The sequence below is a fragment of the Lytechinus variegatus genome, chromosome 12 (genome assembly GCF_018143015.1).
Source record: "Lytechinus variegatus isolate NC3 chromosome 12, Lvar_3.0, whole genome shotgun sequence".
NCBI classification, from domain to species: domain Eukaryota; kingdom Metazoa; phylum Echinodermata; class Echinoidea; order Temnopleuroida; family Toxopneustidae; genus Lytechinus; species Lytechinus variegatus.
In genome coordinates this window covers 2,093,849-2,165,937 of record NC_054751.1, presented here as the reverse complement: position 1 = coordinate 2,165,937, position 72,089 = coordinate 2,093,849, and the positions used below count along the sequence as shown (strand labels likewise).

General features: G+C 36.3%; 1 protein-coding gene across 2 annotated transcripts; it reads left to right on the top strand.

The window, feature by feature from the left end:
* Positions 1–26,750: 26,750 nt before the first annotated feature.
* Positions 26,751–57,575, top strand: LOC121425157 (CCA tRNA nucleotidyltransferase 1, mitochondrial-like). 2 transcript variants are annotated; one of them, XM_041621157.1, is made up of 7 exons: positions 26,751–26,835; positions 43,236–43,587; positions 47,414–47,681; positions 48,344–48,470; positions 52,021–52,214; positions 53,286–53,527; positions 56,995–57,575. In XM_041621157.1, the coding sequence occupies exons 2-7, from the start codon at positions 43,243–43,245 to the stop codon at positions 57,268–57,270; spliced, it is 1,452 nt and encodes a 483-aa protein (XP_041477091.1). In that variant the 5' UTR covers positions 26,751–26,835; positions 43,236–43,242; the 3' UTR covers positions 57,271–57,575. The 2 variants fall into 2 exon arrangements, with proteins under 2 accessions (XP_041477091.1, XP_041477092.1); XM_041621158.1 differs by having other exon boundaries at positions 43,214–43,587.
* The last annotated feature ends 14,514 nt before the right edge of the window (positions 57,576–72,089 follow it).

Below are 72,089 nucleotides of genomic sequence, written 5' to 3'. Positions count from 1 at the left end.
CTGACGGTCAATCGGATCGGGTTGCCCTAGCCACTAACCCGTCTCTGTGGTCTAGTGGTTTAATAAGGCACCGGCGTTCAAAACTGGGGGCCCGGGTTCTATTTCCGGCAGGGACTTTTTTCGGCATCACCAATTTTACAAAAGGGCAGATAGCTCTGGGGAACCTTGATTTAAAGCCAGAAATTTATTATATTCCTACCTGAAAAACTGGAGAGTAAAATAACAGATGTATCTCAGTAAACATGATTAATACAAGCACCAAGTACAAGCTGATTTTTGTCTTTATTAATTGGCCCGAAAGAGAAACTTTTAATACAATTTAACGTGTCGAAAAATTGTGAAGAGCATATCTCATGAAATAAAAGACGCGAGCTTGAATCACAAGCTGATTTCTTTTTTAGGGGGGGGGGGCTATGACAGGATATTTTATAGTTTTTTTAATCGTAACCAGGATGAGTATTACAACTTAACAATGTGCACAGCTCGAGTTGAAAATATTTTCGGTATAGGCTTACTGACCTGAAAGGGAACATTTCGATGACTGTTTGTGGAAATTAACACGAAGAGGCAAGTTCCCCTCCCCTCCCCGCTTCCGGTGCCTCTGCATTCACCGTTCGATTCCATTCCTTACTTTTATTTGGCAATTAGTCATGTGTGACTATTTTTGCCATACACTGTATGTTGGGTAATTTCATCTTTCATTTTTTTTCCAATAATGATATACAATCTAAGAGAAACAAAACAAAAAGTCAACACCAACACAAGCGAAACGGAATACTGATGAAAATATGCTATCGCAAAATTGTAGGGGGAGTACTTCCCGATGTTTTCGGAAACGATGAATTTGTTGAAGAAAATGAAGAAAAAATAAGACGTCACGAGCCTGACAAGAAGGCACATGGTCCCATTTTTCAAAGTCTTTGGTATGACTTGGCTGGGGATCGAACAAATGACCTCCCATTCAAGAGATGGGTGCTCTAACACTGAGCCAACATGTTCTGGTTATGATTTGCTAATTAGCAGATTGTGAAATGAGCTAGGTACAGGGAGGGGCTCATTATTCTTAGCTTCATTCGTGGTACAGCAGTAGATGACGGTTAATCTGCGCGATGCTAAGACCCAAATTGTGATGATAATAATGATGAAGATAAATGACCCAACTACTGGACTGATCTGAATTTTCTGATTTATCACAATATAACCGACCAAGCAAATCTTTAAATAGCTATCAAATTGAATGATTTTCTTTTGGTATATCTCCAGAATATCCACTGAAATTACATTTTTTTATTCCCCTATCTTTTGAAATATAATCATTCCCCCGGAGGCTAAGCCTGTGCACTCCTTATACCACCCCTGTATCATCATGACCATGTTATTACCCCCCAATAGAGGTACAAAAGCCTGTTTGGAATACCTTAATGAATTGTCGTAATTATTTTGAATCTTTCTTTCACATCAAGGGGTGTCATTTCAGATCAGAAGGTAATTACTCCTAATCGAAGCGATTCTGACTTTCTCGATTTTAAGGGTGTAATGGATTGACCCCTTTGGAAGTGGATGACCACAGAATGAAGAAATTGTTCAGTCTCAAGCCGTAGATCAAGTGGTTTTTGTCTCATCAATGGGTGTTTAAGAGCTGATCCCATACAACAATACACGGAAAAGTGACCATTTAGAGGTTTAGGGGGCCTGAGTGTGCCCCCCGTGGGTTACTTCAAGAATGATTAATAGGAGTATTAGTACGAATTGAACGGTGTCGTGCCATTGCTTCTTGCTATTACCCGACAGTGTCAATGACGTTCGATATATTGAAGAATGGACGGGAAATCGACAAACTTTCTAAGGCTGCGAAGTGGTCATCCATATCCAACCGCATAAGAACATAAACAGCTTTTGTACAATTATCGTTAGTAGTTTCTTCCTTTACGTCGAGTGGCGCCTCGTACATGATAATTCGTCTCGTTTTGAAAATTATTCACACATGCTAAGAAATTCATACTTTAAGTAAAATCGTCACTCTTGGGAGAATCATTTTGCCATTTTCTTATCACAGTCTTAATGGCGTTGTTTAGTAGTTGAATGACTTGGCGATCAATTGTAAAATTCATTTCTTTGAGAGGTTTTAGGTTTGTGGGATAAAAAGACAAAATGAGGTCCAAACTTGATTGACCTTATTGAGTGTACATCTTCACTTTTATTGCACAGCGGCATAAAAAATGGAGTGAATGGACACATTGATTAGAAAAGATATTACAAAGATTCTCTCATTAATTTGGGACAAGATCTCTCTGTTCATTACAATTCGTTTCTTCAAAATACAAAATAAGATACGAAATCTTACTTCAAATTGTTCAGTTCTTCCTTCTTAATGTATCTCCGACCCTCACCATGTTCCTATAGGGAGTTTCATACTATTACTGTCATGGCTTTGCTTGTTCATAAAGAAACGTTATGATGCGTTGAATAAAAGTCTTTAATTGAAATTGGTCATGCTAACAAAAGGAGAAGTCTTTAACCTCTCCTACTCACAATAAACACAACCCATGAAGAATCACCATGAATCTTGAGGGGTATATTGAGCTTAATTAAAAAGTGATCAGACTAAGTTAAGAGGCATTTATGGTCTTGATTGTAGAATGCGAATGAGATGAGTTTAATCCCATAATTGCCCTCGATACGTCTTTGATACGCTAAGTGATCTATAGCTTTTTTTTGGCTAGTCGATTTGAGTTAAAGGAATGCATATTTTTTGGAGGAAATGATCATCTGTGCGGTAGTATCCGATGGATGTGGTATACACATTTCATATGTGGAGGGAATTTCAACCTATTGTGATTCGGTATAACTATTTATATTTCATTATAATGAAAAAGGATAACGGAAGCATGGACCAAAAAGAAAAGTCGTCATTTTAAGAAAATATATGGTTTGAAGTAACATGCATAACATGTCACACTTATATTAACTTATCTTACTTATCTCACTCAATACTGATTGAAACTAGTATTTCATTGCATAACACTGATGGCCGGTTTGGAGGTAATTTCCTTGGTATAACTTCATGAACTTTGTATATTCTTAAACTAGAGATGTTTCACGAATAAACATGAATTTCCAAACGTTTAGCAAGATGGCCAAACTAGAATATAAAATACGTAAGCAAAACTATTACCAATATGATACAAACAGTAGCTGATGGTCTGTATGGATACTTGGTGAAACTATTCACTTTAAAATGCTATTATCTCTCACGAACACACCTGGTCTTTTCTTAATTACAATAATGTCTTATTAACTTGCGGCATCCACTTCAGCTTTTATGAACCATTCTCCTGGTGAGTGTTCTATGCATAACATAATGTTGCCCTTTAAGTTTAAGCTATTAAATGGACGAACTGATGTTGATTGAAAGACAAATATTACGTCTTATCTATCCACGCTATCAATACTGTGGGTTTTTTTGTATTACTGCAATCGCACAAAGGGGATCGATGTTCAACTATCAAATCTATCTAAAGGTAATTAAGGAAATTGATAGGTTTCGATGTCGCCTTAAAAGAGATAAATGACCGTAAAATAAGTCAGGACCCAACCCGTGTCTCCCTTGTTAGAATTACTGACAGCTTGAATTCTAAAGACGTTCTGAAAGGGTTAATGGCCGCTGGATTTTGGAAAAGGAGTATAATTTTCTTACACCATCAATTTGAATATTCAATTATTATCAAAGTATTATCTATGAAATTGTTTCTTTTTAATCTGGGCAATAAAATATTAATCGTTTTAATCATTGATATTATGGGAAGAATGATATTTAAAAGGGTTAATACTGGGCATCCGCGTGCTTGATTATATTTTAACCTTTGATATATAAATGTTCATACAAAGAATTTTCATGTTCATAAAATCATGTGAAAATACAATTTACTATGGGATAAAAGTTTGTTTAGTAGTAAAGCAGAATATGAAGACTTTATTCAATACCTTGCTGAGCAAAAAAAAATCGTGTTCCCATGGTTCATTTGTTACATTGCATTCTATTCAATATCAATACCTGTGTACCATTATATCTATATTTTGTTAACGGATAATCAAAGAATGAACGAAACCACAGCAAGGTCGACTTCTTCCCTTACCCCTCACAAATAAAAACAAGAAAAAAAAATGAGATGTGTTAGTTAACGAATTTTATAGCATGGATATATATGAATAAAAGAAATAATAAGTATAACAGAATGGACATGATTAAAGGCGGCTGTGCGCCGCATATATGACGATAGCGACCTTGCATGCTTTCCAAAGTCAATGTCATTTCAATTCAATTCAATTGATCTAAATTCAATACAATCGTTTCCCACTTTCAATTTGAATGTGAACCTCTTATCACCTTTTTTTCTCGATAGCTCAGGCTTCAGTTACTTTGTTAATAAATGAAAATGAGTTTGTTTCGCTAAATTCTGGTGTTTCTATTCCTCTACATACATAACTTTGATAAATCATAAATGGCTACATAACACATTACCCTATGATAATAATAATAATAATAATAATGATATTAATAACAATAATAATAATAATAATAATAATAACAATAATAATAATAATATTGAATAATAATAATAATAATAATAATATCAATAATAATTATTATTATTATTTGTTCGGCGTCACCTGTGCCTGCATGGAGGCGAAAAGCGAACTGAATCACTATGACCCGCAGGTCTCTCCTCCCATAATAATACTAATAATAATACTAATAAATAATAATAATAATGATAATAATAATAATTATTATAATAAATATAATAATAATAATAATAGACCAAATGGTCTATATCCATTTAATCCATATACCATTTGGTCTAATTAGACTGTGTGTTAATTGGGAAAAATGAATAACAAAACGAATATTAGACCAACTGGTTGTGAGACGGAATGAGACGAACTGGTGATTAGACGAAGTGATGATTGGACCAAATGGTTATTGGACCAAATGGTTGTTAGACGAAATGTTGATGGACAAAATGACATTAGACTACAGGAAGGTAGACCATATGGTGATTGGATCAGTTGGCAGTGGACGAATTGGCAATTTACCGGCAGACCCCCCCCCCCCTCCCTCCCGAGATCTCGGCTGACGATCGCGAGAGCACCGTGAAGAATTTGCATGGTAGTATTTTTTTGGATTTGGACTATTTGGGGTTTGTTTGTTTGTTTTCATAACATTTTGTGTCTGACATACACTAACGAACTATTGCGTAATTTCATAACCGCTTTCCCGATGGTCACAAATTTGATCTCAAAAGTTGGGTGAGTCCTAAAGAAATGAGACATGGAATGATTTATTTATTACAAAAAACGCAGGGGGCAGATTCCGCAATGGGCCTTTCAGGGTTAAAGAACGTTCATGTCTGTAAACATATCCCAATATAATACATAACATGAAAACAATATTACCCCCGTTTTTTGGAATGTCGTAAAATGACATTTGAAAATAAACATAGAAATTACCGTCTACTCAAGGGATTTCGTTATTTTATTTTTTTATTTATTTATTTTTTTTTTGGGGGGGGGGGTTGGGGGTGGCATGGTCATCCCTTTTGTATATGTTTTCATATCGAAACGAAAACGATGTATTAGCATATTCTTGCATTTTAAGTTGAAATGACAACAATTCACGGGCACGTTCACGAGCAAAGATTTCTTGAGGGTTTTCGTTAAGGGGGGGTGGCAATCTTCCATATGCTGCTCTTCAAAATTCGAAATTCAAAGGAGGGACACCCCCCCCCCATCTCCAGGGATCGCAGCCAGATACCTCTTAGCTCCATTATCTGATTAAGTACAAATTTTGTTCAACAGACCAAGACAAGCACAAATTAATGTGTGTGATAGAATTCTGACCTCGATTAATGTTTATATACAGCGCTGTACAGCTCAGAAGAGAAGAAAGTCCTTTAAAAACACACCTGTCCTTAATCATAATTATCAAATCATTCGTTTGAAGAAGTCCAATCGTCGAATCTAATGCTGGTCTCTTAATCGACATGATCAACTTATTTTAGAGTCAATTTACATCCTGAATATCCAGCATATGTAGAGGTATTCCCTAGTCACTCCTGCTTGAGTTATTTTCAAAAGTCGATAAATAAGCTTTGGGACGTTGTCTTTCCATGTATAACCTATCTTTCTTTGGATGTCAAACCCTTTTCTCTACTTAGATAGAATTACTGTTCCTACTTCATTTGACGTAAACACATCGCAAAAGGGTCTCTAGCGGTTAGAGTTTAAATCAAAATTATCGAAAAGAAAATCAATTTGGAAGTGCATAAAGGGGATATACTAAATACCTAGACGCAGAATGCATGTATCGAACTCCGAAATTGCACAATTTTATGTCATTTTGTTATTAATTCAAAACCCTTCTTGTCCTTTATCTCGCTAAATTGGAAGTCTATTCACCCACATATCAGAGTATTAACATGCTTTGTGATGACAATTAAGTAGCTGTCTGAAAGATTCGAATAAATCAGGTTGATAAATTATCATTGGGAAGTTTGACGCTTAAGCCACCTATTTTGTCAGTGTAATCGTTTTCAGAGCCATTTTGAAATGATAAACTTAAAGAGCCGACATCTCCCCAATTCCCTCCCTCTTTATTTCTTTTTCGAGGGACGTAAACATTATCCTTGGCCATATTTCTAATCATGATCCATTTTTAAGTTGAGTTAAACGCTCCCCAGTTGATGTCCGTGCAACCTTCCATATGCTGAGGGCTTATGTGAGGTTTCATTCATACCCCGTATAACAATGAGTCAATTTAGGCTTCACAAAAACGCGCCAATTTCGCCACCGTCCACCAAAGAATGGAACGTAATTGAGCGATACATTAACCCACCACCGTGTATGGCCTCTTTATAAAGGTGAACAGTTACACTTTCGAGATCGACTACATACCGACCGGTAGTGTGTCTTTAGTAATAACGTAATAGCTTTGATCGGCCTGGAGTAGTTTTCACTGGTGTGACTAAACTATAAAGAAGACAAAGATGGCTTAGAGATAAACGTCTCAACGGGATTTCACCCACTTCAAGGTTGAACCAACGCTTCATGTGTTCAGAATCTTAGGGTTTAATTAAGCCTTAATCGCAGGAATTTGAAAAGGAACCCTTTTTCACTTAAATACCGCCCAAATAACACCCTATTGTGTCGAAATTGGAAAGATGCGGAGCGATCATTCCATGTTAAGAACATGGTGTTAAATTAAGGGCATCATTATTGGATCGAGGGTGCATTCAAAGAAATAATTTTGGTATTTATGTTCAGATATAGTAAGTATAAAAAGACGCACTGAGCTGTATAGATTATTGCTTAGCAGGTTTGGAATAAAGTCTGACATAATCTCCTATTTTGGAAGATCTAATTAAAGCTATATTAGTGGGCAGCGCGAACACGTTTTATTTGTAACACGAAACGTGTTAAATTTTGAACATTGCACATTACTTTCCTAAATACTTCATCACATGATAATTCGCTCTGATTTGTGATAAAATTGCATAAAACAGAATTACAGTAGACATGTTGAATGGTACAATTAAACATATTCTTTAATGTATCAATTTGATAGAATGTGCCCGGAGAATGTGTCAAGATGTTTACACTGGGACTGTGACGTAGAGATGTGGGCTTGGGACTGTGGACCCCCAGAAAGCTGCCAGGTTTAGATGTGGGCTTGGGGCTGTGGACCCCCCAGAATTTACACGACCAAGGAAATAAAAAGAGGACAAATACAAAAGAAAGAAATGGTAGAGAAGATTGTGATTTTTTTTTTTGGGGGGGGGGCTGAATAAAATAATCTGTTACTATTTTTTTTTTCAATTTAAGAAGGTCAAATTTTTCGCTCGCATGTGACATTTTAGAAAGTTCGCCTACATCATGGAGTACATTGAATATTAACAATAATTGTTGTACAATAATTTAGATCTTTAGTATTCACACGCTAAACATTATGGTTTGAAAGAAACTTTGACATTTACCTGTTTTAGAAAAAATGTTTTTAGCAATATCAACATTGAAGACGAAGTTCTGTTAACATGAAACCACAGTTTGAACCAAGTGGTGTAATAAGATATGATATAAGATATGTAAGATATGGCGTATGAGGCATTATTTATAAACATAAAAAAATGCTAGCGAGCGAGCAAAAAAACACGATATTTTTATTACAAGAATCAAATTTTGAGATAGATTATGACATAATATTCAGAGAATAATATCATATTTCACCCTTCTCTCTTTCCCTTTCTGTCCTTTTTCTTATTTTTTTTTTTTTGGGGGGGGTGAGGCTCCAAGCCCCCCCCCCCCCCCATTTGTACGCCACTGTTGAACAGTGGGTTTTTCTTCTCAAATAAAAACATAACTCTCAATATTTTAAAATTTATTATTCATTAATGATTTTATTTTGGTTACAAAGAGTTACTTCGAAGGAAGTTTTATAATTCATTGTTCAAGATTATAAACTTTTTTATATTCCCATTTTTATGTCAAATAAAAATTAGATTAAAAATATTAAATAGCGGTAACTGAAATAGGTTTGAGAGGCTATTAAAGCAGTAAATATTTTGACCAGGATAGGATAGTCATGTGTCTTGGATAGATTTTGGAACGTGTCATTTTAAAGTGCGTGTATCTGTATTGATCTTCAGCCTTGATATATTAATGAAAACAATGAGTTCGTCGATGGTGAAATGTAAGCAGGAAGTGGATAAGTTCCATGCTGGGAAGCGTGAATAAGTGATTCAGAATTACGATGCTTAAATTCAAAGTAAAGCTGGCATGGTCACATTTGTTCTACGGCGGCCGTACGGCGAGTCGAAAACAGCCGTTTCAACATTTTTTTTGTCCAACTACATATAGGTGGTTTGAATCAAAATTGATAAAACGGCTGCTTTCGACTCGCCGTACGGCCGCCGTAGAACAAATGTGACCATGGTATAAAGCTGGCATTCATCCCGAAGAACAATAATAAGATCAATTCTGCTGTAATGATGCGCGCTGTAATCGCTGCTTCTCCAAAGTCATTGCACCGCGGAGCTTCTGCGGACGTACGTACGTGCTTCGCAATGCAAGTTGCGAGTCTCCTAATTTTTTAATATCCGCCCGTCGCCCACTTGATCTGGCGAGAAGAAAAGGAACCGAGATTGAAGTCTCTTTACAAATCTTAAGCATATCACTTTCATGGTGAAAGTGGAAGCCACTTAGTGTTCTCTCGATACTTGTTATGGGTCATAATTGTGGATAATTGTTCCCCAATATTACACTCCTGATTTTTTTTGTCTTTTAAAAAAAAAAAGCCGAATCCAAACAAATCGTTCTCTTCCGTAAACGTTGAGCTCAAAGCTAATTTTGGTGAGGTTTTGACGAGCCGTGAACGCGGGAGAGAAAAAGAATAGAGGGATTGCAAAGCATATTTGACCTGGTATAATGAAATGAAGAAGTGTCGATGAAGGGTGATTGTTCCGTTCATATGCATTGATGATATGAGAAACTGGTGGGGGAAAAAAGATGAAATGTGGACACAATATTCTCATTTTGACAAACTTCCGCTTCAACTCAAACAGAGAGGAGATGACAAGAAGCAAGAGAACCGGTGCTACAGGGGAGGCAGGGGGTGGCCACCCTCACGAGGCGGATCCGGGGGAGGGGGGGGGGGCACATCCGGCCCGTGCCCCCCCCCCCACGTTGAGAGCCATAATCAAACTTTTGTGTAAATATGCCGGGGTTTTAAGTGTGCCCTCCCCCTTCATAAAGTAAGGACTTGATATATTATAGAAATGATACAATACCCTATCCCGATGACACACACACAACATAATCTAAACATTCGTATATAGGATTGGGATATAATATGACATTATAAGAATATTCTCTCTACAAAAGAAATACTAATTAAAGAGTGAATATACTTGTCAAGGTTGGAAGTTCCAGTATATTTCGTTTCAATTCAACAACACATCTTTGAGAAAGTAAAGAATATATGAACTAAAGACATGAAATTCAATAAATACATTATGATAATTTTAAAATACCATTTTTTGTGATCGAAGAAAATAGTAAAATTTATCATTTTGGTCTCGCTTGCATAGCAGAGCAAAACGAAGGCGCCACATCAAATCTTAACCGAAGATTAAGTTTCTGAGATGTCTTAAAAACTTAAAAAGTATATAGGCCTATGGGCCTAGTTCATGAAACTTGAACATATCAGGTATTACTGAACATCCTGCCTGAGGTTCAGGTCTGACCAAGGTCAAAGATCATTTGAGGTCAATGAACTTAGATTATGTTGGGGAATCAAAACGAAATTCGAATGGACAGGATATGAAAATAAAACCAAACAACGAACGGTTGTCCCAAACCTTCTTAGCTGCAAGTTTGCGTGTATTTTTGTCATGTTTAATGGAATAGTTTATATCTGGTACAAAAAAACTAATATAGGCCCTAATAATTCTAAACAATATGTGTTTTCACTTAAAATGTTAACGGCATCTGTAAGTATCGGCACTCATAGTGTCATAGAATAGACCTACGCGTTAAAATGTATACATTGATATAAACTCAATTAGCACCAAGTACCTCCCAGCATTAGGCCGATAGATAAAGCCAGCACACGATACGCCAACGACGACATTTAAGGATAAGCCTGCAAGGTAGAGGAGTAATAATATTTAGGCCGTTATTACCAGCGTTATTGTTATTGCAAGAAAATGGGCGGGAAATACCCAGAGGGAAATAGGCAGAAGAACGTGTAGCAAAGCAGACACTGAAACTGGATCGTCTGTCTTGTTATATACTGACAAATTTGATAATAAACCCGCCGTACGTGTACGGCAGTCGAAGTACAATGAACTGATGAAAATTACAGACAAAGAAATTAATATGTGTATGTATAAAGTTAGTCCATTGTATATTTGTTTTTTGGAATACGTTTTGATAGGAATTATCTGTAATAACGTGAAGAAATTCGCATTTTGAAGCCGAATCAATTATTAACACGATCGTTAAATTTTTTTGACACATAGTCACACTCACACATCATTATAATGTGAAATTCCAAGAGTTGAATTGCTGATAAACTAACAATTATAGATAGAAATGTCGATAAATCACAATTCGGTGCCAATGACTGAACTATTACTTTATAATATCAGTGTAATAGAACAGTCCTTTGTATAGATCATAATCACTGAAGTCATAATTTAACATACAATGTTAGTATAGTATGAAATTTAACTTGTTACCATTTAGTTTGATATATGTAAAACAAAATGTATAGGCCCCGTTTTCCCTTGGTCTGAGTTCACATAGAAGTATTCGGTAATCGTTGTTTGCTACTCACTACACGGGCATGGCTGGTCAGATAAAGTAGCTCGTGTGTCCTACTTTTATATTCTTTTGGCGCCGTCTGAATGGATAGCTCAGATGGAGAAGATTTGACCCATCCTCTCATTTAGAATTTTGGGGGAAAATGCTTTCATTTATTACTTATATGGAATCGTTTCTGTATTTTTTTTTTATTCATCTGAACTTAAATATATGACAATAATTTCACGACAAAATTTAGGACACCGAGAATTTCATCGCGAATCGTTCACGATGAAATTCACGGCGATGTCGCGAATTTCGCAAAATTCACGACGAAAATCACGACGAAATTCGCGACGAAATTCACGACGAAATTCGCAATGTAGTGAATTCCGCGGTGGAGGGAGGGGGGGGGGGGACATCAAATATATTGCTGTACACAAGTCATGCGTGACCCAAAAAAAATGCGTTTAAAAGGGTGTTTTTTAGTTTTGTACGCGGGCCGCGCGTGCACTCGTTATAAAAAACACCGATTTTCAATAAAAAAGGTGGTTTTAAAAGTCGGGTCAATCGTATTTAGAGAACATTTTTTGTCAAAAGTTTTTTTTAAAGGACAAGTCCACCCCAGGAGAAATATGTTTTTTATATTGACTTCCAAACTTGATATTTAAGATCCATGTCGAACAAGAACTGTGAATCACTTTACAGGCAATAGTGAGTGAGTGATGTCATCAACTCTCTCATTTGGATGTAACTGGCTCGTTCATATAACTATTTTGTTGAAAATACGCGAAATTTCAAAATGCCATAACTTTCTTATTTTACATCCGATTTTGATGAAATTTTCAGTGTTATGCTTGTTGAATTTTTCTCTTTTTAGTCAAATCAAGTTTTTGTTGGAGTGGACTTGTCCTTTAATGTAGGAAGATCCCCTCTTACTCATCCTTTTCATGATTTAAAAAAACATGAATAGAGTGTCCCGTTCTAGGTCTAAAACTAGAATTTTCCACTCGCGCTTCGTGCTCGCATCAATTGTTTATATAGCTATCTTTTTCATGATTACAAAAATTGATGAAAGTTTTCCATTCTTTATGTAGAAATGTAAAAAAAAATTCAGCTCGTGCTTCGCGCTCGCGTTATTTGATTGTTGGAATTATGTAACGTCTTTATGGCTACTAGGTAGGCCTACCTTTCCGATCAGTTCAAAGCATGAATCATAAATTTCTGCTCGCGCTTCGCGTTCGTAGTAATTATTACAGGCAAACCTTTTTTTCAGAATGTTCAAATTTTAGGAAAAAATACATACAATTAAAAAAAATGCTCGCGCTTCGCGCTGGCATTATGAAATAAGGATTATGATAGTATACATTTATGTTGATTTAAAGAATAAAGCTAAGAAGTGACTTATAGGACTACCCCCTTCAAAGAAACAAACAAAAAAATCATCTTCGAGCGGCCAATCGGGGAAAATATGGCTGAAATCAAATCCACTCCCCCCCCTATTTGCGAAAGCTGAACCGCCCCTGCTTGGTGACTGTAAATAAAGGCTAAAACGAAGTCTTATATTATCGCAAAAGAATAATTTGAAAAATACTCGATATATGTTTCAAACGTTCAATCAATATGTAGAGTATTGTTCCTAGAACAGCCCTTCCCCTCAACTTCATAGGAAATGGCGGATTGAAAAAAAAAAACATGACACCTCACAAATTCCAAATCTAAAAATATGCAATCTAAAAATATGCAATGAAAACATAATTATTATACATGGCACGAAAGAGCATGTTCCCCCAAATAATTTGATACCCGTTTTATGTGGCATGTATTAATGCTAGGATGTTTAATTTCATCGAAACATGGATTTGCAAATATGTTAACTAACTCATAAAGGATTATGAAATCATTGGCATCTGGATTAATTCTTTGCAGCCATGCCTTACTTTGGGACAAATCAAAAGTTACATCACTGCAAAGAATACGGACTGATTATCCAAGCGTGAAGAGATACAACACAAATATGGTATCAGATTATTTGGGAGAAGTCATATAATATAATGATCACGCGTTCATGACATATTTCCCCCTTAAATTGGGGATTGTCAGGTGTCCTTTTTTTACTGTTCATACGATAATACTCTCCCTCGTTTGACATGCTGTGATTTAGTATTTAAATGGCTAATATGAAAATCCACAATTCATTGTTCGAAATAGACATGAAATGAAATACTCCGAAAATTTGCTTTGCCCAATTGATCGTGGGCCTGGCAGCCGCTGTGCAGCGCCAGATCGACAAAGCTCCAGTATCCCTTTAATCGTTGAACGCCAAACAACTAGGGTCGTAGCAACTTCCACCTTTTAACGTCTTTTGGTCTGATGCGACCGGAGTTTGAACCCCCGACCAGCCGGTTGTGAGACGGATGCTCTACCAACTGAGCCAACACACCGGTGTATCAATTGTACTGAACTGTATCAAGAATAAATTATTTAAATAACATTGTGAACATATCACTGACGGAAAGGCACATTCCCCTTCGTTTTAGTTGTCTACAAGCTTGCATTTAAAAAGTTTCTCATTATCATTTCACTCATTATCTCATTACATCATCCAGTTATGAATTGCGATTGCCATGTTACACTCAACCCATGTGAAGTGAATTGATACCTGACAGGAATTCCTTAAAACGCAGTGCCCGTCAGAGACACCGTGATGTATCAAGCATAACACTTATATAGACTTCTGATTATTTGTTGCAGTTGAACCTTACCATTTAGGGGATTTAAATATACAACTACAATATTCCGTACTTGTCTAGCGCATATATTATAACATTATCAACTAACAGCGGCGTACAGATGGGGGGGACTCGTATCCCCTCAATATTTTTCACAACCAAGAAAAAAAGAGAAAAGGAAAAAAAAGATTTAGAGAATGGTGAATTATGATATTATTTTCTGAATATTATGTCAATATCTATCAAAAAATGGGATATATATTAAAATGTGGAAATTTTTACTCGCTCTCAACTATTCTTGAATTTTACGCGAGTGCGACATGATCTATCCCCCTAATTGTTTTGTTCATTACGCCACTATCAACTAACGTATCTAAACGCTTTCAAATAACTTGAATATTATCATTGTGCATGGCCCCTTCATAAGGCTTTAATTGTCATTAAATAAATGAATCAAATGATATCAAAACAAATAAACATTATTATTTTGGAGGCCATAATCGTATGTCCACCTCAATCAATCATTGTAATTGTCATATATTTCCACTTATTATGTCATTTTCGTAATTCTTAGGCTCCTTGCAATTCTTATAGAATCAAATAGAAATGATGAACAGTAATATTTCCTATAGGTACCAGTTTGGCGTTTAATATGTTACACCTGACCGTTCTAGCCAGCATACTCCGAATTTTGTATGGCAAGTAATTATTCCATTTCATGATATATCAAGAAATTCATTTTGGGAACAGCACAGAATGACTTATTGGCGTGTAGATTTTAATGTTTCCTATAGGTACCAGTTTGGCGTTTACCAGCAAAATGCTGTCCTGCCGAGTTCCTAGGGGAGTTATCAAAATAAATATATTTATATTCTTCGTTGTTAACATAAGACAAATCAACAATAGGATGTCCGATTTCATTTGAATAGGATTAAAAGAAGAATCGATTTTCCATAGTCACAGCCCCACCAATAAAATAATAATGATTAAAAAAAATAGCGTTCAGGTGTGACAATATGTAAACGAATGTAAGAAGTAATGCTTATTATGAAACACGTTCAAATACCTGGGATCGCGTCATAATGAATGAAAACGGTTTAAGGGACATCATTTACAACAAATATGGAGATAGTAGGATCACGGGTTAGCATCAAATTAGAATTCATGCGATCATACACAAGAGAGAGGGGGAGAGAGAGGAAGAGAGCGAGAGAGAGAGAGAGGGGGGGGGGGGCGAGGGGTTGGGGAGAGATTCTAATCTGGTAGATCTACTTATGTGCAGAATTCATTCTTACCCGTATCAAACAAAACAATCGCAAGCGATTTAGGGATAATCATAAATCATTTTATGGATGCACTGTTTTGAAGAAAAAGTGCAAAAATCATGCCAAATCATCATGTGCCATAACAATCATTGATTGGTGACAGGTCTAAAGTTTACCTAGATATATTTACACAATCAAGATTGTATACCCTCAATTTGGAAAGAAAAAAAAAAGAAAAGAAAAAATGAAGTTGAGAAAAAAAAAACAGTGAAAAACGGAGCGCAAACTGAGAAGGGAAATTAAAAACCCTGAACTCATTTTTAATTTTAAACAGCATCATTATCTTGATATTTTTGTGTCTGGTGATCACACTGATAGGGACCTTCGTCTACCATTCATTAGTATCATCAGCCTTGTCACGTAGACGTGTTTATTCATATTCACCACGTAATTATTCGCGCCAATTTTCTACAAGTTAACCGGAAGTCCATAGCGTATCGTTTGCCCAATTAAAACCAATACTGCTCACTCCTTTCTCACATACACACCCTCTCTCCCTCTTTTTCCCCTCTTTTGATTAATCCTACCTTCGCTTATTCACCTATTTCTCTTTCTATCTCTTCAGCTCCGTTACCACGATAAGGTCTTCATGGTCTTGGTATCTGCATTTTGTAAAAAATAAATATACATTTTAGTTAATTTTTTAAATATGATGTTCTTGACTTCTGAATTGACAGCTGGAAAAGCAATTGAAATGAAAATGAAGGAGGGGATAAAATATAAGATAAATAAAGACACCCCCCCCCCCTTCCCCAAAGAGGAAGGGAGGAGAAAGGTCGAGAAAATTACAAAACAGGTAAAGATAAGAAATTAATGAAAGAAAAGAAAAGGAAAATAAAAGAAAGGTAAAACAAAGGAAACGAAAAGAAAAAAATAGCTTTTAGCAAAAGATTAAAATACAATATAGAAGAATGGAAAATAAAGGGTAGAAAGAGAAAGTAAAGCCAGTAGACAAAAAATTAACGAGAGAAATTAAAGGAGAATGAAACATTTGGAACAAGATAGTTTGTGTGAAAACAGAAAAATCAAAGAAACAGATCAACAAAAGTTTGAGAAAAATCGGGCAATTAATGAGAAAGATATGAGGATTTGAATACTGCAATCAGTAATGCTATAGAGATCCTCAAATTGGCAATGCGACAAAGATCTGTGACGTCACTTGTGAACAACTCGCCCTATTACTTTAGTATATATTTCACATAAACTGCCTCTTTTATCACATCTATCATTAGATCATTTGTTCTTTCTATAGGAGGGAATGTAATACAGATTTTCAAAGAATACATCATGGATAATGAGTTTGTATCACCATAAGAAAAAGCAAAAAGAGACATTTAGGGGGTATTTTATAGTCAATCAAAGGGAAAGTTGTTCACATGTGACATCACACATCCTTGTCGCATTGCCAATGTGAGGATCTCCATAGCATTAGTGATTGCAATATTCAAATGCTCATAACTTTCTCATTATATATTTGTCAAATTTTTCTCAGAGTTTCTTTGTTCTTATTCTTTGATTTTTCTGTTTCGACGCAAGCCTACTTGTTCCAAAGGTTTCATTCCCCTTTAAAAGAGACACTGGGAGAATAGGATTGTTTCCAGAGCTGTCGCCTGCCCAAGGTCGCGAGATGGCGCTGTTGAATAAAACGGAAATCCGGTATCGATTGGCGAGTAATGATCATTGATATGAAAAAAAGTCAAGACACCGAAGCCATCTTTCCTCCCCCTCCCACTTACCAGTTTTTATCTTTCTCTCTATTTTATGCTAACTCTTTTTGGTGAAACGGGAACCATTCTAATTAAGGTCCATTCTTGCCCAAAACCGATTGTTTAATCCTGAATAGACGTCAGTCAGCGCGAGACTGGATGTGAACAAAACAAATAGTGAGGATTCTAATTAGTTGATTTCACAAGCCAATGGTCGTAATTACAGGAAGTAAGAATGAGGGAACACAAATAATTGTCTTTATTCCTTTTCTCCACATTCTTACTCTCTTTAATCATTGAGTGGCGAATACTGTCACAATCTTGAAAGAATAATTGTCATGTCCGTAATTACTTCATGAAATGACCATCTTAGTTAAATTCAAGATAGATGCGCCTTCCGACTCAAAATAACGCTGATTGTATGAGGAAGTCCGTTTAAATCAGTAACTATTAAATCATTGAATGAACAATTTCTTTATTAAAAACAACACTGTTTTTGTGTACGGTATGGTGCTGTAATTTATGTGATACACGTATTTCTGCGGTAAAAAAAATATATATTTGCGCGTTGGTGTCAAGAGGAAGATCTTTATTTAGTCCCCTGTTGTGTAATTCACGACATGTTGAAGAGCTTAAAAAACGAACATGTCATTTTGATAACAGAGTCATAAATATCACAAAATGTTTGAATATGAAGTTAGTATCCTCTTGCTCATATGTTGATCATTTCGTTGTTTCTTGTATATTTCTTCTTCTTCTTCTTTTTCTTTTTCTTCCTTTTCTTCTTCTTTTTCTTCTTCTTCTACTTCTTCTATTTCTTCTTCTTTTTCTTCTTCTTCTTCTTCTTCTCCTCCTCCCCCTCCTTTGGCTTTTGTTTTTGTCGTATAGGGCATCGTTTTACCCACTATGTTAACAAGGAACTCTGCGGCCACTCTCAAGCAGAGAAGCGAATGGTGCAGCTTGCTTTAGGTGTGCCCCTAATGAATTACACGGATTTGCATTGAGCACAATGGAATATGAATTATTTTATAATGAAAATACACTCTAGCCGATAACCAAATGGTGTATTTAGCCTTACCTATCAATCTATTTAACACCTCACTTATCATGCTTATCCAGAAGGAAATGTTCTAATTTGTCTCGTTTTATAATCAGTATTACCACACCATCAATCAGTATTCATATATATGGCATCATTACGAGCAATATTTCATTTTGCAAAGGAGGTTACAATAAAACGCAGAAAATGACTACTGAAAAAAGATAAACCGTCAATTTGACCTTCTAATATACTTCAATGCCATGAAACTTTAGTAGCGAAAGCCCGAACGAAAGAGAGCATCTCATATCGAAAACAACAATCACTCACTCGACGTACGTGTGTTGTATAGCCTGGGCACTTATACGGGAGATTATTAATGACACTATTATGATGTGACAAATAGCTAACATTACGGACTAATTTCTTTCTTTGTGACATGTAAATGATAGTCATTTGAGTGTAATTGAAGTTTAGAAGGCTGGTAGACAAAAGTACAAAGCAATCCATCAATAAGTCTATACCATTTGTGGAATTGTTTGTAAGCAGGTCAGCATCATTTTACTGTGTTTTATCGCAATTGCCATAGGTGATCAACAATAATGATGTAGGCCTACTTTAGGGGAGAACATATAAAATAGTTTTTAGTCAACGTGTATAGAGAGAATTTGAAAAAAAATGCCATTTTAAGTTTTATGGACGAATACATCTTATTAAGTATTTTAGTCTGTGTCATTCTTTCATTTTTCCCATTTTTTACCAACACATAAAACTTTCCAAGTGCAGGCCTACAGTGTGCAATAATGATATCCCGGCCTACTTTAGGGGAGAACACTATTTTTTTAGTCAACGCGTATAGAGAGAAATTGAAAAAGCCCCATGCCATTTTGGGTTTTATATACATCTTATTAAGTATTATAGTCTGTGTTATTCTTTCATGTTTTTCTCTTTTTTTACCAACACATAAAACTGTTCAAGGTGTAGGCATACAGTGTTATATCCAACACCTCTCTCTGTATCACACAAACAAACATGGTTCCTTGTAACACAAATGGAGGCTCGTCAATTAAGGAAAGAAAAATGTAAAATAAAGGTGAGGGAAAGCTTTACAGTTCTTATCATTCCAAAAAATTAACGCACTCATCCAAACTACCTCCTGAATTGTTGTTAAATGAAATAGAGCAATAAAAAAATGAACCTAATTAAAAGCTGGACTCTTTAAAGATACTTAATCATACTCCAAGAGACTAACTTACATGTGGTTAAGATCAACAATACCCGAGATTTCTCCAAAAGTGATCAAAACATTACCTATAAGGGGGTCAATCAACTCCCTCCCCAAAATGAATGCTAAGTAGCATCACTAATAGCGTTGCTGAAGTAGAAAATTGGAGCATTCTACTGAAGTTGAAAGAATTCGGAAAGGAGGGCTTAGACGCTGATGACTTTGACTTTTTGGATTAGATCAAAAGCTCAAGGAGGCTTTTAGATTATGAAGTACAATACAAATGAAACAAACTGTGGGTTGGAGGAGTCTATTATAAAAAGGATTTCATTGGCCGTGGTATTGCGGTCCGGTGGCAAGGAAGAATAGCACGCTTTAAAGTAAAATTCGATAACCACTTTCCCGTAGTTTGATAATTAGAAGATCAGGCCTAGCTGAAGATTATCATGATTATTCTGAATGGAAAGTCAGAAATAATGAACATTTAAAAATGGGTTAAAATGGAAGATTATGAAGAAGAAGAACAGAAGAAGAAGAGGAAGAAAAGAAGAAGAAGAAGAAAAAGAAGAAGAAAAGAAGACAATAAGAAAAGAACAAAGGGGAGGACGAAATTATGCCCGTTGTAAAGATAATGATGAAAAAATGAAAAACATATGCAATGGAGAGAGAGCGAGAGAGAGAGGGGGGGGGGGGAAGGAAGATATAAAAGAAGATATAATGTGAGGGTGAATTCGTCTCACTCGTCCGCTCACAACACCTTCATTTAGTCTAATGCTATTCCGTCCATCAACATTTCGTCTAACGACCATCATCACTTTGTCTAATCACCAGTTCGTCTTTAACAATTTCGTCTAATAAACACTTGGTCTAATACCCATTTTCTTTTCATTCATTTCGCCCAATTAACAGTTATCGAATTAGACTAAATGGTTTATAGACTAAATTGATACTGGACCAACTGATTATTTTATTACACGAAATGGTGAGTGGACGAATTAGTAATTAGACCATGTGGATAGTGGACGAACTGAAGGTAGGCCAAATGATAGTAGACGAGTTGGCAATTGGACAAATCGGAATTAGACGAATCGAAAATAAACTTATTGTGGGGGGGGGGCAAATAGAGAGTGAGTCAAGGTCACGCATAAAAATGTATTTTAATTGGCGTGACAAATTCCCAGACAAAGAGGGCAAAGGTGTAAAAATAAATCAGTAAATAATTCTAGAAAGATGAAAAGAGGTGGACGGAGAGTGAGAGAATTATACATGTATGAATGTTTCTCCTGAAAATCAGATACCAAAAATATGATGAATACCAAATCAATGCAACAGGTAAAACAGATTCAGACCAATAACCTGCCTGCCCGGGCCAATGTATTGCTGTACACATGCGTGGCCAAATTATTTCCAAACACCCCCTAAACGAGTTTTTCTCTGTGTGCAAAATAACCCCCTAAACAAGTTTTTCGTGGACTTTATTTACACATTTTGGCCCCTAAAGAAGTTGCCGCCAGAATATGACCCCGGGGAAAAAAATTACCTTAAACACGTTTGGACTAGTCTTAAAAAATACCTTCGAAAAAAAACCACCCTTATTACGTTTGACCCTGCGATTGACCTATTTTTTTTTTAAATCAGTGTTTTTGATTTTTTGGGTCACGCGTGTGAACAGCAATATATTTGACTGCCCCCCCCCCCCCGGGCCTGCCTGTAACGTTGTTGGCAGGACATCAGGGGTAGCCGGTGGGGTGAGCGATTAAAAAAAAAATCGGTCCTCGCCGTCCAAATAATTCTTAACACATCGCAGACACAAATGTCATCGTGCGGAGGCCGTCAACCATTTTTTTTTGACCGGGGATGAAGCGATTAACGTCCGGACATCGTCCGGACATCTCTTTATAGTGATGTCCACGGGTGTCCGGCCGGCAACCAGTCCATGCTTAATACATATGATGCTATCGAAGAGGATTTCATTCATTCATTTATTGCTGTATTCATATTCCCCAAATACTCGAAGTACATTTTCATAATAAATCATTGTTACAATGAAAAGATGCATCAGTGCCTAACATTTAATTATGCAGGGTTGAAACGTACCAATGAAAATCGGATGAAGGCGATATCGATCTTTTCTTTCTCACCTGTTCGTACCCAGCCATGGTGTTTTGAAATGCTGAGTTAAACGAATTTCGTTTGTCAAGCTTATTATAAAGTCATCGTCTTTGAGACTGAGGGGAGGGGACCTTAAAATAATGTATATTAATATGACAGTTATGTGAAAATATATGTAAAAGCAAAGTAAAACATGTCACCAATTTCGTATTTAAACCCAGTGTAAATGAAATTTGATAGTTATGCCTGTTTGATTGTCTCTAATATTAAGCTTAATTTGTATGGTAGGATCGACCGATTTGGACTTGAATTTCAACATGTTTAAAGGAAAAGTCCACCACAACAAAAAGTTGATCTGAATAAAAAAGCGAAAAATCCAACAAGCATAACACTAAAAAAATTATCAAATTCGGATGTAAAATAAGAAAGTTATGACATTTTAAGGTTTCGCTTAATTTCAAAATGCAGTTATTTGCACATTCTGGTTGGCATCCACTTGAGGAGACTGATGAGGTCATCCACTCACTATTTCTTTTGTATTTCATTATATGAAATATGAAATATTTTCTTCTCATTTCTCCTCATTGTCAAGAGAAATAACAATTCCTCCCTGAACATATGGAATTAACATTAATTGTTTGAATCTATGGTTCAGTCAAGTTGGTCCTTTGTCAAATCTGTAAAAAAATGAAATATTGTATAATTCAAACAACAAGTGGAATGCCTCTGGCCGTCTCACCTGCATCACGCGGTTCAATATAGCAGCAGTGCTGACTTTGAATACTACTCTAACTCGCACAAGATATTCAGTGATACATGGTTACTCTTATGTCCACTTTTTATGAACTAGACCAATAAACTTTCAAAGTTATGATGGTTATTCAACAAAGAACCCCAACATGGCCAAAGTTCATTGACCTTACATGACCTTTGACCTTGATCATGTGACCTGAAACTCGAACAGGATGTTCAGTGATACTTGATTACTCTTATGTACAATTTTAATGAATCAGATCCATAAACTTTCAAAGTTATGATGGTAATTCAACAGATACACCCAATTCGGCCAAAGTTCATTGACCTTTGACCTTGGTCATGTGACCTGAAACACGCACAGGATGTTCAGTGATACTTGATTACTCTAATGTCCAAGTTTAATGAACTAGACCAATAAACTTTCAAAGTTATGATGGTAATTCAACAGATACCCCTGATTCGGCCAAAGTTCATTGACCCTAAATGACCTTTGACCTTAATCATGAGACCTGAAACTTGCAAAAAAATTTCAGTGATGCTTGATTACTATTGTGTCCAAGTTTCATGAATCAGATCCATAAACTTTCAAAGTTATGATGGGAATTCAACAGATATCCCCAATTCGGCCAAAGTTCATTGACCCTAAATGACCTTTGACCTTGGTTATGTGACGTGAAACTCATGTAGGATGTTCAGTGATACTTGATTAACCTAATGTCTAAGTTTCATGAACTAGGTCCATATATTTTCTAAGTTATGATGACATTTCAAAAACTTAACCTCAGGTTAAGATTTCGATGTTGATTCCTCCAACATGGTCTAAGTTCATTGACCCTAAATGATCTTTGACCTTGGTCATGTGACATGAAACTCTAATAGGATGTTCAGTAATACTTGATTAACCTTATGGCCAAGTTTTATTAACTAGGTCCATATACTTTCTAAGTTATGACGTCATTTCAAAAACTTAACCTCAGGTTAAGATTTGATGTTGACGCCGCCGCCGCCGTCGGAAAAGCGGCGCCTATAGTCTCACTTTGCTTCGCAGGTGAGACAATAAAAATAGAAAGAAATGAGTGATGGACATCATCGACTGACTCATTTGCATGTCACCGAGTTAGTCAGGCAGCATATGTCATGATTTACCGGCTACTTCGACAAATTGGCTAAGTCTGATTTTTCACTTTTATGTGATTGGTGACATCACAAGGATCAACTTTCAACTTGGTGACAAATTTCTAATGGTCATCTTGACCATGTGAGGGGTCAAAATTGGGTCAATAGGGGTCAATTTTTGGAATTGCCCCGATTGTGTTGAGTTATACATCAAATTGTTTGTCTGGTTATACTGAACAAAAAAGTGTACACAATCATATACTCTTGACCTCCCGTAAAAAAGTTATGACCGGAAATAGCAAAAGGTCAACAAACTTTCGTTACATTGTATATATGGCAAATTAAACTGAAGGTGTTAAGAAAGCTATTTTCCGGGAGGTTCTTTCTTTTCTTTTTCATGTTTGTACTTTTTTTATTTTCGATTTTAATAAGTTCACCTTCAGAGGTCCTTATCCAGAAGATATTAGGGTCAAGACAAGGTCAGGGAAAGGTCAAAAGGTCAACATGTAGCTAAAATACACTAAAAGCGACTAGAATCGTAGAAGTCTCATTTTTTGATGGGTTCTTTGTTTTGAAAAGTCTGTATCTATAACATTAAATAAATTAAGATGCTTATTTAGGAACAAAATAGATTAACAGAGATAGACGTCGAATGCGCGTGTGGTATCATGGTATTGCAGGAATACCTTGAAACAACTTGACAAACCCTTATGCCCTTAAAATCTTATCATCTTCATGATGTAATAAGTGCAACCAGCTCTTTCCGAGTTTCTTTTTTAAGGAAATCAATTGAAGTTCAATTCATTTTCAATTTAGTCTTTGATATGTAAGAAACATTTCCTTCATTGCTTTGTCAGAATATTTCAATCAACAGAAATTATTGTATTGTAGTAGGGTATAAGTGTAATACTATGTTAACAGAATAAATATCGATTGACCAGTGCTCCCAGCTCCTAAGAAAGATGCATAGCATTTACTTTGGATTAACTTAAGAATAATATTATGAGGTTTGGATTGAGGATGATATTATAAGTTGGGCTCCAATTGCTCCTTAATTAATTCAAAATGTGTGACGGTTATATTATTTCTGACAAAGAGGCAAAATCATGCAGGCATGCGTATTGTAGAAGTGTATGTCAATTACGCTGATGTGATATATTCTGACCATTACTCGATCTCTGGAGCCAAGAAGGACGACACAATTCTGTTCTGAGCTAACCATCGGGGCCGCTTTTGCATATTGTAAAGAGAAATTTATAGATTTCGTGCATACTTTTGGTCAATTATTATGTATCTTTCAGTAAAAAAAAATATGCAAGTTTTCACAATTTCTGGGGGCCGCTGCCACCTCCGCCCGCTGCGGCATGGCCGTGGTTTACTTCAATGAAATTTGATGTGATTATTCTTTCTGGCAACATCCAGGTAGTTCACAAAGTAGGAGAAAAAAAACGACAAAAGAACAATCAGCATCTATGCATATCACTATCGTGAGAACAGGTATTAAGTTTAGATTCACGTTGTATGCTCTGGAAAAAAAAACTTGATAAACACTTGATAAAATAGTAGGCCTAAAAGCCGTGTTAATGACAGCACAATCAGAAATATTGTGCACTCCTTTTTGGCTCCAGAAATGGTCAGAATATATCACATCAGCATAATGGACACTAACGACTACAATGAGCATGCCTGAAAAATGTTGCCTCTTTGTTAGAAATAATATAACCGTCACTCGTTCCAATTAATCAAGGAACAATTGGAGCCCAACTTATCATATCATCCTCAATCCTAACCTCATTATCTTATTCGTAAGTTAAGTCAAATAAGATGTTGGGCATCTTTCTTTGGAGTTGGGAGCACTGATCAATCGATGTGTTTATTAGCATAGTATTACACATATAACCCAGTACATTACAATATTTTCTGTTGATTAAAATATTCTGTACTAGGCAAATGGATGAAATGTTTCTTTACATATCAAAGACCGGTAAATTGGAAATGAAAAGAACTTGAATTGAGTTCCTAAATCAAGCAACTCGAAAAGAGCTGGTTGCACTTATAACGTCATGAAGATGATACGATTTTTATAGGTTTTGTCAAGTCGTTTCAATGTATTCCTGCAATAAACCATGATACCACACTCAAACTATTCGACGTCTATCACTGTTTATCTATTTTGTTCCTAAATGAGCACATTTTACCCCCTTTTTATCTAATGGATAATGTCTTCTTAGAGACTTTTCAAAATGAAGAACCTACTTCTAAATTCAAACCGCTTTTATAGTGTATTTTGGCTACCAATGAAAGTTTGTTGACCTCTTGACCTTTCCCTGACCTTGTCTTGACCCTTAATATCTTCTGGATGACGACTTCTGAAGATGAACTTATGAAAATAAAAAAATAAAAAAGTACACACATGCACAAAAGAAAAAAAACGTAAATATTAGCTTTTTATCACCTTCAGTGTAATTTGCCATATAATATACAATGTAACGAAAGTTCGTTGACCTCTTGACATTTCCGGGCATAACTTTTTAATGGGAGGTCAAGAGTATATGGTTGTGTAAACTTTTTTGTTCAGTATAGCCAGACAAACAATTTGATATATGACTCAACACAATCGGGGCAATTCCAAAAATTGACCCCTATTGACCCAATTTTGACCCCTCACATGGTCAAGATGACCATTAGAAATTTGTCACCAAGTTGGAAGTTGTTCCTTATGATGTCACCTATCACATTAAAGTGAAAAATCAGACTTAGCCAATTTTTCGAAGTAGATGACATATACTGCCTGACTATTATTTTTTAGTAATATGATGCTAAAATACAGAGATATGTCACTCTCATATGCTAAAATCACTGATCTCTAGAGATCAGTGGCTAAAATACAATTCAACCGATGAATTCATGACATTGAACTTTCATTGGTTGAAAATATAGGGCCTACGGTAAATGGTGGGGTTGCCAATCTACTTTGCATCGAACCCCCCCCCCCCCCAAAAAAAAAAAAATCTGCTGTGTATGGTATGAACAAATAAACTCATTATTAGCTAATTTTTGGCAATAACCATGATAAATATCCTCACTTTTCATAAATTGGGGTGATTTTAAAGATTTGGGGATTTAGGGTCCAATTTGGGGATTTTTCGAGTGCCATTTGGGGATTTTCTTCAGCTCGGACCTGGGGAGCGTTTCATGAAAGGACTTGTCAGACGTTTTATGCGACAAGTCCCAATTTATCCGACAGTTACTATACTAACAGTGCCTCTCAGCCAATCAGAATCAAGGAAAGATGTCAGATCTGACAACTTGTCGGACAAAAATGTTGATGAAACGGTCCCCTGGCATGCACTGGCCGGCCGTGGCGCTGGCCTTAACGCTCGTGATGAATTATCAATCATCCTGCTCGGCCTGGCTACAGAGTCTACTCTAAGATAAATTTAGAGCCGTAAAATCATTTTTGAAGGTAATTATTTGATTTAATTGTTTTTAAATCTTGTATTATAGTAAGATATATAAATGCACTTGATTTTTAACTCGGTTCACTCTCTTGTTTAGTATTTTTGCACTGAATGAAGCTGATGAAACCCTCTGAAATTTGTCTTCGGTCCCATTAAGTGAATCACACGTACCGTACCGGTACCTGTATGGGAGTGGATCGTATTTAATTACCGAACACTTCATGAATTTGATCATATCAAACACATTATTCCAATAAAATTCACCAAGCTTTCACCATAAATACACAAAGCCCAAATACCTACAAAATATAAATATGCAGAAAATTTGCCGAAATTGTTTTTCATTTATACGACATCAGCTTCCAATCGGACCCCTCTTCGGCTTCGCCACTCTACTCTCTGACTCTAGGCACCGTGCCTATTAATTCCTGTGTAGAAAAAGTGAGTGCACGCGAATTAGAAGTTGGACTGAAATTACTAGATCTAACATGGAACTCCATTAATAAAACTTATATAGTCACGTATTGTATTACCGGACACTATCATATTTCCGGACGCGCATAGTACTGCGTACGAAATCAATTTCGTACCGTAAGACTTCCGCAGTTCAATTTCACAGATCGATTCAAAGAACAAGTTTGCAAAAACAAGGCGAAAAAAATCCAACTTTTACCTTATTTTTCTCTAAAATGACAGAAAATGCTTAAAATATCATATAACATAGTTTTGCATTAACAATTGATCCCAATTGATCTATTTTCTGATGGCAATACGGACCTAATTTCGGGCCTGATTCGCCGAATTTCAATCTCGTCCGCTCCATCGATCAGATCGTCGTCGACGGCGGCTAGTTCTCAAGGTATGTACCCCGGCCGTCCGTGCGCGAGGTAGAGAGCCGTCAACGATCGTCTGCGCATCGATAGAACTTGACTGAGGGTCACGATATGAACGAGCATAAATACTGGAAAGTGCCATATCGAACACGCAATCAAAAAAAAATTTAAAAAATGAAATTAGTTAGCAAACACCAATTTATTACAAAGATCTGCTCAAAATCGATATAAGAAAGCAAACCAAAACTTAGAATTTACTCATGAGATGATATATCATGAAAAAATCACACCAACTTTTTCTTACACCATTATAATTAAGAATATTTTTACCCGTCCGTGGCGCGTCCGGAATTATGATGTAATTTGTCACGCACGAAAATAATTGTTTTTCGCGGAGGGGTATGCGGCAAGTGCGGTGCAAAGAAAACGGTTGGAAAATATAAAATAATTTCATCATATTCATAATTTTCAGAATATTTGGAATAGCAAGGTATAATTTTTCTTCATTGTATTTCCTCTAGTTGTCATTTTTAAAGCACTGAAATAAAGGTGTCCGGCAATAGGATACACTGCCATATATACTTTGACCCTAGATACTACTTAAGGATATAAATTATAATGTATAAATAGTACCCGCCTGTTCTTTTCTTGGGGTATTGTCTATTGAAGCCTTTTTATCCGGAACTTGCTCAACTTCTCCGGTAAGATTTGTCGCCATAGGGTTGTACACATCCTCGTCTTATACTGATTGTCATGTGACACAGCTATGTCGTTAGGCTTTTTGGCCTGTATTCAAGGCGTTCTATCCGCTATGATTTTATATTGAAGCAAATTCAGGTATAGGCCCCTGTCAAGTCAAAATCGATACAGGGATCGAGGAGGCATGGGAGGGGGGGGGGGGGGTAGAGTAAAAAAATTCCCAGTTACATGGTATGAAAATGCTATTTTTTACGATTGTCCATGATCATTAGGGCAAACCCCTGTGTGGCAGGAGCGTGACGAGTAAAAAAAAAATAATAGAAAGAAAGAGTTCCAATTAATGTACAGCATATGGCATGCGGGATAAAGTTACTTTATATGTTCCAAGCGAGTGAAGCAAGCGAGAAAAAACCTTCGTGCAAATCTAAATTCGAGACAGATATCTTACCTTACACTTTTCCTAATTTTGGTTTCTTTAATTCCCTTCATTTCTTTTTTATCTTGGTTGTACATCGGGGGCCATGCACTGGGCCTAACCCTGATCGTGTACCCCCAGTGCTATATCAGCAGGTGGGTATTGATATCTCTGGATATTTAGCAATTTTAAAACTTATAGATGGCTACCATTTTTTATTAAATCGCGAGGGAAGAGCTAATTATCGAAAAACATTTCGGTAAGATTTTTATTGTTTTGACCCCCCCCCCAAAAAAGAAGGAAAAACAATTATAAACTAAGTTATAATATACACCCCATTTACTGATTTTGCTTTTTCTTCTCTCTTTTTCCTCCTTTTTTTTTTTGGGGGGGGCTTTTCGGGGGGAAGAACCACCCTACGCGCCTACCAAAAAAAGATGCGAGCGAGCAAAACTTTTGTCACTTAATACAAATATCAATTTTGTGATAGATTTTGACGAAACATTCGGGATGATTCTCACATGATTTTTTTTTCCTTTGCTTTTTTATGGCCGGTTATTTCCCAGTCTTCCCTTTTTCTCCCCCTCTCTATTTCTTTCTTCCTTCCTTCCTCCCTTTCTTCCTTCCTTCCTTTCTTCCTTCCATTTCTCTTATCCTGATTTTTTTTCCGGTGAAATCCACTGGGGATCAAGGGCCAGCCTGCATGCCCCTGCGGCGGTTTACGCCTCTGCCGTGGTACGGATCTTAATTTTCATTATGATTCAAACTAGAGGTGAATCCATGATTTTCCAAATTAGGGGGGCCGGGGTGAATTTTCTCAAGTAAAATTTGACAACTCCCAAAAAAGGTTCTCACTAAAAAAAAAACGGTCATTTTGTCTCACGTAAAGTTTGGCAAGTAAAAAAAAAAATGGTCACTCAAAATGAAAGTTATTTTGTTCGCGTAATATTTGGCAAGCCCCCCCCCCAAAAAAAAATTAAATAAAATAAGAAAAGGGAAAGCCAGTTTGTGTACGTGATATTTGTTAACCCCCCCAAAAAAAGGTTTTAATTATAGAAATGATGGAACGTAATTTTGTCTCGCGTAAAATTTGATAAATGAAAAAAAAGATTGTCACTAAAAAAAAATGAAGGTAATTTTTTTCCTCGTAAAATTTGGCAAACCCCTCCCCCCCAAAAAAGGAAAATGGCTTTTAACAAATAATGATCAAAGGTCATTAGGTCTCTCATAAAATTTGACAAATAAAAAAAAGGTTGTCATAAAAAAATGAATTCCATTAAGTTGTCCCGCATAAAATATGGCAAGCCCCCCCCCCCAAAAAAAATGTTTTAACTGTTATAAGGATCGAAGGTCATTTTGTCTTGCATAAAATATGACAAAGAAAAAAAAGGTTGTCACTGAAAAATTATAATAATATTAACAAATAGAGGTATATTAACCCAGGGTATACCTTTCAGTTCCTAAAACTGTTCTCCCAGCGGGCCCTGCAATTATTACCCCGGCTTTAGTAGCTGGGCTGAAAATGAAGGTCGTTTTCTCCAACGTAAAATTTTGCCAGGCCCCCCCCAAAAAAAAAACGGGAAATGGTTTTTAACTAATAAAGATCAAAGGTCATTTTGTCTCGCGTAAAATTTGACAATTTTTTTTAAGTTGTCACTAAAAAAAGAAGGTCATTTTTTTCCACCGTTATATTTGGCAAGCCCCCAACCCGATAAAAAAGTTTGTCCCTAAAAGTGATGTATAGAAAGTCATATTGTTAATTTGTTCCCAGTAAAATTTGACAAACAAAAGAAAAAGGCAAAAAAGAGACAAGAATATGAACGAAATATCCCCATTACAAATAATGCTGTGATACTCATAAGGAGGGGGGTGGGGCACATAACTAGTATGAATAACATATTTAATGCCAAAATATTTACTATAAATCTCAAAAGGGGGAACGAGCAGAAATACTCACCCCCACCCCTTCCCCCCCCCCGATCCGTCACTGATTCCAAACAATAATGACTTTTATTTACAATACTGATGCTTTGAAATCAAGATACTGAAGATTGATACGCTTAACATAAATTATGAACGTCTGACAAAAAGATAATCTACCGATCACCTGACCAGTATGCGTATCACTTCAGAGTTGATCACTCGTCGCAGCTGTGTGGAACGCTCACCGAAAATCAACAAAAAGGGCCTGAAATGTAAGTTTAATGATAATCTATTTTAATTTGAACTACTTAATTAATATTTTTAATGTCTCCCCATCAAAAGAAAGTCATATCACTTAACTCCAATTTGTATTAAGGCGTACATTTACCAAAGTCTTGGGTTGGAAATCAGAACAGCATTGTCTAACCCATATTTTTGGGTAATGTCGCCTATGAGGTCCATACATGTTAATGTTTGGACCTCATTGGTACTAGGAGTGCTCTTCGCAAGTGAATATTTTGGTCACTTGAAAAAGGTATCGTATTACCGAACGTGTTTTTCTATGGGAAAAGTTGGGAAAACAACAGTCACTGGTGAGCTATTTTTACCATATTTGTTTGTTTTGAGGATATAAAGACTTCGAAATTGTGCTTTTGATCATTTTTCTATTCAAGTTCCCTTTGGGTAGTTTGGAAGGATGTTGCAAAGGTTTGAGCGAGGCCTATAGTATTACCGTAGATTATTTTCTGACGCATAATGATGCACGCGTTTAGTAATACAAGGCCGGTTGGTAATCTCACCCATGGTACGTTACCAGTATCGCCCGGGGGGGGGGGGGGGCACTCAGTATATAATGCATAGTGGGTATGTGCCGCGGAGGGGACCCCCATTTTCACACTCAAATTTCCGTTCCAAGGCATAGCATTTTTGCCTTGTTGAGAAAAAGAACAAAGAAAGCCGCTCCAAGGCATAGCATTTTCTTCTTATCGAGAAAAAAGAAGAGAGAAATCCGCTACAAAGCTTCGCATATTATTCGTTACGCCGCTCCGATCGCATCGAATGAGCCGCAATTTTGGTGAAAAGCGGCCGCAGAGCTCCCTGGCGGAGGCCGCGCTAACTGCATCATGCACACTTGACCGTTTCATAGGGATGCATACGCACTCACACGCTGGTGATCCGTTCCAAGGACCCCCGTTTTCACAAACATTTGTCGTTCCGAAGCCCGTTCCCAGGACCCTCCTTTTTACAATAACCCCGCTCCAAGGCCCCCGTTTTTTGTCTCGCCCGTGGCACCTTCCCACCACTTCTTTGGTCGAGTGCCCCCCCGGGCAGTACCGCCGCCGTGCACAGGATGAAATTAACCACTGGCACATCCCAAGGGTTCATTACCATCCTGCCTGTGTGGGGAATCTACAGGTAGGACTATGGTATGCCAATGATGTACAAAGCACACAATTAAAAATATTAAAATATCACTTTTTTGACCAAAAATTCTGAACTGTACAGTTGCAATTTATTTTTCATAATTTGGGGGTAATTTTTGTATTCACCAGAGCAGCGCTCGACAGTCAGCAGGTCCCAAGAAAGTGGCTTCTTTCATCCAAGTGATATTCATCACCACAGAAGTTTTGCATATTTAATGAGCTTGATGCGGAACAAAACACCATTTTTCATTCAGCCATTGCTGCTCTAAATTCTAATTGGACATCGAATTTCATGATTTCGTTATCATTGTAAAGAAAAAGAATCATTCTTTTATAGTTTTAGGTCATGTGTATGCATCAGGGTTGGCGGATTTAAATCACGTTGATTTAGATCGTAATTTTTAAAAAAAAATCATTGATTTAAATCACTTCCATTGAAAAATGTACATGTACAAATCATGGACAAAGTATTTGTTCAATGCAGTTTTAATTCTTTAAGTCAACTGAAAACTTTGAATTAACTTTATATCAACAAAAGATCAACAAAGTCTTCATATCTACTTAAAACAAATTAAAATCAAATCAATAAAATCAGGTAATTCCTTAAAAACTACAGATGTATGCTATCAATAGGTACTCATTTTTTGTAAATTCTGTTGAGTTTTTCTTCTGAAATTTTACATTCTTTGTCAGTTATTGTTAGTCAATTTCTTTCTTAACATAATAGTAGACTTGTTAAGAGGTTGAACGCTGCATTTTTTAGTACAAATGTCCCACTTGGCACAAATGTTCCTTGAGTCAAAATAAAAAGATTCATCCAAAGAGACACGCTGTGTCTATGCAAATAAGCAAGTAATTTGCATAAATTTGCATATTATGTCGATATAGTAAAAACAAGTATTTCAGAATATATATTTAACCCGAACTGCCCTAAAATTAGAAATAATGACTTAGGGTAAAAAAGGGAAGAAAACTGTCATAAAATAATTGGGATATCCTTGTTAATTATTACCTAATTTACATAAATTATGCAAATTATAATTTAAAACAGAGTATTTTTTCATGAATCCTGAACTCTTTTTTAAAAACAGCAACTAATACACAATGTCAACATTCTACATGAAAGAGAATATATTAGCGAAAACATCGATATGCTTCATGACAGTATTAGTGTCTTAATTTGCTTAGAAAGAGGGCAAATATGTCAAAATGTATGATGTGATATTGTGCTAAAACGAGACCAAAGCAACCTCTATGACACAGTCACACTCACGAATCGGACAATAAAGCGATCAATGGTATGTCATTCGAGATAACACAATCCCAACACAATAGCTTCCATAGGCTTCTCTTATCGCTTTTGTTGGTGTGTCTGCCACATCGTAATCTATGATACATACAGGCAAAATGCATTTCGGTATCGGTAAAACACTATTAATTTTGTTTTATTTGTTTCTAATTTGTTTTTCTTGGAAAATTTACAGGAGACATTGCTTTGCAGGTTACTGCTTTAATGAAACTCTGGCACATGAATCATGACGAATGTATCTTACCTCAATCCATATTTTAACTTTATTAAAATATATATCTTTTGGAGACCCCGAAGAGTGGCAAAACTGCATCCCCCGGCATTCCTGCCACTTTACAAAACCAGTTTGACTTGTATAATCGACTTTGAAAAGACAGATGTATGAATATGAGACATCAGTCAACATGAAAACAATAAAAACATAATAAAAAAAACATAATTAAAAAAAAAACATGTTTCCTGAAGAAAGTTTTTTTGTTTATTCAAGCCTACGCCCACGGGAGCCCTCCGAATTTACCCCATCCCCTCTCCGTATTTCGACTTTAAATAAAAAATATCGTGTTTTAAAGCCATCGGCAAGGCAAATTGCGTTTTGTTTGGTATAATAAAGCAACTTTAATATCTATATTTTTATATTTACATTCATCATTATTGATATTATTATAATTATTTTTGATATTATTATTATCATTATTATTGTTATTGTTGTTGTTGTTCTGCCGTTTGTAATAGTGCTCTAGCACAGTAAAAACTATAACCCCACAGGAGCATGCCTATGATACCTTTTCCCTTTTTGGTTTTATGTATTAAAAAAATAGTTTATTGTCTTTAGAACTCTTAAAAGATTACTTTTGTTTGTATTGATATTTTGGAATAGATTGAGGAGAAAATACTCTACAACTCACATGTAGAGGAGCTGTGGTACATTGAACAGCCACACAGCCCTTTATTGATTCCACTCTATGTTAAATAAGATAGTTTTAGAGCCCAATCGGAAGAAATATGCATTTCTACTACACACATTAAAGCCTCTTTGCGTTCTCCTCTTGAAAAAAACAAACAAACATAGAAGGCATTGTTTTATATCTCATAAAATAAGTTCGTGTACGTGAGGGTGGCCTGTCGAAGTTGCCCAATCGTTTATTTTGTTTTGACAATGTATATTTAGAATATCGTCTAAACGAAGCCCTCATCTTGAAAAGGGCACTTATCAAAGGCAGCATCTACATTATATAGAGGAGGCCCTGGCACTGGGAAGAGGGGGCTGAAGCTTGTTAAATTTCGTGGGACCAAAATTTTACATTGAACCTTTTTGCTTTTCAAATTTACATCAAGAAATTTAATAAGCAAATAAACAAAAAGGATTGCACTACAAAATGAAGTTTTTTGGTAACGTTTCTTTTTTTTTTTCGTTTTGTCACATCTGCCGGAATTCCAGGGGGTGCTGTCTATGGAGAATAACACACGCAGCACACCCCTCCCCCTTCCGGAAAATCTTGCGGGTGCTTCAGCCCCCGCTTCCCAGTGCCAGGGCCTCTATATAATGTAGATGCTGCCTTTAATAAGTGCCCTTTTCCAGATGAGGGCTTCATTTAGACGATATTCTAAATATATTGTCAAAACAAAATAAAGGGTTGGGCAACTTCGACAGGCCACCCTCACGTACACGAACTTATTTTATGAGATATAAAACAATGCCTTCTATGTTTGTTTGTTTTTTTCAAGAGGAGAACGCAAAGAGGCTTTAATGTGTGTAGTAGAAATGCATATTTCTTCCGATTGGGCTCTAAAACTATCTAATTTAACATAGAGTGGAATCAATAAAGGGCTGTGTGGCTTTTCTTCAATGTACCACAGCTCTTCTACTTGTCAATTGTAGAGTATTTTCTCCTCAATCTATTCCAAGATATCAATACAAACAAAAGTAATCTTTTAAGAGTTCTAAAGACAAACTATTTTTGAATACATAAAACCAAAAGGGGAAAGGGTATCCTAGGCATGCTCCTGTAGGGTTATAGCCTTTACTGTGCTATAGAATTATTACAAACTGCAGAACAATAATAATAATAACAATATTGATAATAATATTAATATAGATAAATATAAAATATAGATATAAAAGTTGCTTTATTACACCAAAAACGCAATTTGACTTGCCGATGGCTTTAAAACCTGATATTTTTTATTTAATGTCGAAATACAGAAAGGGAATGGGGTAAATTCGGAGGGATCCCGTGGACGTAGGCTTAAATAAAAAAAAAAAAAATATCTTCAGGAAACATGTTAACTGATGTCTTATACATCTGTCTTTTCCAAGTAGATAATACAAGTCAAACAGGTTTTGTAAAGTAGCGGGAATGCCGCGGGGAATGCAGTTTTGCCACTTCGGGGTTGCCAAAAGATATATATTTTACCAAAGATAAAATATGGATTGAGGTGGGGGTACATTCGGCATGATTCATGTGCCAGAGCTTCATTAAAGCAGTTACCTGCAAAGCAATGTCTCTGTAAATTTTCCAAGAAAAACAAATAAAACAAAATTAATAGTATTTTACCGATACCGAAATGCATTTTGCCCGTATATACCATAGATAATGGTGTGGCAGACACACCAACAAAAACGATACGAGAAGCCTATGGAAACTATCGTGTTGAGATTGTGTTATCTCGAATGACATACCATTGGTCGCTTTATTGTCCGATTCGTGAGTGTGACTGTGACATAGTGGTTATTTTGGTCTCGTTTTAGTGCAATATCACGTCATACATTTTGACATATTTGCCCTCTTTCTAAGCAAATTAAGACACTAATACTGTCATAAAGCATATTGATGTTTTCGCTAATATATTCTCTTTCATGTAGAATGTTGACATTGTGTATTAATTGCTGTTATTTATAAAACCGTTCAGGATTTATGAAAAAAATACTCTGTTTTAAATTATAATTTGCATAATTCATGTAAATTAGGTAATAATTAACAAGGATATCCTAATCATTTTATGTCAACTTTCTTCCCTTTCTTACCCTAAGTCTTTATTTCCAATTTTAGGGCAGTTCTGGTGAATAAACATTTAACACTGCATTTAAATGTTAAGATGCAGGTACTTCAGTTACAATCATTGGCAGTTGTAAGCTGTGTCTCATTTAAAATAAAATACTTCTTTTTGTAATACATATGTTGTAATTTAAGCAGTTTTGAAGTTTTTATCCTTTAAGTTAAAAGTAAGTAGATTTTTTTTTCATACTTCATGGATCAAACAGATTTTTTTGTAGAGAATATGGGAATAAGAATTGTAGATTAATGTAAAAAAATCACAGTAACATAATGTAGTATAGTCACCCTTTGACTAAGCTATCTCTTATATTGTTCTCCAAAACTGCGAGTTTTGCATCTATATCTGTAGCAAGAGAAGAGCTTTTTATCAAACTAAAAAGATCCTAAACATATACAGTTGTAGTCTCTCTTTGACTATTGTAAAGCTGTGACTAATTGAAAAAAAAATCATTGATTTGAATTATTTCTCTTACAATATACATGAATACTAGTAATTGGCAAAGGGTTTGTTGGCAGTTTTGATAAAAATAAGAAAACAAGTTCTAAAACTTCAGCAATGCAATATCATAAAGAGCATTATGTTAAACACAAAAGAAGGCAGTTTTCTTTTAAACATGACATTAATTCTTTGGCTTGAAAACGTTTTAGGAGAGTTAGAGTTTCTGAGTCTCTGATAGTCTTCCCCAAACAAACTGACAGAATTCTCATTTCATGTTCAGAGCTTTGAATAAGAACACCAGTTTTGCAGCATTAGCTGTTCCCAGACGGTTTCTCAGCTTGGACTGACCCAGACCATATGAGCTGAATACCCTTTCTACACCAGAGGATGCAGACACAGCAGAGAACAACATCTTCACAACTGTAAGACTGGCTTCCTGGATACCATCATGTGATTGCCACCACTCAACAGGGCTGACTGCTTGTGTTATCTCGTCTGTATACTGGCATGCCTGAAAGGGGCGGGATTTGGCTTGGAATTTGACAATCAAAGGCATGATGAATGGCCACTTTCGACTAGCATATTCTAGTGCTGTATCTTTCTCATCTTCTGTCATGGACTTGCCTCTCATGGTTGGCCATTAGATGAGCAGGTGTTATGGCCTGGTTGTACCTGGTTTTGAAGTGCTTGGCAACTTCCCTGTTGATCTCTAGTAGCTTTCCCTCAAGTTCTTTCCAGATCTCGACAGCATCAGCTATCATTGTAGTATCTCTCTGCATTTTGTCCAGTGCAACTGCTATTGGAGACAGCCTTGCCAGGAGGTCTTCAGCTGATCTCTTCAGGCCCATGTTTGCTACCTTATTTCTGACCACACTGTCTATCCTGTTCCTGTTTTCATCACATATCTTCAGGAGTGTAGCCCAGTTCTTGATGTAGGACTCCAAACAGTCAGCCATGGTGTTCCACCTAACATCTTGCAGCATTACCAGGCAGTTGCCTCCTTCCTGTCGATATTTTGCTGAAGCAAAATGGTTGTTGTGAAAGTATTTGACCACATGCACCACTTGCTCCTTTACATTACGAACTTCCAAGTCATGTGCAAGCAGATTCAGGATGTGAGCAGAACAACCATATGTCACCAGATTTGTTGCATCTTTCTCTTCCAGCATTCTCCTCATTGCAGCCACATTTGCTGCATTGTAAGTGACAATACTACCAATTTGGCAGCCAAAGTTTTGTTGAGCCTTTTCCATGGAAGCTTTGGCAACTTTAACCAGATACTCTGCAGTGTGGGGCTCTCCAGAGTCCAGACGTATCAACAGTATCCACCAAGTAAACTAAGCCGCTGTCAGTTGTAGCAGTAGCACAGATGATAGGTTCATTGTGAACATTTGACCACCCATCTAGTCCAAGACACACAGTCTTTCCTCTCAATACATCCTTCATATACCTTAGGTAAGAACTTATCTGCAACATCCTTTCTTGTGGGAGGCTTATAACCTGGTCTTAAGATTTCGACCGTCTTCACAAATTCTGGATGATCAACAATGCGAAATGCAGAATTAGTGGCATAAACCATTCTTGCAATTTGTTCATCCAGCACTGCCTTTTGTGGAGCAGAAGTTTTGAGAACAAAATTTATCAATCTTGGCTGCTTTGAGAGGTTGATTCCGTGGTGCAGATGCATGTCGCTTGCCAGTGCAAGGTGTAGATGAAGATGTTTTTGGTACAGTAGATGGAGGAGTTGGTGCAGAAGATGTATTTGGTGCAGAAGACGTTCTTGGTCCAGCACCTGTCTGTTTCGAGTTAGATGCTTGCTCTGCAATAAGAAATGAGAATCAAAAGTCAGCTTAATAGGGCCTAAATTAAAAAGATAATTCATAGTATTTGCAAAGAAATGTTCAGAAAGCTTTGGTTACATTTGGTATGTTATCTAGTGACATGTTTGACCTAGATGTGTGCTCTCTGTAGGTCAGAGATTAAAGATCATAGCTTATTAAATATGAAAAAAATTACTAATCACTTTAAGCGGGGGCTTCTATGGTTTTTTGAGCACAACACATTTCTGGTCTAGATCTATGTTTACAAGTTTATACTTCAGATATCCAACATATTTACTTTTGTTTATTCATCCACCCATCTGCATCTAAATGCATCCATGTAATTATTGATTGAATTTTGTACATCCTCGCTGAAAGATTATTCAGTTTAACTGTGTTTAATCACACATTTAATGAAAGTTTTATTATAAATACTTTTATTATTTCTTTTTTTTTTGTTTTGTTTCCAGTTATAATTTGACTGTTCATGTATTGATGACCAAAGTAGTAATATGAACATACCATCTCTGCTCTGCATTAGCTCTGGTGTCTCAGCATCACTTCCATGTTCACACTTGTCGAAATGGGTTTTCAAACGTTTGACAAGCCCTTGCATTTCATGGCCACATTTTTTGCACTTTGCCCGGCACCCTGTGTTTGCTGTTGACTGCAATTTCTGGAAATGAATCCATATTGGATCACTTTTCCTGCCCGACATGGTGCCTTCTTTGCCACCAAGCTTTTATGTGCACATGTGAGACAATTTCCACTGAGGAGTGCGTGGGGATTTTTCCTCTTAGATTTTTTAAATATTTGAATGAAAAATCCCAGAGGGGAATTTTCTCTACTCACTGGGAATTTCCTATGGAATATTCCTTCATAGGCCTATGTATGATAGAATTAAGTTCAGATACATGATTCCTCAAATTTATTTTTGATTGTCCATTTTAACTGGATTTTAATTACAAAATATGTGGTTAAGAACAATATTAGGGGTGAAATGTATAGCATCAATATTGATGTCATTGTAAGAGTAAGGGGGATAATTACCTTTTTTTTTCGAAGGAACATTTAAAAAATAAAAAAATCTGATTTAAATTTTAAAAATCCGATTTTTTTTATTTAAAAAAAAATCGCCAACCCTGGTATGCATTTATTCAAAGATTTCGTAGTATAGCTAACTTTTGATGAAATATGCTACAAAATAATAATTTTCACCTGACAAAAGCTGCTATTCTTGTGACACTTTATTTTTGTTTGAGCCCAATTTTTTTAGATCATGATAAAGCTGAATGTGTACATGTAGGCCTATGCTTTTAAATGGTATAGGTTTCGAAATAAGAATTGGTTTAATCGGGTCAAGATCACACATTTCATTGGCCAAGTACAAAAAGCAGCCTGAAAACAAGAATACTGCACTCTAATTGGTCAAAGAGACCACACACTGGCAAATTCCAACAGTTCCAGTGCCTAGGTCCATGGGAAGGTCACACATCCCATGTGGTAATCTCCTCAAATTAGCTGCGCCTGTTGTTTTGTAAGCCTTATTCAGCCAATCAGAACTCTGGATTTCATGCAACTACAAAATTTAAGAAATCTTGTCTTGTACCTTGGAGGGAGAAATGTGATCTTGACCCGATTAAAAGGTGCCTCATATTAAGAGTGGCATTGTGAGAAAGTACAGAAGTTCAGCTTTATGGTGACATATATATATATCATTGAGGCTCAAAATAAAAAGTTTTGCACAATTTGCAAAAGAAAACAGAGGAAGAAAATTCAGTTTTGCGGCACATTTCAGGCCAGAAATTCACTTATTTATCAAAATATTGTATACAAAATAAATTAATATGAAAGAGTAACATTTACTCTATCTGATGGTGCAATATTTTATTGGACTTGAGGTTAAATCAGGTAAATTCTTAGAGAAAGAAAATCTCACAGATCACGAGATTTTGCAAGGAGGAGGATTTAGCCACAAGATGATTTGGATGAATCTGGCCTTTTTGCTCATTAGCATAGGGACCTGCGGTCTGACTGATATGACCGAGGTCAAAAGGCCATTTAGGGTCAATGAACTTTGGCCAAATTTGGGGTATTTATTTCTTGAATATATTTGATTTATTGTTTTCTTCTGCATCCATAACATTCGTATAATATATTTTCCTAAAATAATAAACATATTGTATGTTAGCATTTTTTGCATGAATCATAAATAAAGAGTACTAAAAAAATAATTACAGACAAAAATGATTAACTATATATATTTACAATTTGTAGGAGGATTGTCATCATAAGCAGATTGCTTGAAAAAAAATGACTATCCCAAACTTATACTAATCGAATTAATTATCTGCTGAATTAATATCATAACTTAAAAGTTTATAGATCTGATCCATGAAACTTGGACATAATAGTAATTAAGTGTCACTGATAATAATATTAATTAAGTGTCACTGATAATCCTGTGCAGGTTTCAGGTCACATGATTAAGGTCAAAGGTCATTTAGGGTCAATGAACTTTGGCCAAATTGGGGGTATTTGTTGAATTACCATCATAACTTTGAAAGTATATTGGTCTAGTTCATAAAACCTGGACACAAGTATCACTGAACATCATGTGCGCATTTCAGATCACATGACCAAAGTCAAAGGTCAATGAACTTTGGCAATAATGGGGGTATCTGTTGAATTACCATCATAACTTTGAAAGTTTATGGATCTGACTCTTGAAACTTGGACCTTAGAGGAATCAAGTATCACTGAACATCTTGTTTGAGCTTCAGGTCACATGAGCAAGGTCAAAGGTAATGTAGGGTCAATGAACTTTGGCCATTTTAGAGGTAATTATTAGATTGCTGTCGTAACTTTCAAAGTTTATAGAAATAGTGTGGTAATCAAGTCCCACTGACAAGATTTCGGTCACATGATCAAGGTCAAATGTCAATGAACATAGTATTGTCTCATTTTATGAATAGTGTTTTTTGTGAATAATTATTATAGTAGTTTTTAAAGTCAGCACTGCTGCTACTGTATATTGAATCATGTGATGCAGGTGAGACTGCCAGAGGCATTCCACTTGCATGTTTGTTCTGACCTATTTTGGTTGGTGGTCAGGTGGGTTTTCGCCCTTACCCGTTTTGGGGATCAAGTGTTTGTTGTAATTGATTATTAAAGGTAAATGCTAGTTTTGGTAACGATATCAAAATGAGTTCGTACAGAATCCAATGAAATGACCACCAAAGTGTCTGTTTGTATAAATAAAACGCATGTGCCAAAGAATTCTGGAAGAAATTGTGTAATTGCTGAGAAATCAGCAAATAAGCACAGGAATCGGGTAGGGCGTCGGGCCCGACGCCCTAAGCAATAATTATACATTGTCCCACGTGCGTTTATCTGTGTTGGGGATCTTCGGTGTGAACATTTTTCAGCGTAGATTTTCAAGATTAAGAATTAAGCCTTGTTTTACAGAATTTCTCATGAAATCAGTGTTTACTGCAACTACTGGAATTTCTCTTTAAATCATTTGAGTTGGCATAGATTTATGTCGGCATGGCATGTGCTTTAATCCAAAGGGTTTGTATTTGCAAGGTGTTTAAGGCATTTTAAGGTGTTTAAGGATAACATTTTAGCTTCTATTTTGTACAATTTCCCCGTTTATGCCACGTACGTTGATTGATGCTTTATATTGATTTTGGTCCACACTTGTAACTTGACGTAGGGATTGATTTATTTGCAGTTTTACATAGTACTTTTTAGGAGCGCTATTGTAACCTGATTGGCTGGTATTTGGTATACATTTATTTTTTTCGTGAAATGTAGGCCTCACCCAAGTTCTCATGTGAGAAGGCTGGTACAATGTATATATGTATAATATGTATGATATGATATAAGTATGCCATCTGTAACCCATCGATTTGCTAATAGCTCACAGTTAATAGCTCTGCTGGTATTCCTGTCTGGCTAGCAGAAAACCAGTGTGAAGCAGCCGCAAAATTTAACATTGATTTTCTAGGAGGGGGGCCTTCTAGCTAAAACAAGGCTATCGGTTGGTTCCAGACATACATGTAAGTAAGTCTCTAATCAGAGGTATTCTTCATATTCATGTTTTATAGTTATGTCATTGTGACACAAGAATCCGAAAAGCGTTCATCTCTGTTTAATAAAGCCACGACATAATCGCACACACACTGTCCAGAGACGCTCATGGCGCTAGCGCAGCAACAGTTCCTTTGGATACAGATTTTCTTAAAGTTGTCTTTCATTCTTAATCCTATCCTGGACTGATTGTATTCACTCCTGAAGAAATACCATTAAAAGTTGTCTTTCATTGTTATTCCTACAAGTATTCTCTACTAATTGTAGATGCTGGTAATGCAAAAGTAGCAAAACCAGTAAAAGTTGTCTTTCATTGTCCTGGGCTGATTGTTGGCACTCATGCATATTTCTTCTTTTTTTTTACATTCAGCAATTCTTTATATCAATTTCAGTGACCAGATGACGAGCTCAGCTAGGATCGTCAGAAGTTTTGCAGCAAGTACATGTATAAGAATTCATGGACTCCATTTCCAGCAGTGTTTTCCCAGAGCCACTTCCCTGCTGAAAACCTTCAATTTCTTGTATCTTCAGCCTCCTTATGTTCCACCGACCAAACGTACATGTACTTACAGTGTGCTGGTAACAACGTGTTTGAGGTATTTCAGCAGTGCGAAAATGAAGATTGATTCACCAGAGTTCAGAGGTCTCTTTACACCAGAGTTGAAGCATCTGGCAGAGCTTTTTGAAAGATATCACTATGAGCTAAGAATTGCAGGTGGAGCTGTTCGAGATCTCTTAATGACAGTAAGTATGGGAATGTATTAAGAGGGTACTCCAGGCTGAAAATAATATGATTTGAAATAGTGCTGCAAGTTAGGCGGCATGTTTGGGTTTGGTTCAGTTCGGCAGAGTTGATAGCCCTGAACCATGTGACGTCTGTCACATACTTCAAACAAATTTTGTTTTTAAAAAGAATGGTTTTAAAAATTGTTGCAAAATTGTTTTTTTATTCATTTTCTTTGAAGTTTGAAGAATAGTAAAATTACTTTCTATTTTCATTTCAAAAATTAAATAAAATTACCAAAGGAAAAAAAAAGGAATTGAGAGAATGCTAAATTTCTCTTTTAATGTTTGTATTGTATCTGTAAAGTGTAATGTTTTTGTCTCACCTGCATAGCACAGTGAGACTATAGGCACCGCTTTTCCGACAGAGATCTTGACCGTTGACAGCGTGATCGCGCCGAGAATTGGCACTATTAAGTGATAATGCTAATTTATGCGTAATTAGTACGCAAAAAAATCATACTTTTTCCTCTAACTCCCTAAATAAAGCTCCAAATGTACTAATTTTTGGTATAGAAACTCTTTGTGGTGTTCTTATCAAGTGTACATGAAAAAAATTGCGATATCAAATCATTTTCCTATGTATTATATCGTTTTTTTGCAATTTCTTATGTATTTCTTTGTTTTTTTTTACCTTAGGTTTTCATTGTTTTTTCAATGAAATTTGTTGGGGACTCTTCTGTGATCATAAAAAGCATAAAATAAATACATTTAGACCAGCAAAACTAAAAATAATCATACATTTATGAATTTTGGTTGAAAACAAAATTGCATGTACACGAAATCACGTATTTGAGCAATTTTTGGTCTGACATGCACTTACACTGTACATAATGTTTCGTAATTTCGGAACCACGTACCCAGGTGACGCAAAATTGGTCTCAAAAGTTGCACAAGACTTGAAAGTAAAAAGTCAGTGAGCGGCGCAGTCAAAAAATATCGCCCGGCGAAAATATCGCGCAATTCGTTGAGGGGGGGGGCTCTGATGCCCCCCCCCTGGCCTAGATAGGGTTAAATGACAGCATAACTTAGAAAATATATGGACCTAGTTCATGAAACTTGGACATAAGGTTAATCAAGTATCACTGAACATCCTGCATGAGTTTCACATCACATGATCAAGGTCAAAGGTCATAGGGTCAATGAACTTTGGCTGCATTGGGGGTATCTGTTGAATTACCATCATACATTGTAAGTTTGAAAGTTTATGGATCTGATTCATGAAACTTGGACATAATAGTAATCAAGTATTACTGAACATCCTGTGCAATTTTCAGGTCACATGATCTAGGTCAAAGGTCATTTAGGGTCAATGAACTTTGGCCAAATTGGGGGTATTTGTTGAATTACCACCATAAGTTTGACAGTATATTGGTCTAGTTCATAAAACTTGGACATAAAAATATTCAAGTATCAATGAACATCCTGTGTGCATTTTAGGTCACATGACCAAGGTCAAAGGTTAATGAACTTTGGCCATAATGGGGGTATTTGTTGAATTACCATCATAACTTTGAAAGTTTGTGGATCTGACTCGTGAAACTTGGACATACATATAAGAGTAATCAAGTATCACTGAACATCCTGTGCGAGTTATAGTAGTTTTCAAAGTCAGCACTGCTGCTATATTCATCGCGTGATGCAGGTGAGACCGCCAGAGGCATTCCACTTCTTTATTATCCTGCCTGGAAATAAAATGAATAAAATAAATTAGATAAATGAGGATAGAAACAGGATTTCAAAGAACAGAATATATTTTTAGCATTATTTCATGTTGATATGATTGTGATTGAATACAATGTCATAGCAAAAACAGCTACCCGATCAGAAAGCTGAACCCACGAGACAATCTCCACTCAACTGCTATTACATGTATACTGGTAAAAATTCATATTCCCCAAAATACATGTATGAAATGTTTTCCAAAGTCCATATTTTCTTAAAAGTGGTTTAATCTGGTTAATTATTTACTCCAAAACATAAATTATTAGTCCATTCAGATTCTTGGTCCTGAAAGAACGATGTTCAAGTGACTTTAAACACATTCCCAACACGAAAATGAGTACATGGGATCTCCTGTGTATTTTGGTGTTGTGAAATCGGTTCCCCGTGAAATCAGCCAGCGTTGATCATTTAGGACTAAGACAGAACTGATAATTTATCTTTTTATTTTCAGTTTGACTAAATCATTCTTTATACCCCCATCCTAGACGGGGACGTATTATGGTATCACGCTCAGTGTCCGTCAGTCTGGTCGTAAGTGAACTTTTCCTTGTAAACGCGATAACTTCAATTTCACTTAACCTAGGCTCATATAATTTGGTGTGTATGATACAAGCATGGATCCCAGGAAGCCTATTGATTTTGAGGTCCAAAGGTCAAAGTCACAGTGACATATTTTCATCTTTAATACCCTTTTGCAGTCTTTTTGAACATGATTCCTTCAGTTTAACTTAATCTAGGCTCATATAATTTGGTGTATATGATACTAGCCTGGATCTCAGGAAGCCTATTCATTTTGAGGTCAAAAGGTCAAAGGTCAAGATCACAGTGACATGTTTTCATCTTACCCTTCTGAAGTCCTTGTTAACAGGATAACTTTAGTTGAACTCAACCTAGAGGCGTGTATGATACAGCATAGATCCCAGCAATTCTATTGATTTTGAGATCAGAAGGTCAAAGGTGAAGTCGTCACCTTCCACTTTTCGTGCTTGACCAAGAACTCAATTTTCCGTGTAACAGGCAGGTGTATTATGTGCTCACCTTTGCAACACTCTTGTTCAGTATATAATTGTGTGTATGTATGTCTCACAGAAATCCCAAGAGGAATACCTAAAATACATGGATATTTTGTTCTCTGTTCCTCACTCTCTTTAACCCTAAATCTCCCGGTGTATTTTGATTATTGTCATTCCGGGGGGGGGGGGGGGCATTATGGCCCCCCTTAAGATCTCAGCCGCGGATTGCACGATCACGACGAAAATATGCATGATGGTAGAGAATGACGTAATCTACGCAGTTGCATTATTTTACTGAATTCATTTTTTTAATATTTTATATGAATTAATTATGCTAATTTATTCATGAAATCATACTGTTTGCTCTGATTCACTAAATATAGCTCCTTGAATGCTATTTTTTGGTGAAAATATTCTTTATAGCATTCCTAACAATTGTTAATGAAAAAAATTCTGGTACCAAGACCGATTTCTTATGTATTTTATTGTTTTTTTGAATTTCTTATGTATTTCTTTGTTTTTTATTGTTTTTTTTCACTGGAAATTGTTCCAGACTTAATTCTGATCATAAACAAGGCAAAATTAATTAAGTTTAATCAGTAAAAGTAGAAATAATGATACATTTATGAATTTTGGCTAAATACACAATTTGCATTGGATTTGAACATGAAATCATGTTTATGAGCAAATTTGAGTTGTAAGTTACATAATGTTGCGTAATATCGTAACCGCGTTCCCGGGAGTCACAAATTTGGTCTCAAAATTTGCGCGAGACTTGAAAGTAAAAACTAAGCGAGCAGCGAGGTCAAAAAATTTTGCGCAACGGATATATTGCGAAAATTGTTGAGGGGGCCATTATGGCCCTGGGGAGAATTAGGTTAAAGGATCAAGTTGCTATAAAATTTCTTCTGAAAATGGACATGCATTTTGAATACCAAATCAGTTGTAGACTAACACACTAGGTTCTCTTTGAAAGAAAAATAGCCTAGTGTAAAACAACTTCATTTTACATTTTGAAAAGGATAAATTTACTCTTTTCCTCTCTGCAGAAACAGCCTCAAGATGTTGACTTTGCAACCACAGCAACTCCAGATGAGATGAAAAAAATGTTTATGAAAGAAAGCATTCGAATGATCAATGCAAAGGGAGAGAAGCACGGCACCATTACAGCAAGGATCAATGATAAAGAGAACTTTGAGATTACAACATTGAGGGTTGACCGTGTAACTGATGGAAGGCATGCTGAAGTAGAATTCATCACAGACTGGAAGGCTGATGCAGAAAGGAGAGATTTAACCATCAATTCCATGTTCCTAGGTAAGGTTTGTCCCGGGGGGGGGGGGGGGTTTGGGCACTTACATTGACGAGTGGATACCATGCGCGACCAAAAATACATGTAAAAAGGATGTCTTTTTCATGACAGGGCACGTTACGTACGTACATGTAATGTGATAAGGGTGTCAAAAACACACACAAAATGAGAAAGGGGTATCTATTTCGCTAAGAAAGCTGTGTGTTTAGGGTCATAGTTGAAGGGATTATAAAACAAAATTAAATTGTTTTATAAAGGATGTCTTTTTTGCCCCAACACTACGTGTTTAGCAACCGATTTGCACGAGGTGTAGAAGGTGCATGGGGTCGTACTAAACCAAATGGTGTGTAAAGGTAAACTGACGACTGACGGACCCATCACTACTTGTTTAGGGGTTCATTTCAGGGAATACTTGCCAAGAGTATCGTTTTGTTTCCAATACTTGTTAAATTGAAAAATACGTGTTTAGGGTGCTTTTCGAGACCCCATGGTCGCGCATGGTATCCACTCGTCAATGGAAGTGGCCCCCCCAGGATTTGTCACAACACACAGGTGACTATTAAATTCTATGATGCCCAAGAATCGATATACTGACCTGAAAAGAACCTTTTTTAAGGACTGTTCCTACTAAAATATTACCAAGTCTCTTCCTTAAACTCTTGAATAGGTCTTGATGGAACGTTGTATGATTTCTTCAATGGAAAAGAGGCACTTGAGAGACGTCATGTTGCCTTTGTGGGAAATGCTGCTTCTCGGATACAAGAAGACTACTTGAGAATACTGCGATATTTCAGGTCAGACTTAAGAGTAACACCAATCGTGTGAAATAAATGAAAAAATCAAGAACAGACAGAATCTTATATCCTGTCTTAACAGACACTTTTCTGACTGCCCTACCCAGATAAAAGCATGGCAAAAGAAATTCCCCTATTCTGTTAAGATGCTCCCACTGGGAGAAAAGCAGGACTGTCAGGAAGGATTTTTCCAAATTTCGGCCTGCTCAGACCAGGGTGGAAGCGAGGTAGAAAAACAACTCTACCCCGCTAATGCCCGGATGCATGTTCTGTTAAGACGTAATCGGGGTGCGGTCTGTCTGAAAAGCTCTCCCCTCTTGCATTCCTTTCTCCTTTTCTCTCTGTATTCCTCAATTTCTCTCCCCTCTTCATTTCCCTTCTCTTTTTCTTTCCCGCTCTCAAGCATGTTTCTTCTTTTCTCTCTATCCTCTTCCTTTTCTCTCCTCATTTCTCTTTTTACCCCTCTTTTCTTTCCCCCTTTTTTATCTTTCTTTTTAAAATTTCATATCTCCCTTTCTCGTTTCCTCTTCCCTTAACGTTTTTCTTCCCTTTTCCCCACCTTTCCTTTCCTCTCTTTTCTTACCTTCCTTTTCACTCCCCTTATCTATTCTCTTCTTTTCTCTCCCTTTGTCTCATCCTCTCTTCTTTCTCTCTCGTTTGCCATTTCTTATATCTGTCCATTTCTTTTCTCCTTTTCTCACTCTTTCTTATCTTCCTTTCTTTACCCTCTCCCTTTCATGTCTCTGTTCTGATTTTCTCTTTTTCCTTCCTTTCTTTCCCATTTTCCATTCCTTCCTTTTCCTCTTTTTCTCTATCCCCCTTTCCCTTTCCCCTCTCCCCTTCCTTTCTTTATCTTCACTTTTTTCTTTTTTCCTCTTCCTTGTCCCCCTCTCCCCTTCTTCCTTTTATAGGGATGCCAGTTTTCAGGCAAAAGCCTGCCTGAATTCAGACCCTAGCAATTTATTTTCAGGCCATTTTTTGCATACAAAAATATATTCTCGGTGATTTTCATGCCATGTCAAATGGGAAGTGACTTTTTTTCAAAATTATTTACCTACTGCTGCTTGACACCAAATAAGGAATACCGTACGTAAAACTGAGATTACAGTTATTAAAAGATTTAATTAAATCTTCAATTTTTCTGTTCTCTTTTGATGGTTTTACAATAATTGTACATGAAAATATACATGGATATGGATAACAAAATATAACTTAACTTAATAATAATCGTTGACTCTAGCCCCCATCATCTCTTCTGGCTGGACATGCCCCACTTGGCCCTGGTGGTCGGTCCAGTTCCTGGCCTCCGCAGCTTGCGATGTCTCTTCCACTCGGCCTCCGTAGACTGTGTTACCCCTCGATGAGTAGCCCCCAGATCAGAGATGTGGCTTCAACGAATTAGTGGACGAGATCGAGCCCCCAACAATGACATGAGTTTTGGCGAATCATGTCGGTGGAACCGGCAGCAGCTGGGGTCGTTTTATGTCACCAACGTCGTCCCTCAGACTTAACTTTGACTGCCTATACTGACATATGTGGTCTATTCTAGCTTAGGTGGTTCTCTCTGAATTACTGAAATTAACCTAATATACCCTACCATTACTAGGACTAACTGTAAAATTTCTATAAAATAATTCAAAGAATTTCAATAGCAGATGAGTGCATAAAGCAATGCATTCTTATTAATAAAAGACACTTCCTGTGCATCTGTACATTGCTAGAGCACTGTATTGGCTATTTATGACACCTGTGTGAAAACACTTCACCTAATAAGAATATTTCTAACACCTGTTCAAAATATGACATCAACCTGGTACACTTGTACTCTAAGGGGGGTATCAAACGTTTCCAATGCTTGCTTTTGAAATATTCAAAACATATGTACATGCAATTGTCTATTGACGTACCCTAACCTGGACCAAGTAAATATTTTAAACACATGTTTGAACTAAACTGAAACATTAGAATTGCATTAAATTTCTTTCCTGACAATGATCTCAACTGGCATCCCTACTTTTACCTTTCCCCTTTTCCTTCTTTTAGATTTCCTTCTGTCTCTTTCTTCTTCTTTTTTATTTATTATTTTTTTTTTTGGGGGGGGCATTCATTACCATGGAAACTTTACCAGGGTAGGATTGAGTGAGTTTCTGTTAACCCTAATTCTCCGGGGGGGGGGGGGGGGGGCATAATGGCCCCCCCTCGACAATTTTCGCGATATATGTGCTGCGCAAATTTTTTTTACCTCGCCACTCACTGACTTTTTACTTTCAAGTCTCGCGCAAATTTTGAGACCAAATTTGTGACGCCCGGGTACGCAGTTACGACATTACGCAACATTATGTAAGGGCATGTCAGACTCAAAATTGCTCATAAACGTGATTTCATGTACAAATCCAATGCAAAATGTGTATTTAGCCAAAATTCATAAATGTATCATTTCTACGTTTACTGATTAAACTTAATTAATTTTGCCTTGTTTATGATCAGAATTAAGTCTGGAACGATTTCCATTGAAAAATCAATAAAAAAACAAAGAGTAAAAAAACAAAGAAATACATAAGAAATTCATAAAATACATAAGAAATTGATTTCCAAACCGAAGTTTTTTTTAATTGCGATTGTTAAGAATGCTACAAAGAATATTTTTACCAAAAATTAGCATTCTAGGAGCTTTATTTAGTGAATTAGAGCAAAAAGTATGATTCATGCATAAATTAGCATAATCATTTAATATAAAATAAAATCTCATTATTTTGGAAAATTTTACCATACAGCCTTGTATATTACATCGCACACTACCAGTGTGCAAATTTTTGCGTCGCTCGCGCGATCAGCGGCCGAGATCTTAAGGGGGGGCCATAATGGCCCCCCCCCCCCGGAAGAATCAAAATAGCCCTGGAGATTTAGGGTTAAGATGGAGCAAGGTGGCTACCACCTGTGGTTTTATCACCTCATTGAGGAATTCCATCCCCCTTTTTCTACCCGCCCTTTACCCGGACACTGTCTATAAAAACAGAGATTAAGTAATTCCGTAAGAGTGGGTTTATTTTTGGGTAGACTTTTTTCTCACAAAACATTTTTTCATTATATGACTGTTAGTGAAGTTATTTGCTAGTTTAGACATAAATATTATAAGTGTTTTGGAGCATGCAATGGAGCTCTGTCAATTTCTTGTTAAAGACTTATATACTATGGAAATTTAATGAGTTATTAGGATCTACATGCAACTTTTCCGGAATAACATGTACATCTCTTAGGACTGCAGAAAGTTGTTCAGTTTTGAAGAACTTTCACTCACTTATGTAATTAGCGCATGTTGTATAATCTGGTCTAAAATTGCTTCAATCACAGAGTGTTTACATGCATGGTGATTTTTGGTCCTAGGGGGAATGATATGACACTCTCCCATACGATGCATGCTCTACATTTTTTTGAGGGGAGGAGGAGGGGGGGGGGAACATCCTCCACAATTTATTTTGTTTGGCACACAATTATATTTGCAAATTCAGACAAATTATGTTAGGCCTGACCATACTTTTATCTTTTACAGGTTCTATGGTCGTATTGCAAGAGAGAGTAACAAACACAGTGCAGAAACCCTTGAAGCCATACGGGAGAATGGTGATGGACTGGCAGGGATCTCAGGAGAAAGAATATGGATGGAGCTCCGCAAGATCTTGACTGGCAACTTTGCTGCTGATCTCATTCATTGCATGTATGACTTAGGCCTGGCTCGTCATATGGGTGAGATAATAATGATGAAAGTTAGTTCTTTTATAACATAAATCATTTAACTTCTCTATGCGCTGTCTAAAGGACTTATGATATTATTATCATGGCTTTAGCCCAGCAAACCTTTTACAGCACACAATCATTTCAAGGAATGAATTCCTGCCAGGTACCCATATACATATACCTCATCTTAATTGAGTGCAGCACAGTGTTGAATAATATCGAATAAAATTAGGCCATGGTTTGAATTCCAGATACTGTGTGTTGATTTAGCTAAAGGGACATGGAGGGCATTTTGTGAATCAAATGGTCATTGGCATTCAATAATTATTGTTATGAGCTACTGCAAATTCTCGAATCTGATTGGACAAAGGTAAAGTAGTCAGTGAAAATCAACAACAAAAGTTTTCATGAAATGCTTGCCCAGGTTATTACCGTAGTTGAACACAGTGATGCCGAGTTGGGGAGCAATTCAAGAAAAAAAATTGTCAGTGATCTTCACATTATCAGGTACCAAATTCCTTGCCTCTGATTGGCTTCAAGCAAGTTTGTTTTGTGATTCTTGCCCCAAATATTAAAATGGAATGGGAAGGGGAATTTTCTTTTTGGTGCTGGAGTAGAGGGTGTCTAAAAACATTAAAAAAAAATTATTTTAAAATTGAGATGAATTTGATTAAAGGAAAGTTATACTATCAGTGAACTGGTCATGTTGGGAATATGTGTTGAATTGGCATCATCACTTAGAAAGTTTATGGATCTTGCTCATAAAAGTCGACATACACTGTAAGGGTAATCAAGTATGTATGATTATTTGGCACATGTATTAGGTCACATGATCATGGTCAAAGGTCATTTTGGGTCAATGGACATAATATTTTATTATCACATTAGTGTTTTCTTCTGTGAATAATTCATTATTAGCTGTTTTCAAAGGCAGCAATGCTGCTACATGTACATCAAATTGCGTAATGCAGGCGAGACTGCAAGAGGCTTTCCACTTGTTCAAATTTGAGGGGACTCTAAACCCCCTCTTTCTATTACTGCATGTTATTATAACTTTGGTCATATTTTTTATTCACGTAGGTATCCCACCTAAAGCAGATCTACAAGAATTGCACCAGGTATATCAACGAAGTCAGTCACTGCACCCTCATCCTGTCACTGTTCTCTCAGCTCTCTTCAAGGATGAGAAAGATGTCCTTATTATGGAGCAAAGAATGAGGATCTCGGCAGAGGAACGGAAGACCGCCCTCTTTGTCATTGCAGAGAGAGGGGACAAGCCCCACTCAAACCCACTCAAACCTTACCAAGACATTGTCGTTTGTGTAAGTCCTCTTTCTCTGTTTGTGAATTTGATTTCACTTCACCCATTGACTGCTTGTAATTCCCATATGTTTTGCAGGCATGATATTCTCCCGAGTAAAATCAGAATTCCGAGTTTTTAATAATTATTTTTTAAAGATTTTTTTATTGCTTATTTTTTATGTGAACCCAAGAACATTCTCTTGCAAATGATAAAGCTATCATGCAGACTCACCTTGAAAAATCACTTTCGATTTCTTTACTATGCAAGAGCTTGGGGCGTCTCGGACTTCTTTGGGGACTTCGCCACCCTTTTCAGAGGGGAATATTATGCCTAGTTTTGTAAAGATATCAGCTGGTTATAGTAGGCAATGGGTTATAGTGCAGACTACTGAATTAATTCTGCATAGACTTTTACACGGGATCATCTGAGTCCAGTAGGGTCAACCTTAAAAAGATGGTGGGGGGGCTGATTCAGCCTGCCCCCTTGACTGTTTTCATGATAAATCTGCCACACAATATATTTTGACCGCGGTGCTCGCTGACTGTTTACTTTCAATTCTCACGCAACTTGCTAATTGGCAATTTTGGGTCTTTAACTATTCTGGCAATAGTCCACAAACATTTACCCTTTATAGACTGGGCCATTTTTGTCTTGCCCACCAGAGATGAAGGCGAGACTTAGGGATCCAAATGTCGTCCGTCCGTCACAAATCTAATGACACATAACTCCACAACCAAAAGTCGCTTTTCAACCAAACTTGGATTGTAGATGGACTTGGGGGACCTGCATGTTATGCTGCAGTTGGAGGTCACATGGTAAGGTCAAAGGTCATTTTCAGGTCAACGTTAAAGTTTACATGCAAGACTCTCTTCAGGTCAACGTTAAAGTTTACATGCAAGACTCTCTTATGACACCTAACTCCGCAACCGTAGGTCGCTTTTCAACCAAACTTGGATGGTAGATGGACTTGGGGGACCTGCATGTTATTGCTGCAGTTGGAGGTCACATGGTAAGGTCAAAGGTCATTTTCAGGTCAACATTAAAGTTTACATGCAAGACTCTCTTATGACACCTAACTCCGCAACCGTAGGTCGCTTTTCAACCAAACTTGGATGGTAGATGGACTTGGGGACCTGCATGTTATGCTGCAGTTGGAGGTCACATCGTAAGGTCAAAGGTCATTTTCAGGTCAACGTTAAAGTTTACATGCAAGACTCTCTTATGACACCTAACTCCGCAACCGTAGGTCGCTTTTCAACCAAACTTGGATGGTAGATGGACTTGGGGGACCTGCATGATATGCTGCAGTCGGAGGTCACATCATAAGGTCAAAGGTCATTTTCAGGTCAACGTTAAAGTTTACATGCAAGACTCTCTTATGACACCTAACTCTGCAACCGTATGTCGCTTTTCAACCAAACTTGGATGGTAGATGGACTTGTGGGACCTGCATGTTTTGCTGCAGTCGGAGGTCACATGGTAAGGTCAAAAGTCGTTTCAGATCAACATTAAAGTTTACATGCAAGGCTCATATGACAAGTGTTATTCCATCCCAGTCATTTCACAATGAAGTTTCGATATAATTCTCTTGTGTGCCATCGCAAATCATGATATTTCTGGTTAGTTTCATAAGTGGGCGAGACACAAAATTGCTTTTGCCTTGTTATTTTCTTCACTTCTATAACATAGCGATATAAATATATTTTTCTGCAAGCTTGAATTGATGAAATCTACGGCTTTTAACTAGTTTTCCCCATATTGTATCTCCTGCCTATTTGCCACAGCTTTCAAAATATATCTGTATTCAAATTATGTGTAAAAAGTTTTCCTGAGATAGCAGTTTAGGCCCTAAAAGAGCTAAGAAAGGAAATCACAAAAAATATAGTGAAGAGTTGTAGGTTTCCATCCATTTGAGCACTGAATAAAATTTTATCATTCTCATTTTTTTCTGCAAATTGAAGAGATAAAAAATTGAATTCAGAATCTGAAAAGCAGAAAAATAATACTTTTTTTTTATTGTACAGGCCTATTGAATCACAACATAACGTTATGGTCTTGAGGCCGATGAAAGGCAATGGAAAACCTTTTGTCAAAATCCCCCGCGAAACTGTTGTACTATGTAGCTTACATATTTCCCATTTGTCGATTGCACTTTTAGCTCTGGGTCTTTAAAAAAAGCTGTCTTTAATAGTCAGACACATCTTTTGGTCTAAAATTGGTAAATGATATCAAGGTTGATCTAGGCAGAGGTTGCAGCTTTGTCTTTGCCTTTACAAGTCTCATCATGATATGTAAGCAAAGCGTCTGATGCAAAATAATACTACCTGGCTACTATACACTCTTGTTCTGCTACAGTTATTGTTTCTTTTTATCAACAAATGTTTGGTGGCAGTCTTTATGTACAAAAGACCTTAACAGAATCCAGGGGCGTTATTCTGAACATTGTCTTTTCTCCATATTTTATCTTATCTCAGAGATATGACAAATTGGTATTCTGGTGGATGTCATAACTTTTATCACAAAAATTTCATAAATTTTGTCTCTTCTCTTCCTTTTATACAAGCAAAAGATATGACAAAAGTTTATAACAGGGGGTAGCAGTCATAAATTTTGTCATATCTTTTAGTACCAAAATCCCGATACCCTGCCGACTGAATGTCAAGCAAATAATTATATTGTTTAGATTAGATTGTGGTATTAGTTTCACTCATCTTCCATGACAATTTTAAAAATTATTTTTTCACGCTACAATTAGTTAGGCCGTACATATTTATTCCTCCTTTTTTTCTCTGTTTTCCTTACTTTTCTACTTCTCTAAAATCCTTCACAGCTCCCTGTCTCTCTTTGTAATTAAGCGCATCAATATACGCGTAGTTGCGCGATGCCAGCAACTGTTTTTGGGATACGCCCTACCTGCCACGGGGCTTTCCTATTGGCTAGAAGGGCTCCAACTGGGAACTAACGATGATTTTGATTGGTTTGCTTCCGAAAAGATGGGTGGGAACTTTGAGAGATATGACAGGGAAAAGACAGTGTTCAGAATACCGATTGGTGACAATCATAGCGGTGTCACATCTCGGAGAGAAATGACAAAAGTTATGACAGAGTTCCAGAATACCACTCCTGGTCATTTAAAAAGAAAATGATGACTAACATAAACAGGAGCAACTAGGCAGCAGCTGCTTTGATTTGCAGTCTCTTTTCATAGTCTTCTTCATCAGACTTATTGTTTACATTTCACACAATGATGCAGCCTTTGCCTAGATTGGTCATGCTAATATATAGTCTTAAGTAGTTTGAATGATTGGTAAAATTAACTAAAAGACATTTTAAAAAGAATTTTAGATTTTATACTAAATTATTTCTTGATGTTTAAGGGTACCTTTGGAAGGCTACTATATATTCCACTTGATTTGCTCTTGAGAGCATGCTTACTCATTTCCAAGGTAAGAATTAGGTCTAATTTTTGTTCTTCTTGATTTACAGAGCAAAGAGAAAAACATATTGAAATATGTCACTGAAGTCCTGAAGTACCGCGGGGAGAGCCAGTTGCTTGTCGATTTCAGATCGTGGGATGTTGCCAAGTTTCCTGTAACTGGCAAAGATCTTCTGGCTGCTGGGGTCCCAAAGGGCAAAGGATTCGGGGATGTGATGGAGAAAGTTAGGCAATGGTGGATGGACAGTGACTTCAAGGCAAACAAAGAAGAACTTTTAGAAAGATTGCGTGAGATGATGCAGGATCAAGCAAATGGAGATTCGTGACCAAAGAGGAGTGAGACAGAAATTGCAGGCATTAATGGATGGACAATAAAACAAAGAATAGCTTCTATAGATATAGCAGATGGTACAGGATCAAGGATAGAGACTGGGAGGGATTGATCTAGGAAATTGCCATATTTCTTGAACCTGACACAAGAAGATGCAATAATGCTTGGAGACATAACTGCTGATGCACAAGTGAGGAGCATTGAGTGTTTCTTGAATCTAACCTGATGGATGGCAGGTGTTGCTTAATGAGATAACTTTCAAGGTCTAATCAAAACCATTTCTACATGGACAGAAAAGTTTGGAATGGGTAAAAATGAGCTGTGTAACCATGCAAGATATGGAGAAAACCTTTTTAGGTTTTTAGGTTTTAGAAACCTAAAAAATCATAAATGTTCTTTGTACTTTGAAGTTCCCAAGATATTCTTGCATTCTTGCATTGAGTACATATTAAATGAACAGTATCATTGATCTTGTTTTAAATGTTTGATACTTATTTAAGGGGGGTGATGAGTTTCATCAATGATGTAACATTTTGGTACTTAACTTCTAGAAGTTTATATTAAAGGTGAAATTAATATTTAAAAAAATTGGGTAAGTACAGTTTTTGTCTCACCTGCATAGCAGAGTGAGACTATAGGCGCTGCTTTTCCAACGGCGGCGGCGTCAACATCAAATCTTAAAGGTCAAGTCCACCTCAGAAAAATGTTGATTTGCATCAATAGAGAAAAATCAGACGAGCACAATGCTGAAAATTTCATCAAAATCGGATGTAAAATAAGAAAGTTATGACATTTCATAGTTTCGCTTATTTTCACCAAAATAGTTATATGAACGAGCCAGTTACATCCAAATGAGAGAGTCGATGATGTCACTAACTCACTATTTCTTTTGTTTTTTATTGTTTGAATTATACAATATTTCAATTTTTACGAATTTGAGGATTAGGACCTCCTTGCCTGAAGCACAAAATGTTAAAATAATGGAATTACATGTGTTCAGTGAGGAATGAAACTTCATTTCACATGACAATGACGAGAAAATAAAAATAATTCATATTTCATATAATAAATTACAAAAGAAATAGTGAGTGAGTGATGTCATCAGCTCTCTCACTTGGATGTAACTAGCTTGTTCATATAACTATTTTGTTTGAAATAAGCGAAATTTTAAAATGCCATATCTTTCTTATTTTACATCCAATTTTGATGAAATTTTCAGTGTTATTCTTGTTGAATTTTTCTATTTTTATTCAAATCAACTTTTTGTTGGGGTGGACTTGTCCTTTAACATGAGGTTTAGTTTTTGAAATGACATCATAACTTAGAAAGTATATGGACCTAGTTCATGAAACTTGGCCATAAGGTTAATCAAGTATTACTGAACATCCTATTAGAGTTTCATGTCACATGACCAAGGTCAAAGGTCATTTAGGGTCAATGAACTTAGACCATGTTGGGGAATCAACTTCAAAATCTTAACCTGAGGTTAAGTTTTTGAAATGTCATCATAACTTAGAAAATATATGGACCTAGTTCATGGAACTTGGACACAAGGTCATTCATGTATCACCAAACATCCTGCATGAGTTTCATGTCACATGACCAAGGTCAAAGGTCATTTAGGGTCAATGAACTTTGGCCGATTGGGGGTATTTGTTGAATTACCATCATAACTTTGAAAGTATGTTGGTCTAGTTCATAAAACTTGGATATAAGAGTAATCAAGTATCACTGAACATCCTGTGCGCATTTTAGGTCACATGACCAAGGTCAAAGGTCAATGAACTTTTGCCATAATGGGGGTATCTGTTGAATTACCATCATAACTTTGCAAGTTTATTGATCTGACTTTTGAAACTTGGACATAAGAGTAATCAAGTATCACTGAATATCCTGTGCAAGTTTCAGGTCACATGATCAAGGTCAAAGGTCATGTGAGGTCAATAAATTTTGGACACATTGGGAGTATTTGTTGAATTACCATCCTATCGCTGTAAGTGTATTGGTCTAGTTCATAAAACGTGGAAATAAGAGTAACCAAGTATCACTGAACATCTTGTGCGAGTTATAGTAGTTTTCAAAGTCAGCAATGCTGCTATGTTGAATCGCGTGATGCAGGTGAGATGGCCAGAGGCATTCCACTTGTTATAAACAAAGGAAGGTTTGCATAATTTCCTAATCTCAATTTTATGTCCGAAGTAAATTCCTTGTTGCAAGCAATATCACAAATTGTATTTTCTACTGTTGAAGTCTCTTTAGTTTTGGTAACCCCCCCCCTGGAAAATAAGTCTTTCGCTATTCCATTTTATGACATTTATATGAATTTGTTACTCCTTAACGAGTTATTGTGTAGGAAATAACAATTGCATGATTTTTTCTTCTTGTATGATAATATAAGAATAATAATAAGAATCTGAGGCATGAAATCGGGTAAATATTTCAGGATTTGATACTTGGTGGTAGCTTTTGTAAAATAAAAACTTTTAAAGGGTCTTTTTCTAAAAGAAAATACAAAGTGAAAGTGCTCAATATCCTCTTTTTTTAAACAAAGGGTGACAAAAAGTTTCATTGGTTACTGTAAGATTTGAAAGTTAAAAGATGACAGGCAATAAGTCTGATTTGTTCAGTTTTGACTGAAGAATTTTGCACACAATATGCACGTGCATCCATCAAAGTTAATATTCATTGAGTGCTATCCATCTTGCATTACAGTTTATTCATATTTACAAGCTCATAGGCGAGTCAGTAGCCATTATCACTGTCAGTTAGGGATTTTCACAAACTAATTTGCTCACAGCCAATCAGATTCATAGATTTAATAGAATACCCTTCATGACATACTCCTCCTGATTCCTTCAATAGATGAATTGTTAGATCAGGTGCATATTAATTAACTAGCAGTACAATCAAAGACAGTGATTTTCTGTTTGAAAAAAATTGTCTCTTCCGTTTCTGAAAATCTATAATTTCGTTCTATCATTATCTGAAATGGAAGTTCCGTTTTGTCACTGAAAATGTACACAGCAAAAATCTGAATTCCACTTTGCAAAGGTGAATTCCATAAATTTTTACATGAAAAGTTTATACTTTTCCTGTAAAAATTTATGGAATTCACCTTTGCTAGGGGAAGGGGAACTAAACAGAAATTCTGTTTTATTTACCGGTAAAACAGAAAATCACTGTCCTATACAATACCAGGGAACTGTTAAAAAATGTTGGTTAGGTCCAGCAGGTATTTTGAAGATCAATTTAAAGTTTATTAGGGCTTAAATTTTAAAGGACATTGCCTTGTGTGTCCTATTGATTGGCCTGGAAAATAAACTGTCCTTCCATGTTGTATATATGAAAGGAAGTCACGTTTAAAATCAAAAATATTTTGATGATACCTCAATCTCAGAAAATGATCAAGAAATAACAAAGTTCCGTCTCTCTGAAACAATGCTTGTCTTTCCATAATTTCATTAACCAAATGCATTTCACATGTTTCCTACCGGAGCTATCGCAAAGTCAACAGTCATCAACATAATGAAGTGTCAAGTAAGTGCGACAACTACGATATATATTTTTTAATTGGAATTCAAGCGTTATTTAAAGTAATTCGAATTTTTCTTGTTAATTGACCATTTTCTGTGATTGAGATATTAAATCAAAGAGAAGCTATGGAACTTTTTAGACATGTTATGCCCATTAAGTACCTTTTTGATATCTCTTCAAATTGCTTTTGAATACTCATGGAGTCATGGTTGAATGAGGAATCATATGAGTTATAGTAGGTCATAGAGGAGACTCTAAGCTTTACAATTTTAGGTCATTTGTCCATTGTATTTGTGATTAAGTTATGATAAATCACCAATTCTGGATTCCACTTTCTGTGGATGCACTGTGTAATGTTTTTTTCCGGAGGGGGAGGGGGGGGGGTGGTGGTGTATGCCTGTCATCAAATATACGGTACCATAAGATGTGCATTCATAAATAAAGAATTTCTCTCATGGATCCTCCAGCCTTAGTTGAGAAATTTTTCCACTTGAGAAATGTTACATCTGTGAGTTATATTACATTGGCTATGTAGATTTGAATCCGTGATAGGTTTTGACGCTTCAATTGCATGAATAACGTACTTACTGTATAGTTTCATTTTTTTTCTATTATGACGGAGATGGATCAGAGCTGCAGCAAGTATTTCAAGTTAATCACAAAGCCAGATGATGAATGCAGTCTCTGATGGCTAATCTACAGACTACATAATATAACAGATATTGCCTGGTCTATCCTTGTAATAAATAACATTTCAACTCCCCTCCGAAGCTATATTTTTTCCTCATGAGAATATTTTACCTCAGTGCTGCGCACTTTGGGGAAAATATAACTCTGTCAGGGCAATGAAATGTTATATTTATACTTATTCATATATATTCAACTTCAGAGCATATGCTACTGATTAATATTTACAATTGATTCTAATTTTTGTATGCGGTTAGGATTAAAGGGATAGTCCGGGCTGAAAGTATTTATTGCTTTAGAGTAGAATTCACTGAGCAAAATGCTGAAAACTTGATCAAAATCGGGTAATAAAGTTATTGAAGTTTAAAGTTTAGCAATATTTTGTGAAAACACTCGTCATGAATCCCGGGGGGGGGCACTCGACCAAAAATGTGGTGGGGGTGTGCCGCGGGCGAGACAAAAACGGGGGCCTTGGAGCGGGCTTATTGTAAAAAGGAGGGTCCTCGGAACGGGCTTCGGAACGACAAATGTTTGTGAAAACGGGGGTCCTTGGAACGGATCGCCAGCGTGTGAGTGCGTATGCATCCCTATGGAACGGCCATGCGTGCATGATTCAGCTAGCACGGCCTCCGCCGGGGGAGCTCTGCGGCCGCTTTTCACCAAAATTGCAGCTCATTCAATGCGATCGGAGCGGCGTAACGAAAAATATGCGAAGCTTTGGAGCGGATTTCCCTCTTCTTTTTTCTCGATAAGAAGAAAATGCTATGCCTTGGAGCGGCTTTCTTTGTTCCTTTTCTCAACAAGGCAAAAATGCTATGCCTTGGAACGGAAATTTGAGTGTGAAAATGGGGGTCCCCTCCGCGGCACATACCCACTATGCATTATATACTGAGTGCCCCCCCCCCCCCCCCCCCGGTCATGAATATCCATTAGGAGGGATGATGATGTCACATCCCCACTTGTTCTTTTGTATTTTATTAAATGAAATTAGGTTTATTCAATTTTTTCCTCCAAGAAAAACTTTGCCATTGTGTTAACTTCAATGGTAATTAGGAGTGAGCAGCCATTCAAGGTTTCCATGGTAGTTACAATAATAGCAAAGTTACAGTTTTAAGTCTTTATGAAACAAGCCTCAGAACTTGTACTATGACAGCTATAGATATCATCTAGTGGACCTGTATTTGACCTGTCTCTGTCTTTGATTTTGCTTTTAAATTATATTTTGTACTTAAATGATACATTGTGCTGATTTTCATTGAATGAATTTTTGCCTAGCGAAGGAAGCTGTGCAATAAAGAGCTATTAAAGCCAGTATATATTTTTGTTGTGATGAATTATATATTTTTTTCAATATCCCAGTGCATCAAGTACTTTTCTGTTTATAAACTTTTCCTATTAAATCAAAATAAGTCTCCAAAAGTTGGTGTACATTGTTTGATCAATTTCGAGATACAGTATATTGTCAGTTTCCTGCCATTACTAGATCGCACTTATTGGTGCATGGAAAGGGGGAGTGTTCACAAAGATTATGGGGAATCCAGCCTTGGTCATAAAATGTGGTGTTGGAAAGGAGAAAAATATATAAAAGTAAATGGTGAAAGTTTGAAAGAAATCAGACAAGCATAAAGAAAGTTGCTTCAAAATTGAATTCCCCAAGACTAGATTTCAAATTGGCAACTGGGTAAGCAAATTATGACAAGGACAACTTTCTCATAGGTCATGTACTTAATTATCAGGAATTTGTGTTTTTTCCTTAGTACCCATTTTCCTGGGGTGGTAATCTAAAAATATCCCAGTTAGTATATTGTTTATGTCCTAGTGAAAGAAATATATAATTGGAAGTAAAAATGTCTGAGAATCATCCTGTAAGCTTGACATCTGTGCACATAGGGTGCTGTTCTATTACCTATTCAAATAAATTTATATCACTGCATGGCACATATGAAATAATGACTTTCGAGCTTCTCAATTACTACTTTTGAGTTTATTAAAGGTTGGCAGCTCCGAGTCTTTGATCTATTTATTGTGCAACGTACAGCCCCTAAAATTAATCATCTTTTAAGTTGGGTGCCATTGGTTTGCCATGGACCCAGGATAACATACCAATAGATTGTTTGGGTGATTATTATGTTGGTCATTATATCCATGTTCAAGAAGTTTCATGCAACAGATCCATCTCTGCTATGCACGCAACACACAAGTGGCTGAACGGGGGGGGGGGGGGAGGGACAGAGGAGGGCTTCAGTTCGGGCAGTCAAATATATTGCTGTACACACGCGTGACACAAACAAAATGCGTTTAAAGGGGTGTTTTTTTCCTGGTTTTTTTTATTTTAAAAAAGGGGGAGTTTTGAAATGGTCAATCGCAGGATCAAACGTATTTAGGTTGTTTTTTTTTTCCAAAGGTTTTTTTTTTAGACTATAGCCAAACGTGTTTAGGGTATGTTTTTTCCCCAGGGCCATATTTTGGTAGCAATTTGTTTAGGGGCCAAAATGTGTAATTAAAGCCCGCAAAAAACTTGCTAAGGGCGATTCCATATGTGTTATGGGACATTTTGTCAACAATTTCTAGTCTCTTAGCCGATTGCTTTTATTATTATTTGTTTTGGCGTCACCTGTGCCTGGGAGGCGAAAAGCGAACTGAATCACTGACCTGCAGGTCTCTCCTCCCGATATAACTGATTGGGGGGATGCAGGTGGACCACTACACCGGGGTTTCCCCCTACTCTTATACCAATAGTGCAATGGGTTCTTAACGTGCAAAGGTGGTGACTCTCCTCTACACGGGGCCTCCATTTAACGTCCTATCCGAGGGACAGAGTGTTTTCCATTGTAACATAGCCTGCATCTATGAAACATGGGAGAGACGTTTACACACAACGCACTGGCTTCAGTCATCCGCCCGGGGTGGACTCGAACCCAAGATCTTTGGTTCGACGGGCAGACGCGTTACCGACTGAGCCAACACCGCTTGAACAATGAAAAATTATTTTTGGTCAATAATAAAGTTACAGTGGGTAGTCATGTGTAAAACTGATAATCAACAAAAACTATTTGATTATGGCTGAATTTAAGGGCAAAAATGTTGTGTCGTACAGGACTCATAAATGTCCCGTACGACACGCAACATTATCACCACTAATTCACCCATGGACAGCATATTTTTGTTGGTTGTCATATTCATAAGTTTTTCATTTGTTTGGAAAATAGGTTGAAAAATGTGAAAATAGCTGATTTTACTATCATGGATCGTCCTTTAGGGGGTTATTTTGCACACAGAGGAGTTTAGGGGGCGTTTGGAAATAATTTGGCCATGCGTGTGTACAGCAATAAATTTGACTGCATGCCCACTCCCAGGGGGGGGGGGAACTCAACCAAAAAAGTGGTAGGGGTGTGCCGCGGGCGAGACAAAAAACGGGGGCCTTGGAGCGGGCTTATTGTAAAAAGGAGGGTCCTCGGAACGGGCTTCTGAACTATATGGAAAACTAGCGGACAGAAGGTCCTCGCTGCACGCGCGCACCCTTATAACACGCAGAATTCCCTTTCATCATACCCCTTTTTCACAAACAAATGTGTATCAAGGACAAGCGTTGATTCAGATAGAATTTCCGCCCCCCTGAAATGAATGTTAATAACTTCTTCTATGAGATGACCATATTTTTTTTTACATTCAATTGGTGGGAAATATGGCACTTTATTACATTAAAATCACTAAAAACCATCCATAGTCAGGAATATGTATTGGGATAATGGGTTAGTGGGACATTTTTATAGTACCCGGGTGGATTACATCCGTCGTCACATCGTTGGGTGATGGTATCAAGAATTTCCGCCCAGATTATAATAAAGGGCACATTATCAGGCATGATATCTGCATGATATCTTTGTCAATGGACATGATCAGATCAAATAGTGCTTATATTGGCTATGATTACTGAACGCAATACTGAAAAGGTTCTTTTTCTTATAGGCCAAGAGCATTAGGCCAAAATAGGCTTAAGAAAGGAAATTTCTGGTATCAAGCTGATTTTTTTAGGATAGGTCTAGGAAAATGTCTAGAATAACATACTAAAAGTCCTCATAAATCCTTCGTGGGGGTTTTCCGTAATCCAAGATGGCGTCCAAAATGGCCGCCATTCACAGAAAATAGACATAACTCACTCATTATTCACACTAAACATCAAATTTCGGTGCATATTTCATGGATTAAAGAGGAAAAAGATCTAGTGATACAGGTAAAAGTGAAAATAAGCAGACTAGGGTACCTAAAAATCCAAGATGGCATCCAAAATGGCTGCCAAAGCTTAAGAATCCACTATTAATCTATTACTTTCTGTAATATCTTTAATTTTGTTTTTATTCAATGATTTCAGTGGTCAAGTAATAAATTGTTATAAGTTACAAGGACAGTCAGTGGTCAAGTATGTCCGAAAATGCAAGACGGCTTCCAAAAATGGAGTCTAAAATGGCTGTTTTTACTTACACATGGACATAGTTCATTTGATATCTGCCTGAGATATATAATTTTGGTTTCTAAACCATGGTTTGAAAAGTCAACTAATACATTTGGACAAGTTAAGAGGACATTCAGTGGTCAGGTGTGTCCAAAAATCCAAGATGGCTTCCAAAAATGGAGTCTAAATTGACCACTGTTACTGAAAATTTGACATACTTCATTAAAAAATCCACCTGAGAAATATGATTTTGGTGTCTAGACCATCGTTTGAAAAGTCAAATAATACATTTGGACAAGTTAACAAGACATGCAGTGGTCAGGTATGTCCAAAAGCCCAAGATGGCTTCCACACATGGAATCTAAATTGACTGCTGTTACATGGAGTCTAAAATGACCGCTGTTACATACAAAGTGACAAAATTGACAAAGTTCATTTAATATATGCATGGGATCAGATTTTGGTGTCTTAACCATGGTTTAGAGGGTCAAATAATGCATTTGGACTAGTTAAAAGGACAGACAGTTGTCAATTATGCCCAAAACTGCAAGATGGCTTCCAAAAATTGGGTATAAATGATTGGTTACTGTTATTTAAAAATCGACAGTTTAATATACACCTAAGAAATATGTTTTTGGTGTCTAGAACATGTGCCAGTGCTCTAGTATGTTCAGATATCCAAGGTAATTTCCAAAAATGGAGTATAAATCAGTTATATCAGGAGAGACTTGTGGATCATAGTGATTTAGTTTGCTTTTTGCCTCCCAGGCACATTTGACGCCAAAATAAATGATAATAAAATGACTTCTGAGACTTACAAATGGACATAGTTAATTGAATTTCTGCCTGATATATATGATTTTGGTGTCTAAACCATGGTTTGAATGGTCAAATAATACTTTGGGACTGTTAACAATGATAATGCCTGATATATATGATTTTGGTGTCTAAACCATGGTTTGAATGGTCAAATAATACTTTGGGACTGTTAACAATGATAATGCAGTTGTCCATTTTTCCTAAAGAATACAAGATGGCTTACGAAATAGCGTGTAAATGACTCCAATCACTAAAAAATGATTTTTATTCATACAATATCCTAATGCAAGGAATGATTGTGGTGTCTACACTTAAATACATTTGGGAAAGGTAATCTTAAGGATTTAGGAGTAGGTACAGTAACATCAGGCATTTTTGCTCAATTTGGGAACCAAATTGCACATAATATGGAAAATGAATATTCTTGCGATCGACTTGTTCCTAAATATATATTTGACATTTCAAACCATAGTGCAGAAACAAAAAATATTGAGTATGACTATTTTTAAGCGATGAAAGTTAAATGCCATACTGGAAACCATCTTGGATTATGAAGGAAAATTGGTAATTGCATATCATCATAAGCTGTCCCAAAGTATTATTTGAAACCTGGAACTATAGTATAGACACCCAAATATCTCTCAGGCGGATGTGTTATTTTGTAAGAAACATCAGCCATTTTAAACTCCATTTTTGGAAGCAATCTTGGATGTTTGGACATACTGGACCACCGACTGTCCTAGTAAGTTGTCCCAAGGTTTCATTTGGCTCTTTAGAACGTGGGTTTAAAAACCAAAATCATACTTCACAGGCAGATATCAAATAAAGTATGTATTTTTATTAAGTACCAGTGGTCAATTTAGGCCATCTTGGACATACTAGACCACTGACTGTCCTTTTAACTTGTCCGAATGTTTTTATTTGACCCTTCAAACCATGGTTTAGACACCAAAATCTTATCTTCCATGCAGATATTAAATGGCCAATGTCGATTTGTAACAGCAGCCATTTAAGACTCCATTTTTAGAAGCCGTCTTCGATTTTTGGACATACTGGACCTCTGATTGTACTTGTGTATAATTTCAACACTTAAATCCATGGTTAAGACATATCAATCATATCTCTCAGGTGTATTTTTATTAAAGTATGACCATTTTTCAGTAACAGCAGTCAATTTAGGCTTTATTTTTGGAAGCCATCTTGGAATTTAGACATACTTGACTACTGAATTACCTTTTAACATGTCCAAATGTATTATTTGACCTTTCAAACCATTAAATAGAAACAAAATTAAATACATTAAAGTAAGTAATAGATAAATAGTGGATTTTTAGGCTTTGTCAGCCATTTTGAACGCTATCTTGGATTTTTAGGTACCCTGGTCTGCTTATTTTCACTCTAGCCTATATCACTAGATCTGTTTAAACCATGAAATATGCACTGAAATGTGATGTCTAGTGTGAATAATGAGTGAGTTATGCTCATCATCTGTGAATGGCCGCCATTTTGGATTACGGAAAACCCCCCAAGGAGGATTTATGAGGACTCTTAGTATGTTATTTTGGACACATTCCAGGACCCATCCTGAAAAATCAGCTTGTAACCAGAAATTTCCATGTTAAACCTAATGCTCTTTGCCTATTATTGAATGATCAGTCTTAATTCACTTCACCCATTTTAACAAATTGAGAAGTACCGATATATTGTCTTTCAAATTAATTCCTTTATCCATGAATGTTGTCAGTCGTACAAGGAAAGTGTTAATAAGAAAGTTGCTCTTTCACAGACTGGTAAATGCTAATTGTTGGCCTAATATTCAATAATTCTTTAATTCTGATTACATTTATTTTGATATACACTGTATATCTTTATATCTAATTGATACTATTTTCACTCCCCTCAATCTGAATAGATTATAAAGAATAAAGAAAATGACATGATGGTGTACAAAGGAAGAATTGTAAAACCCTTTGAGCCACTTTATCAACATGACTTTTATTAAATTATGCGTTTTCTTGATCTTTTCTTCAAGTTGAATAACATCGAAAGCATATACATGCCTGTCACAAAGACATTTATAAACTACAAAATATAATCTATATTGTCTAATCAATATCTATGACTCAAAATATCAACTCAACTTTCAAAATAAACAAACTTCTCCAGAACTGGATAAAATTATCATAAAGCAATAGCTTTGCCAATTGAACGACTTATACACGAACTGTGATACATGTAAAAGTACTTTACATGTAGTCCTGTAAAAATACATGTACCCATTAACTTCACCTGGGTCAAGAGAGGCAAATTATAATTAATGCCTTGCCAAAGAAAATTTGTTTGAGCTGCAGCAAGAGCTAGAACCCAATACCTTTTGGTTCAAAGTCCAGAGTTAACCACTGGACCACATCACAATTACGTGGAGATATCTTTTATGTCCTATAATCAATTGTTGCATAATACATAATTGCAACTGACAAAAAGGAAGAGAGAATAAACATTGAACTCATACAAGATTGTTAAATCATGTGAATTGTTAGAATTAAGGAGGCAAAACATCATTCGTGAAACATGGGTCTTCACGTGATACAGATTCATCTATAAATCATAAAATAAAAAAAAATGGTGAAGAAAGATAAATTAAAGAAAAGAATGTCTGTATTCTGAATTAGAGTTAATCTAAACCCTGGTCTAAAGCTGTAGTTTCACTATGGATAGCCAATTATCACACAATTCTCAAATAGTAAAGGTTCAACTTACAATCTAAAATTTGATATTTCGAATACAAACCATAAACTCTACCTGTAAACCCATGAACCCATCTGGGATCTATTGCATATTCATTAGTCGTATGTTTACATAATTTCTCAGCAAAAATGTGTTAATCTGCACCTTGTCTTCAAGTATTAATGGAAGAAATTTTAATTTCATGCTTCAGAAGTACTACACACAATGTACATCAGCTGCTGGGAATGGATAACTTCCATATTGTCAAAAGGACTATGAATACTGGAATGAATATTATGATACCATTCCTTATTTATAGACACCAGTGTTTACTTGCATTCATTTATTATGCCTTGGTATGGGCAATTCTGACAAGGCAAGGACTGTAACACCTCAAAAATTGAACCACTGTATGCCAAGATACATGTACACATGGCAGGCTCTCTAATCATATTGTTTATATCAAGAAATATGGCAAATTACCATGAAGAGCAAATTTCAGCTTGCCATACTTATATTTATATGTTGGCTATAAGATATCCCCAGGTGAGATAGCCCTTGAAATGATAGCATTGTAATGTTAGAAAATGTCACATGAATTCATTTCACACATGGGGGGGGGGGGAGGTTTGCACAAAGAGTTAACCCATTTCTAACTGGACCTGAATAGTCCTTGTATGAAGTCTACAGGAATGGCAGTATTCAGTAGCCAATCAGTTTATATGGGATCTTCCCTTATATTAAGACCCAGGCCATTACATGGCAATTTTTTCCCCTCGTGATTGTCATTTACTGAAGCTTGGTCAAATGGTCTTGGGTATAATCTATTTCAATTTACATTGGAAAATAGGCATAGAAAAACATCTTGAGAAAATACAATATAAGAAAATCAGCCTTGTTGACCCTCCCAGTTCAATATCATCTTAATATTGTTGATGAAAATTGGGAAGCATTTTCCAAAACCCCCATTCATATATGCCTCAGAATACCATAATACTACAGTTATCACTTGCATGAAATGGTGTATAGCAACCTGGATGAAACGAATAATGATTAGGATTCAACCCTCTACAATAAACACTGTATCAGAAAATGAATGGTATAACTTATGGTGCATTGCAAGGAACTTACATGTACTTCCAAGTGCAGATTAAGCATAAATTTGTGTTTGATTAAAGAACCAACACTTATTTTTTTTCTTTACTTCATATTTTCAATTGAACAAAACTTTCTTCCAGTGCTCCTTTACATGTCAACTCTAATTATGACATCTAAACACAAAACCTAGTATTTACATAAAAAATGGAAACACAACCATAAATATGTAAATGTATAAATGCCTTTTGAAAAGAAAAATGAGAAAGAATAACTTACAAACATCTACATGTAGTGTGTAGAAATGTGGATTTATGAAATTGATAAAACAATGAACTAATAATCAAGACTACTCACAATGTTCACATCACTATGATTATGAAAATATAAAAATGATATTACTGTTATCATTTATCTAAAATACACAGTTGCATATAACTGAATACAAATGAGGCAAGACAAACATAATGATAACACAACTGCTGCAAAATAAATGAGTACAATGTGGCATTCCCTGTATGGTCCATAATGGTGGGTAAATAGAAAAAAGAAAAACCCCAAAATATGATTAAAAGAAATCATTATGTAGACCTATTGCAATAAAAAAATCTCTATGTACAATGAGGCTCATACACAAGCCTTTGGAATTTGAAACATTCTCTCATATGCATATTATAATTATCAAATTAAAGACAAAAATAAGATTAACAAATGCAGATGAAAGTCATCAAATTCAATTCAGCAGAACTACATAACATAATCAGGAAAGTTTTTATTAGCAATTTTCTTAGCAACTCTGTTGAATGAGTTTCTTCATAATTAATGATGAATATGTGCCATCTTTTTATAAGAGTTGCTCTTTAAACATCCATTCTTTAAAATTAGAGGCTATGTGGCTCCAATTTTCTTTAATAGCATTATGTTAAACATAACAGAAATATCCCCAAACCAAGAAAAGGTGAATTTTGAGAAAAAAAACAAGAGTGGCTTCATTATTTGGTGATGGGAGGGCAGAATAGTTTGACCCTCAAAAGCTTTGTCTGCTCAGAATGTACTGGTGATATGATGTTCTGTCAAGGAAATTTGTCAAAGTCTAATGGATGGTATTTGTTATACATTTATAAGCTTATTGCTAAAGGTTCCTAGTGATGTTGGCACTTGGCAATCATATGTTTACCATATATTGGCACAATAATGTTAAGACAAATAAAATTAAACATCAGATAGTTATAACACAATTGTTTACCTAACATGCTACGGCTTCGTGTTTTACTAATATTTGGCAAATGCAGACTTATTTCATGATTTGTTTTCACAAGAAAAATTTCAAGTAAAAATTTTGAGATATTCACTGACAGCATATTCCCATAGATGACTGTACATTATTATCTGAACAAAATAAAAAAATCCCCCCCCCTAAAAAAAAAAGTAACTCCTTTTAAAAAGGAGTTGATGGCTGGCATGTCAATTTTGTACAAACAATGAAACCATCAAATTTC

Bases quoted from the DNA above. Each gene is read 5' to 3' on its own strand.
- LOC121425157 (XM_041621157.1), top strand. From the start codon at position 43,243: ATGACGAGCTCAGCTAGGATCGTCAGAAGTTTTGCAGCAAGTACATGT. The intron at 48,471-52,020 runs GTCAGACTTAAG...TATCTTTTACAG, and splicing joins AGAATACTGCGATATTTCAG to GTTCTATGGTCGTATTGCAA. The intron at 52,215-53,285 runs GTGAGATAATAA...TTATTCACGTAG, and splicing joins AGGCCTGGCTCGTCATATGG to GTATCCCACCTAAAGCAGAT.